Below are 72089 nucleotides of genomic sequence, written 5' to 3'. Positions count from 1 at the left end.
AATGCCCAAACTGGCATAAAAGCTGGCGTTTAACTCCAGAAAAAGTCTCTACACATGAAAGCTTCAATGCTCAGCCCAAGTGATGAGCGGATAATTTATACGCTTTTTGGCATTATTTTCAGTATGTTTTTAGTATATTTTAGTTAGTTTTTATTACATTTTTATTAGTTTTTAGTTAAAAATCACTTTTCTAGACTTTACTATGAGTTTGTGTGTTTTTCTTTGATTTCAGGTATTTTCTGGCTGAAATTGAGGGACCTGAGCAAAAATCTGATTCAGAGACTGAAAAGGACTGCAGATGCTGTTGGATTCTGACCTCCCTGCACTCGAAGTGGATTTTCTGGAGCTAGAGAAGCCCAATTGGCGCGCTCTCAATGGAGTTGGAAAGTAGACATCCTGGGCTTTCCAGCAATGTATAATAGTTTATACTTTGCCCGAGATTTGATGGCCCAAACCGGCGTTGTAAATCAGCTTCAGAATTCCCAGCGTTTAACGCTGGAACTGGCATAAAAATTGGAGTTAAACGCCCAAACTGGCATAAAAGCTGGCGTTTAACTCCAGAAAGAGTCTCTACATGAAAATGCTTCAATGCTCAGCCCAAGCACACACCAAGTGGGCCCGGAAGTGGATTTTTCTGTCATTTACTCATTTCTGTAAACCCTAAGTTACTAGTTCACTATTAATAGGATCTTTTGACATTGTATCTGCACCTCATGACACATTACACGTTTCTCATTGTATCTTCTACGGCATGAGTCTCTAAACCCCATGGTTGGGGGTGAGGAGCTCTGCTGTGTCTTGATGGATTAATGCAATTACTATTGTTCTTCTTTCAATCACGCTTGCCTTTGTTTTAAGATATCACTTGTTCTTAAACCTGATGAATGTGATGATCCGTGACACTCATCATCATTCTCACCTATGAACGTGTGCTTGACAACCACCTCCGTTCTACCTTAGATTGAGTAGATATCTCTTGGATTTCTTAATCAGAATCTTCATGGTATAAGCTAGAATTGATGGCGGCACTCAAGAGAATCCGGAAGGTCTAAACCTTGTCTGTGGTATTCTGAGTAGGATTCAATGATTGAATGACTGTGACGAGCTTCAAACTCGCGATTGTGGGGCGTTAGTGACAGACGCAAAAGAATCACTGGATTCTATTCCGACATGATCGAGAACCGACAGCTGAATAGCCGTGCCGTGACAGGGTGCGTTGAACATTTTCACTGAGAGGATGGGAGGTAGCCATTGACAACGGTGAAACCCTACATACAGCTTGCCATGGAAGGAGCCTAGCGTGCGTGAAGAAGAAGACAGTAGAAAAGCAGAGGTTCAGAAGATAGAGCATCTCCAAAACCTCAACCTGTTCCCCATTACTGCAAAACAAGTACTTATTTCATGTTCTTTTGCTTTTTACAATCAAACCTGATAATTATTGATATCCTGACTAAGAGTTACAAGATAACCATAGCTTGCTTCAAGCCGACAATCTCCGTGGGATCGACCCTTACTCACGTAAGGTATTACTTGGACGACCCAGTGCACTTGCTGGTTAGTTGTGCGGGATTGCTAAAGTGTGATTGCAATTTCGTGCACCAAGTTTTTAGCGCCGTTGCCGGGGATTGTTGAGTTTGGACAACTGACGGTTTATCTTGTTGCTTAGATTAGGACTGTTTTATTTTTGTTGGTTTAGAGTCTTCTATTTGAGTGTAGTTTCATATTTTAAATTTGGTGTCAATTGCATGCTTTTGTTTTTCTTTTAATTTTCGAATTTGCATGTCCTTAGTCCCTTTTTGATCTTTAAAAATTCTAAGTTTGGTGTCTTCTTTGTGTTTTCCTTTAGGTTTTTGAAAATTAGTGTTTGATTTTCTAAAAATTTTAAGTTTGGTGTCATTTTGTTGTTTTTCTCTTTTCTCATTTCAAAAAAAAAATCAAATCTTTTTCAAAATAATTTTCAATCATATCTTTTTAATTGCCAAGTCCAAAATCTTTTTAATTAGTTGATTGATTTAGTTTTCAATTTGCTTTGATTTTATTTTTCTTTTAGTTTTTGAAATTTTATTTTATTTTCCTTTTGTTTTATTTTATTATTTTCGGTCATTTTTTTTAAAAAAAAATAATCTACTTGCAATCCATATCATTTCCCTTTCTCCATCATGGACCTAAGTGGAATTGAGCAGTCTAGAAGGACTTTGGGGTCATATGCTAACCCCATTACAGCTGCATATGGGAGTAGCATCTGTATACCTCCCATCAAAGCAAGCAGCTTTGAGCTAAACCCTCAACTCATTATCATGGTGCAGCAAAATTGCCAGTATTCCAGTCTTCCACAGGAAGAACCTACTAAGTTTCTGGCACAATTCTTACAACTTGCTGACACAGTACATGATAAAGAGGTGGATCAAGATGTCTACAGATTATTACTGTTTCCATTTGCTGTAAAAGATCAAGCTAAGAGGTGGTTAAATAACCAACCTACAGCAAGCATAAAGACATGGAAACAGTTATCAGACAAATTCCTGAATCAATTTTACCCTCCAAAAAGGATGACACAGCTAAGGCTGGACATCCAAGGCTTTAAGCAAGAGGATAATGAATACCTTTATAATGCCTGGGAGAGGTACAGAGGTATGCTAAGAAAATGCCCCTCTGAAATATTTTCAGAGTGGGTATAGTTAGACATCTTCTACTATGGGCTTACAGAAAAAGCTCAGATGTCTCTAGACTACTCAGCTGGTGGATCTATACATATGAGGAAGACGATTGAGGAGGCTCAAGAGCTTATAGATACTGTTGCTAGAAATCAACATTTGTACTCCAGCAATGAGTCCTCTACACAAAAAGAAGTTATGGCATTAGCCACTGATCCTAATCCTCAAGAACAGATGGTTGAGCTTAATCAACAATTACACCTGATGACAAAACAGTTAGCAGAATTTAAAGAGATGCTCCAAGAGACTAAAATTGCTAACAAGAACATAGAATCATAGTTGAATCAGGCAAAACAGCAGCTATCTAAACAGATAATAGAAGAATGCCAAGCAGTTCAACTGAGGAGTGGGAAGACATTGAATAATACTGCTCAAAGTAGCAAAAAGTCAATAAAGGAACAATTGACAAAGGATGACCAAACCACTATCCAAAATCCCTCTGAGGACAGTAAGAGCCCAGAGAGGAATACTATTGGCATTCAAACGCCAGAAAAGGGGGGAAAGCTGGCGTTAAACGCCCATTCCCTGCCCAGTTCTGGCGTTCAAACGCCAGAAAAGGGGGAAAAGTTGGCATTAAACGCCCATTTTCCACCCAATCCTGGCGTTCAAACGCCAGAGGGGAACGAGACACCTGCGAGTGCTGATAGTAACCCCTCTGAAAAAGGCTTCTCCAACCACTTCTGTAAGGAATAAACTTGTAGCAACCAAGGTTGAAGAATATAAAGCCAAGATGCCTTATCCTCAGAAACTCCGCCAAGTGGAACAGGATAAGCAATTTTCCCGCTTTGCAGACTATCTAAGGACTCTTGAAATAAAGATTCCGTTTGCAGAGGCACTTGAGCAAATACCTTCTTATGCTAAATTCATGAAGGAAATCTTAAGCCATAAGAAGGATTGGGGAGAAACTGAAAAAGTATTTCTCACTGAAAAATGCAGTGCAGTCATTCTGAAAAGCTTACCAGAAAAGCTTCAAGATCCAGGAAGCTTTATGATACCATGCACATTAGAAGGTGCTTGCACCAAGACAGCCCTGTGTGACCTTGGAGCAAGCATCAATCTAATACCTGCATCCACTATCAGGAAGCTTGGGTTGACTGAAGAAGTCAAACCAACCCGGATATGCCTCCAACTTGCTGATGGCTCCATTAAATATCCATCAGGCATAATTGAGGACATGATTGTCAAGGTTGGGCCATTTGCCTTTCCAACTGACTTTGTAGTGCTGGAAATAGAAGAGCACAAGAGTGCAACTCTCATTCTAGGAAGACCTTTCCTAGCAACTGGACGAACTCTCATTGATGTACAAAAAGGGGAAGTAACCCTGAGAGTCAATGAGGATGAGTTCAAGTTGAATGCTGTAAAAGCTATGCAGCATCCAGACACATCAAATGACTGCATAGGCGCTGACATTATTGACTCTTTAGTGGAAGAGGTCAATATGACTGAAAGTCTAGAATCAGAGCTTGAGGACATCTTCAAGGATGCTCAGCCTGATCAGGAAAAGCCAGAGGAAACAAAAGAATTTTTGAAAATTCCTCAAGAGGAGGATAAGCCTCCCAAACCTGAACTCAAACCACTACCACCATCCCTGAAGTATGCATTTCTGGGAGAAGGTGACACTTTTCCAGTGATTATAAGCTCTGCTTTAAATCCACAGGAAGAGGAAGCACTGATTCAAATGCTAAGGACACACAAGACAGCTCTTGGATGGTCCATAAGTGATCTTAAGGGCATTAGCCCAGCAAGATGTATGCACAAGATCCTATTGGAGGATAATGCCAAACCAGTGGTCTAACCACAAAGGCGGCTAAATCCAGCCATGAAGGAGGTGGTGTAGAAAGAGGTCACTAAATTACTAGAGGCTGGGATTATTTATCCTATTTCTGATAGCCCCTGGGTGAGCCCTGTCCAAGTTGTCCCCAAAAAGGGAGGCATGACAATAGTTCATAATGAGAAAAATGAACTGGTTCCTACAAGAACAGTCACTGGGTGGCGCATGTGTATTGACTACAGAAGGCTCAATACAGCCACCAGAAAGGATCATTTTCCTTTGCCATTCATAGACCAAATGCTAGAAAGACTAGCTGGTCATGATTATTATTGCTTTTTGGATGGCTATTCAGGCTACAACCAAATTGCAGTAGACCCTCAGGACCAAGAGAAAGCAGCATTCACTTGTCCTTCTGGCGTGTTTGCCTACAGGAGAATGCCTTTTGGTCTGTGTAATGCTCCTGCAACTTTTCAGAGGTGCATGTTATCCATCTTCTCTGATATGGTGGAGAAATTCCTGGAAGTCTTCATGGATGACTTCTCAGTATATGGAGACTCATTCAGCTCCTGTCTTAATCACCTAGCACTTGTCCTGAAAAGGTGCCAAGAGACTAACCTGGTTTTAAACTAGGAGAAATGTCACTTTATGGTGACTGAAGGAATTGTCCTTGGGCACAAAATTTCAAGCAAGGGAATAGAGGTGGATAAAGCAAAGGTAGAGGTAATTGAAAAATTACCACCACCTGCCAATATTAAGGCAATCAGAAGCTTTCTGGGGCATGCAGAATTCTACAGAAGGTTTATAAAGGATTTTTCGAAAATTGCAAAACCTCTGAGCAACCTGCTAGCTGCTGACACACCATTTGTGTTTGACACACAGTGTCTGTAGGCATTTGAGACCCTGAAAGCTAAGCTGGTCACAGCACCAGTCATCTCTGCACCAGACTGGACATTGCCATTCGAACTAATGTGTGATGCCAGCGACCATGCCATTGGTGCAGTGTTGGGACAAAGGCATAACAAGCTTCTGCACATCATTTATTATGCCAGCCGTGTTCTAAATGATGCACAGAAGAATTACACAACCACAGAAAAAGAGTTACTTGCAGTGGTCTATGCCATTGACAAGTTTAGATCCTATCTAGTGGGATCAAAGGTGATTGTGTACACTGACCATGCTGCTCTTAAGTACTTACTCACAAAGCAGGATTCAAAACCCAGGCTCATAAGATGGGTGTTGCTTCTGCAAGAGCTTGATATAGAAATAAGAGACAGAAAAAGGACAGAGAACCAAGTAGCTGATCATCTGTCCCGAATAGAACCAGTAGCTGGGGCGTCCCTCCCTTCTACTGAGATCTCTGATACTTTCCCAGATGAGCAACTCTTTGCCATTCAAGAAGCTCCATGGTTTGTAGATATTGCAAATGACAAAGCTGTGAGGTTCATACCCCAGGAGTACAGCAGGGTTCAAAGAAAGAAATTAATTTGGCTTACAGCCACTAAGGTCCTTCAATGTGGCTTCTACTGGCCTACTCTCTATAGAGATGCTCGGGAGTTTGTGCGTAACTGTGACAGTTGCCAAAGAGCTGGTAACTTGCCTCATGGATACGCCATGCCTCAACAAGGGATCCTAGAGATTGAATTGTTTGATGTATGGGGCATTGACTTTATGGGTCCATTCCCACCATCATACTCAAACACTTACATTCTGGTGGCAGTGGACTATGTATCTAAATGGGTAGAAGCAATTGCTACACCCACTAATGATACTAAGACCGTGCTGAAATTCCTCCAGAAACACATCTTCAGCAGGTTTGGTGTTCCCAGAGTACTAATTAGTGATGGGGGCACTCATTTCTGCAATAAACAGCTGTACTCTGCTATGGTCCGATATGGAATTAGCCACAAAGTGGCAACCCCATATCATCTACAGACAAATGGGCAAGCTAAAGTCTCTAACAGAGAGCTAAAAAGAATCCTAGAACGGACTGTAATTGCCCGTAGAAAGGATTGGGCAAAGAGCTTGGATGATGCTCTGTGGGCATATAGAACAGCATTCAAGACTCCAATAGAAACCTCTCCATACCAACTTGTGTATGGCAAGGCCTGTCATCTGCCCGTGGAACTGAAACATAAAGCCTACTGGGCAACCAGATTCCTAAACCTGGATGCTAAGTTAGCTGGTGAAAAAAGATTGCTCCAGCTAAATGAGCTAGATGAATTTAGACTCAGTGCCTTTGAAAATGCAAAAATTTATAAGGAAAAGGCAAAGAAGTGGCATGACAAGAAGTTGTCATCCAGAGTCTTTGAGCCAGGACAAAAAGTTTTGCTTTTCAACTCTAGGCTCAGACTGTTCCCAGGAAAACTTAAATCCCGCTGGAGGGGTCCGTATGTGATTACAGGAGTATCACCATATGGATATGTTGAGCTTCAGGATACTGATTCTGACAAAAAGTTCAGTGTTAATGGACAGAGGATCAAGCATTATCTTGAAAGCGATTTTGAGCAGGAATGCTCAAAACTGATGCTTGAATGACTCTCAGTGAAGGTCCAGCTAAAGACAATAAAGAAGCGCTTGCTGGGAGGCAACCCAGTCATTAGCAGGTTATATGTTTTGTTTAATCAAAGTTTGATACATATTCTCAAAGGGCAATTATCAAAATTGAAGGAATTCACAGAGTTACAGAAGGATTCAGTGCAAAAAGCAGAGAAAAAGAGCTTGCTGGCGAAAAAATGCCCGTAAGGGGTACTTTGGGCGTTAAACGCTAGAATGGGCACCATTCTGGGCGTTTAACGCCAGTAAAGGTGCCATTTTGGGCGTTAAACGCCAGAATGGGCACCATTCTGGGCGTTTAACGCCAGGTGTGCAGCATCCTGGGCGTTTAGCAAAACGCCCAGTGATGAAGGGAATTCTAGCATTTAACGCCAGCCAAGGTACCTGGCTGGGCATTAAACGCCCACACTGGCCAACATTTGGGCGTTAAACGCCAGAATGGATACCATTCTGGGCGTTTAACGCCAGAAAGGTGGGGGACAGAGATTTTGCTTTCTAATTAAAATATTTTTTCAAACTTTCCTGTTTTGATCCATAATTTTCTACATAAACACATTTCAAACTTTCATCATTCACCTTCAAATTTTCAAAAATTAAAATCATTCTTCAAATCTCTCTCAAATTCTTCCCAAATCTTCTTCAAAAACTCAAATATTTCTCAAATTCTTTCCATATCTTCTCAAATATCCCTCAAAATTTTCTAAATCTCTCCCCCTCCCTTATAAATACATGTTCGGCCATCCCTTTCTCCCTACCATTCGAATTTGCTCTCCTCCTCTCTCCCCTCTTTCCTTTCTTTTGCTTGAGGGCAAGCAAACCTCTAATTTTGGTGTGCTTTCCCGTGATCACTAAGCTAAGAATCATCAAGATCATGGCTCCTAAGGGAAAACAAACCAATTCAAGAGGCAAGAAAGAGAATAATCCAAAGAGTCTTTGGAATCAAGAGAAGTTCTTAACCAAAGAACATGAAGACCATTATCACAAAATAATGGGTCTGAGGTCAGTGATACCGGAAGTTAAATTCGATCTAAAAGAAGATGAATATCCGGGGATCCAAGAGCAAATTCGAAATAGAGGATGGGAAGTTCTAACCAATCCTGAGATAAAGGTTGGAAGAAATATGGTTTAGGAATTCTACTCAAATCTGTGGCTGACAGATAAGCAGAGAATGATTGGAACCACTTTCCATACTTACAGAACCATGGTCAGAGGGAAAGTTATCTACTTTCATCTGGACAAAATAAGAGAGATCTTCAAATTGCCTCAACTGCAAGATGATCCTGAATCCTTGAATAGGAGAATGGTGAGAGCAGATAAGGGGTTGGATCAAGTTCTAGAGGACATATGCCTCCCTGGAACTAAGTGGACAACCAATTCAAAAGGTGTCCCAAACCAACTCAAGAGGGGAGACCTCAAACCAATTGCAAGAGGCTGGCTAGACTTCATTGGGCGTTCCATATTGCCCACTAGCAACTGTTCTGAGGTTACTATCAAGAGAGTAGTGATAATTCATTGTATTATGCTGGGAAGAGAAGTGGAGGTTCATCATCTGATTGCTTGTGAGATCTACACAATTGCAAACAAGAATTCCATTGAAGCCAAACTGGCTTACCCAAGCTTAATCTCTTTGCTATGTAAAGATGCTGGGGTGAGGATGGGAGTAGATGAATTCATCCCAATTGAGCACCCAATCACCAAGAGGTCAATGGAAGGACAAATGCAAGATAACTCTATCAAAAGGAGGGCACAGAAGTTTCTCCCTGAACTTCCTGAAATTGACTACTGGACTCGTCTAGAAGCATCTGTTGCCAAGCTGCAAGAAGCTATGGAACAAATTAAGGAAGAACAGCAGAATCAAAACTGCATGCTCTGCAAATTGCTGAAGGAACAAGAGAAGCAGGGGCGTGAGCTACAGGAATTGAAGCGCCAAAAGCTCTCCCTTGAAGGGTCAGATACCCCACAAGTTGAGGGAGCATCCACTTCTCAAAATCAAGGTTGTTGAGTCCTAACTCTGTGATAACCTCTATCATTAGGAGTCCATTTAAATTTTTGTTTTCTATTACTATTAGTCTTATCTTATATCTATTTTTGAGTCTTGTTCTTAATTCATGATTAATAAAATTTAAGGTTCATGTCTTAAAGCTATAAATGTCCTATTAGTCCATCACCTCTCTTAAATAAAAAATGCTCTAATCACAAAAGAACAAGAAGTACAGGATTTCGAATTCATCTTTGAAACTAGTTGAATTAGTTTGATGTGGTGACAATACTTTTTGTTTTCTGAATGAATGCTTGAACAGTGCATATGTCTTTTGAATTTGTTGTTTTAAGAATGTTAAAATTGTTGGCTATTGAAAGAATGATGAAAAAGGAGAAATGTTATTGAGGATCTGAAAAATCATCAAATTGATTCTTGAAGCAAGAAAAAGCAGTGAATACAAAAAATAATAATAATAATAATAAAGTTTTGATCCAAGGCAAAAAGAGTGTGCTTAAGAACCCTGGACACCTCTAATTAGGGATTTTAGCAAAGCTAAGTCACAATCTGAAAAGGTTCACCCAAGTATGTGTCTGTGGCATGAATGTATCCGGTGGTAATACTGGAAGACAAAGTGCTTTGGGCCACAGCCAAGACTCATAAAGTAGCTATGTTCAAGAATCATCATACTTAACTAGGAGAATCAATAACACTATCTGAGTTCTGAGTTCCTATAGATGCCAATCATTCTAAACTTCAAAGGATAAAGTGAGATGCCAAAACTGTTCAGAAGCAAAAAGCTACTAGTCCCGCTCATCTAATTGGAGCTCTGTTTCTCTGATATTTTGGAGTCTATAGTATATTCTCTTCTTTTTATTCTATTTTGATTTTCAGTTGCTTGGGGACAAGCAACAATTTAAGTTTGGTGTTGTGATGAGCGGATAATTTATACGCTTTTTGGCATTGTTTTTAGTATGTTTTTAGTATATTTTAGTTAGTTTTTATTATATTTTTATTAGTTTTTAGTTAAAATTAACTTTTCTGGACTTTACTATGAGTTTGTGTGTTTTTCTGTGATTTCAGGTATTTTCTGGCTGAAATTGAGGGTCCTGAGCAAAAATCTGATTCAGAGACTGAAAAGGACTGCAGATGCTGTTGGATTCTGACCTCCCTGCACTCGAAATGGATTTTCTGGAGCTACAGAAGTCCAATTGACGCGCTCTCAACGATGTTGGAAAGTAGACATCCTGGGATTTCCAGAAATGTATAGTCCATACTTTGCCCGAGATTTGATGGCCCAAACCAGGGTTGCAAATCAGCTTCAGAATTCCCGGCGTTTAACGCCGGAACTGGCACAAAAATTGGAGTTAAACGCCCAAACTGGCATAAAAGCTGGCGTTTAACTCCAGAGAAAGTCTCTACACATGAAAGCTTCAATGCTCAGCCCAAGCACACACTAAGTGGACCCCAGAATGGATTTTTACGTCATTTACTCATTTCTGTATACCCTAGGTTACTAGTTCACTATTAATAGGACCTTTTGATATTGTATCTCGACCTCATGACACATTACACGTTTCTCATTGTATCTTCTACGGCATGAGTCTCTAAACCCCATGGTTGGAGGTGAGGAGCTCTGCTGTGTCTTGATGGATTAATGCAATTACTACTGTTTTTCATTCAATCACGCTTGCTTCTATTCTAAGATATCACTTGTTCCTAAACCTGATGAATGTGATGATCCGTGACACTCATCATCATTCTCACCTATGAACGTGTGCCTGACAACCACCTCCGTTCTACCTTAGATTGAGTAGATATCTCTTGGATTCCTTAATCAGAATCTTCGTGGTATAAGCTAGAATTGATGGCGGCATTCAAGAGAATCCGGAAGGTCTAAACCTTGTCTGTGGTATTCTGAGTAGGATTCAAGGATTGAATGACTGTGACGAGCTTCAAACTCCTGAAGGCTGGGCGTTAGTGACAAACGCAAAAGAATCACTGGATTCTATTCCGACCTGATTGAGAACCGACAGATGAATAGCCGTGCTGTGACAGAGCGCGTTGAACATTTTCACTGAGAGGATGGGACGTAGCCATTGACAACGGTGAAACCCTACATACAGATTGCCATGGAAGGAGCCTTGCGTGCTTGAAGAAGAAGACAGTAGGAAAGCAGAGATTCAGAAGATAGAGCATCTCCAAAACCTCAACCTGTTCTCCATTACTGCAAAACAAGTACTTATTTCATGTTCTTTTACTTTTTACAATCAACCCTGATAATTATTGATATCCTGACTAAGAGTTACAAGATAACCATAGCTTGCTTCAAGCCGACAATCTCCGTGGGATCGACCCTTACTCACGTAAGGTATTACTTGGACGACCCAGTGCACTTGCTGGTTAGTTGTGCGGAATTGCAAAAGTGTGACTGCAATTTGGTGCACCACTGGCCATTCGGCCATGCCTGGACCTTCATCACTTATGTATTTTCAACGGTGGAGTTTCTACACCTCATAAATTAAGGTGTGGAGCTCTGCTGTTCCTCATGAATTAATGCAATTACTACTGTTTTCTATTCAATTCAAGCTTATTCTTGTTCTAAGATATTCATTCGCACTTTAACATGATGAATGTGATGATCAAGTGACACTCATCACCATTCTCACTTATGAACACGTGCCTAACAACAACTTCCATTCTACCTGAAAACAAGCTTGAATGTATATCTCTTGGCCTCCTAGTCCACGATGCATGGTTGCCTCTCCTGACAACAGAGCCTTCTATTCTGTGAGATCAGAGTCTTCGTGGTATAAGCTAGAATCAATTGGCAGCATTCTTGAGATCCGAAAAGTCTAAACCTTGTATGTGGTATTCTTGATACCCACATACTGTGGTATTACTTGGAGTGATTTAGTGCACTTGTCAGTATACAAGTGTATCAATTTTGGCTCATCATAATCATAACATGGATCACCATAGTCATTGGGTTGGTATGCACCATAAGGAAGATTGTGATCAAAGTGGGATGGAAGAGGTTGATGCCATGGTTCTTGAATGTAAGTTTCTCCATTATTTGATCATTGTTTCCTTGGTGAAAACCATCACTAAAACTTCCACTTCCTACAACAGTCCCACAACCATACAACTCAAAACCATAAGGATGAGAATTTATAGCAAAAGAGTAAATATAAACAAAGAATATCAGCAAGAAGAGAGAAAAACAAACTTCTAACTACTAGTGAAAAACAAAAAATAAGTAAAAAGCAAGCTATTTATACTATTCACGTATTAACAATAGCCAATAATAAGAAACTTTGCAATTCCACAGCAATAGCGCCAAAAAGTTGATGAGCGCTAAATACCGATTTAAAAAATTCACATGTTTAAAAGCTCAAGTTTTGTTATGGCTCTAAACCAAAATTCAACACTCTTCAAAGTTGACTAAAATGTATCACAAATTCAAATCAATAGCCAAGAGTTTAATCCCGGATCGTTCTCCCTAGGAATCACAATCGAGCGAACAATCATTGGCTCTAAGATAGTTGCGGTTTTGTTCGCAATAAACGAGAATTTAATGACAAAAAAATAAAGGAGCAAGCATTAACTAAATCTCAAAGGTAATCAATTAAGATAATTAACTAAGAATTGAAAGTGAATTCAAATGCTAAAAGATCTTAGCAAGGGTTAAGTGTTAAGAATTACTATCCATGTCACTAACCACAACATGATAATTATAAAGAGCGAACCCAATTCATCAACCTCTACAAATTGAAGAAAGTCAACTAGGCTTAATTAATCATAATCCACAAGTCCTAACCAACTTAATAATTAAATTAGTAAAAGATTAGTGTTAATTGCAACAAGATTAATTAATATATCTAAATTATCAATCAACCTGGATATTAATGATTCAAGGTGCAAGTTCTCAACTCCAAGCCAAGAAGGAGAAAATCTACTCTATAACTAGTCCAAGCATTTTATCAAACACTTGGTGTGCATAAATATAAAACTTCATAAATTTCAAGAAATAGCAAAAACTATGATAATTAACTATAAGAATTTGACAATAATAACTCAAATAAGCATGAATAAAACATAAAACATCCAATTCATTAATATAAACCATAAATTCACATAATTCATAAAATAGCAAAATGAAAGAATGCCAAACTAACACTAAATTTCTAAGAGAAGTATAATAAAAGAACAAGAAAACAAGATCTGAAACTACAATTAAACAAAATTAAAACCTAAAACTAACAAGACAATTAAGTAAAATCATAGAGAATGTGCCGTACGCGAGAGGCCCGCCTAAGCGAGAAATGGTCGCCCACATGAGTTGCCAGCAATCTCCACTCCGAGTCACTTCCCGAATTCGATTCTTCGCTCCATTCTTTTTTATCCTTCGAGGCCATTGATGAACCTTAACCCTAAAACACTTAAAAAGAAATTTCATCACAACATCAAATAGCATAAAAAGATATTAAGAGATTAATAATTCAGAGCACAAAAAATATATTTTTCACAAATAATGTAACATCCTTACTATCAGAATGTCACGCTTCCGGCTGCATTACTCTGATAGCGAGGATATTACTATGACTTCTATATATTTAATATTAAAATATGATTCTTTAACTCGAAACCCTATTGCTATTTTCTTTGAAAAACCGAAAGTTCATTTTTACTTTTTACAAACATGTATATATAAACAAATTCGATCATAATCCATAAATACATATATAAATATATATAAACATACAAGACTTCTCATTCAAGTAACTTACAAATATTATAAACATACATATCATTACAATTCTTATCGCTCTTTACAAAAACATAATAGTAACAAAGGCAAGGGAAAATCTATAACTAATATATCCAAACAAAAATAGCACAGCTAAGAACTCAACAAAAACTTCATAAGCTTCCTCATTCGTCCTGGAAAGAGAACTTTGAAGGGGGTGAGAACATCATCCTCACAGGTTCTCAGTAGAGGGTTTACGAATTGTCAAAAGAAGATATTCAAAAGAAAACTGTTTTCATACGCAGCGATCATCGCTCGTCTTATGAATCTTTTTGAAAACTGATGGTTAATTACCGAAAACTCCAAATTCATATCTTAAATTTATAAAAGTCGATCGAATATAATATCCAAAGGGTTTCACTACAGACCAAAGGACCAAACTTATCACTGATTCATTCAATCACGGCCTTCGGCCTAAACATAACCAAATCACGGCCTCCGGCCCAACACAAATTAACTCATAGACTCCAGCCCAACACAAAATCAAATCATGGCCTCTAGCTCAAAGCATAATCAAATCACCACTCAAACCACCACGCTCCGAACCAACTAGTCACAATCACAAGTAATAAAGTTCAAACACAATCAAGAGTAATTACAGCAATTAGAATTTAAACAGAAATATTCACATAGGCAAACCAAATACAATATACACACCCAAATAATGTCACATAGATGAAAATGATGCATGCCTGTCCTATGGCCAATAAGCTCATCAGTCAATTATATAGTCAAACTCGACATGTCCAATAGTGAACCCTGGACAGTCCCTCGGTATGCGCAACCCCAAGGAGAATTCACTTTCCTTGGAGGAATTATCCAAAAAGTGCTAAGTGTCCAGCCACATCTTGTGACGAATGGTCAACAAATACCAACCCGGAGCAAGCTGGACAAAATCACAATCCTTACGTTTACTCGGAAAGCTCAATCTCAACCTAGAGTAAGTGAGGCGAACTACTGCATGTACCCGGGGAGCTCAAATCATCTCAACCTGGAGCAAATGGGGTGAATCACACACTTGCATCTATCCAGGGAGCTCAAATCATCTCAATCAAATTCATCCTCGTCATCCATAAAAATCATCCTATTCAATCACTTCCAAATCATTCCAATCTCAACTTGGAGCAAGTGGGGGCAAACCACACTCTTACATCTACCCAAGGAGCTCAAATATAAAAATATCTTTTAAGAAGCAAGTTATATCTATTTATCTTTCATAAAACTCATTTTTACCAAGTCAAAAGTCTCACATTAACTTCAATAATCCATTCTTCAATTTCATTTTGAAATTTTCAAAAGCCTAACTCTTATATTTGAAATAATTTCATAAAACTCACTTTCAACTTCATTCCCAAGCTTAATGACTTTCCAAAAGACTAAAAGACCCAAAAAGCATCTCTTTTTAATAATCAAATCCATATACTGTAAATTCACTAAAACTCCTCCAAATGTAATTCTTTAGTCAAACTCACAATATAGGTCTTTTTATATTAAATCAAACTCAAAACATAATTTTTTTAAAAAAAATCAAAATTAAAACATAATTCTTTTCTTAATAAATCGAACTCAAAACATAAGATTTTTTTTAATAAATAAAACTCAAAACATAATTCTTTTCTCGATAATTCAAACTCAAAACATAATTCATTATTTTCTCAACAAATCAAAATTAAATAATATAATACTTAAATTCACATTTTTTCTAAGTAACACTTCAAACAAAGTCTCTAATTTTTATAAAAATTTCAGTAGTATCTTCTCTAAAATTTAGACTTTGCCACCCATCAAGAGTCCCAACCAAACCAAATCAAACATCTCTCAACCATTCAATCGTTTCCAATAAACCATTATCACAACCACACCGACTCAACTCAAGAATATCAATGAAATCTAGAATTCAAACAACCAATCCAGTAAATCACAATTTAAACCAACTTCTACATAATCAGTTAAAAATCATAATTTTCAGCCACCTTAACCAACTAAAAAATTAATCAAGCAAACAATTGCATTCATAAAAAACATTCAATTCAATCCATAAGACTTAATAAAATCATAAAAAATATACTTTTCATATTAATATCGACTTGTAACAATTCTTGAAAGTAAAATTAGTTTAAGAAAAACGCCCCCTACCACGAATAGTCGAAACCCAAAAGCTATAAAAGGCGTCAAAACTCTTTTTTTTTCTAGCATACAATAGCGACAGCCACAACCACAACTATATACTGCTTCTGTGACAACAACTGCATCTCCAAACGCGCACACAATAATTAGAACTCAACCCTATGGCAATAACGTCCTAAAATCCTCAGCATTATATAACAGGGCAACAATCATAAGGGCATGGAAACAAAAACAACTCATTATATAAAAAAATGAAGACTGTGGGGAAACAGCACCTCCGACGGTGCTTTCCAGCGACCAAAATAGCGGCGCGCTTGAACAGAACCAAACCCAAAACGGCCGAGATAGGAGCTGGCAGCGCGGAGGCAATAGCAACGGTGACAGAACGACAGGCTGCCCCCAACACCACCGTGCAGTTTACCAGCGACCATAGTAGCAATAGAGTGGCTCAACGGTGGCAAACGGCGACGGAGCACAGCTCCTCGAATGGCAGCAGTGCGGGACACAGCTCCTTCTCATCAAGCTCGACGTGTGGTGACGGTGGCGACAGTGAGACATGAGAGCGATGGCGTGAAGCAGTACCCCTTCCTTCTCTTCTTCGCGGTAGCTCTGACGGCAACGACAGCAATGCCATCGTCTCTCTCTCTCTTTCTCTCTCTCTCTCTCTCTCTCTCTCTCTCTCGTCGAGCTCCTACCTCACGTCTCTCTGTTCTCTACAGGGCACGACAATGAGCGGCGATGGTGCCCTTGCCAACACTGTCCTCTCCTTCCTTTCTCCATTCTTTTTCTCTTCTTCCTCTTTTATCCGCTCCCTCATTCTCTTGATCTCCATCTCTCTTTTCTTTCTTTCTTCCACGGTGAAGGGTATGGGAAAAAAGGGGTGGCGGCATGACATAAGGATGGTGAAGGAGTGTGTGTTGTATATATTAGGGTTATGATTTTAATTTGAGAATAAGTGGTAAAGGTAGGTTAGTAATTTCAAATAAAATAGGAATAATATAGTAATTGAAAACTAATTTTAATCCAACAATAATTATATATGAAAATACTATTTGTTCATCAATTTGTAAATTATTTTTAAATAAATACTCTAATCCAAAAAGTAGAGATAATTAAATTAATTTCTTTTTATTCATAAAGTAAGGTTCAAAATCTAAATATTCAAATTAAAACATACAAAATTCCTATTATTTTTTACTTACTAAAATTTTAAATTATAATAAATAAATTATCTAATTTAATATAAAAATATCTAAAAATATGTATTCTAAATAAATATAATAAATCATAAATACAATTTTCCAGTCTTATATTATTGAAAAATGCATGTTTCAATCAGGAGTGTTGATCTTCAACACAGATCTGGAGAGATAAAGAAAGAGAGATGGAGGCAACGATCTTTTGGAGGTGCGTGAAGGCGCATGCATGTTCCAAATCTGAGCGTTATTTTGTTATTTCAACTCAAAATAACATAGAGAAACTTTTGGTATGAGTCATGATCAAATACAACAACAAAAAGATGACCAAAAAAAAAACTAAACTAGAGAGTATTTGTCCTTCATCAGAAAAATATAAAAAATGATCAAAAAATGTATTTTTATATGTTGTACGATTCATTAATACAAAAAGATTATTTATACACATATTTTTAATAATAATCTTAACAATTCTACTAATTACTCAACTAATTATCTACTAACATTAACTTTTTAACCATTGTACTAACCTATACCTAATTTACTAATTATATTCTAATATTTTTTTAATATTTTTTATTTTTAATTTTTTAATTAAAAACGTTATTAAATAATAAAAAATATAATTTAGTCTTAATAATATTTTTTTAAGTATCACTGATTGTGTACTAAAAATATAAATCTTTTTTGTACATAATTAATTTTTATAATAACCTACAAACATAGTCAAAAAAGAGTTAAGTTCCTCCTAAAGGTATTGGGCTAAAAGGATGGAACCCAAAAGAACACATTGAAGAGTTGAATTTCTCTTCAGTGGAAACTATATTAGTGGAAGTGGATTGGTTGGATTTGGAGTGTAAAGGTGTCATCTAGTTAAAAGAAAACCAAACTAGATGTCCCTTCACTAATGTCACATGCCAGGAGCTTTAATTTAACGTGCGGGAATCAATTTCTTACCTTTCCAGTTGATAAGACTTGAGGTGACAAAAACACCTAAATATATTTTGAAAAAAGCAGTAAACCAAATATCAGATTAAAAACCATTGGACAATGGATTTCCTCTTCATTATGGTTTTACACTATAAAAAAGACCACAAGCCACCTCTGTAAAGCACCCTTTACTCTTTACTTTCACCATTACCATTACGATCATCTTCTTCTTCACTTTCACTACTTTTCACTTTTACCTTGACCTTCTTCTAGATTTTTCTGACTCCTGAAGCTAATAAGCTAAAAAATCCATCTACCCAAATTTCCTCTCATTTTTTTCTTCATTACATTTATCGCCTTCACAAGTAAAAAATTGGTGTTCTGGTGTTTTCCTAAAACACTTGACAACCATTAACCAACCCATGTCCACTTTGAACAAAGCTCATTCATCCTCTTGTGACATTAGTGGAGGTCTCGACACTTATTCTCCACCTCTATTTCTTATCATTAGTTCTCGTATTGCTTATCTGTCATTAATAGAAGTATTTTTCTTCACAAGTTTACTTACCCCGAATCTCTCATCTTTATTATTTTTCACTTAATCTATTTTTCACGAAATCCACCCGAATCAATCGCTAAAATTGTATAACCACTATATCCATTCTAACCATAGGCACTAATAACATGCACCACTATATCCATTTATTAAAGGCGATAACTAATTCAATCTTTTAACTAATATTTTTGAGTTAAATTATAAGAAGTATAAAAAAACTCATTAAAACTGTCTTAATGCTTTTATGGTTATTTAGTCAGGTCGAACTTGATTAATTGGATTTTTAATAACGAAGGTCGAGGTTTACTCCAAAAAAAACAAAACAAAAAAAAAGGAGAGAGAGAACTAACTGGTTATAACTTATCCCAACCAAAAGAAGAGAACTAGTTCATTATGATACCAGTTTCTCTAAGTTGAAGGAAATTGACTCTTCAAAGCTTGTGACAGAGCAAAAGATTATGCAGGACCACAAGCTGGATCTTCCGTGCTACTCAATCTGAGATAGAAAAATAAAATAAAAGACTTTTTCATTTAAAGTGAATTATATTCATGTTATTAGCTTTTTCCATGAAAAATAAATACCCTTATAAAGATTTCTTACATGCATGGTGCTTCTAATATTATATATGATTATTATAGTGATTATACTACTCACGTAACGTGGCTCATCTTGTACCATCTAATTGACATAATGAGTCCAAATGATTTTTTTCCCGACATTCACATACCATTGTCTTTCCTAATGTTTTCTACCACAAAGATTTATTAAAATATTATAGAAGGTCTAGATTGAGCTGAAAATTTTAGGAGGGGAACCCAACCCCTTATTCTTTTAGCCAATTATGGAGAACGGAGCTTGTCTTTTATGCGCAGCTTTCTGTTTTGAGTAAGATTGGAAATGCTTAGTACAACCATATTTTAATTTAGGTCTCATTTTACTTGATAACCTTTTGTTACTCCTGTAATATTAATTGAAGAGGAAGAGTGGATAATTGCAACTTTGCATCAGTCACGTGCATGTAGTGTAGTAGTGTACAATTCACCAATGGCGGGGCTTAAATTAAACTTATTAAAGAGAGATCGACAGAAAGAAGTAGGACCCATCATTCCTTTGTCAGACCTCAGTAGTAGTGATTTTGATATTCCACCAACATTAATTAAAAGAATAATGGTTAAACTAGTCTTTAAAAATATTTTTTAATTTATTTTTAAAAAATTTTATTAATTAAATTAATTGTTAAAGATTATAAATTAATTATTTTTATTTTTCTGTTATTCAATTAATAATTTCTATCGACGATTAATAATATAGATTACTAATTTATGGCATATATAATACTTAATATATTTAATTGAATATTGAACAAATACATTTATGAACATATATTAATTTAGTCACTAAATTATATTAGGATTATGATTTATGTAATTAAAAAAAGTAATTAAATTAATTCATTTTAATAAATATATTTAGTCAGTGTCTAATTAAACATATTATATGTCATATGTATATTGTCAATTAATATTATATATCATCAATCGTTAAACAAAATTATTAATAGAATAACAGAAGAACAAAACTTATTAATTTGTAATATTTAAAAGAACAATTTAGTTAATAAAATATTTACAAACAAAAAATAATTTATTTTTTAAAGATTGATTTAACGACCTATCAATTTATTCTTAGCTACCTCAGAAGGACATGCATATGCATTGCAAAGAGAAAAAAAAAACTCTCTTTTCTAATCTTATACATAATATGCGCTTATACCTTTTTATTTTGGTGGATATTCTAATAAAGATTTTTTTATTATTATCATGTGAAAATATTTCATTTTGACCACTAGATAATAGTTGTAGGGTTTGATTTTTATATGTTATAAAAGTGTTATCTATATTTAAAGTGTGGCTAAACAAATAAGTCACACATTTTAAACAAAGATCATCATAAAAAATATTCTTGACATCTTTATTGAAGTAGTTGCCTTTTATTTTATCCCTACAAATTAACCTATCTGCGACACCAAAATGTTATTTTGCTAATAAAAATTACCTTTGCCAACTTCCAATTATATATGAATATATTTCTTTTAAATTTGTTTTACTAAAATCTCTTTTTAAAAAAATTTCTCCAATTTGCATAAATTAAAAATTTAACATTTGGGGATGATTTTATAATTTTTGTTGTAACACCCTAACTTTTAGCACCTCATGATCGCACTAAAAGTCTGGACATTACCTGACTTTACTCCTTGAATTTCATACTTTATTTATTTAATATTGAGCCTATGCACGTTAACTTGTTGATAGTTTTTAAGAAAAACGAAATTTGTAACACACTACCACATAAGTCTTATGCTTAAGTCATAAAGTTGAGGTGGCAAGGTATTACGACCTCTAGAAGTAAAAGTATATATATAATAATAATAGTAGTTGAAGGGAAATTATACCGAGGAGTCTGTGAAAAAAAGTTTATAACAAAAGTCGTAATGCTCACATAAACGAAAAACTTGCGTGCGAGGAAACCTAAGATACATAAGTATAGTAAACAGAAGCTAGGAATAGAAGGTCAAGAGTACAAAATAACAAGCTCCTAACTCAGCCTACGAAGCTAAGGCTGGCCAGAGAATATTTACATACTTATATATAGAATCCGAAACCCAAAATACATACATAAAATCCTAGTTCTCCATAAACCTGTAGGAGGAGCAAATAAACAAGTATATAAGAGGAGAATTTATATATATATATATATATATATATATATATATATATATATATATATATATATATATCAAAATATTAAAAGAAACCCCAAAAGAAGCCAGTTCGCTTCAGAAGCTCTAGATGCCTAGCGAGGAGCCTCTCGACCTGCATTTGAAAAATACAACATATTACGGGATGAGAACCGGAGGTTCTCAGCATGGTAAAGGTGCCACACACATAAGATATAAGGTCCTGGGAATGCCAGAGGCAATCCTAGAACGCCGATACTCAAATTATAATTCTTAAGGAACTAAAACAAAACCATAAGCAGGGATAGATATCTAAGGTTCTTAAGGTTCTAACTCAATCCTAACTTAATCTCTCAAATTACAATCTACTCACTGTCTCATTCAACTCTAACCCTTACCACTGACCCAACCAGTCACGGCCTATGGCCCAAATAAAACCAGCTCGGCCTCCAGCCCAAATAAACTCAATCCGGTACTCAAAATAGAAAGAGAATCACAAACACAAGCAAATATAAGGCAAAGACATTTAAAGAATAGCTAGAGCAAGTATCACAGTTATCAGTTAAACAGAATTTATCAGATAGGCAAACCCAAATCAATTATGCACACCCAAACCAAGCAAACAAATGCAACATGATGTATGCCTGTCCTACTGGCTGCGAGCTCATGTGTCGGTTAAATCACCAAAACCCAACACATCTGGTAGCTAACCCAGACATTTGTCTCTTGGTTGCGCATCTCCAGGAGGATCATTAACGAAGGAGTGTGCCTTTCCACATCGAAGGAGAGTGTCTTTCTACATCGAAGGAGCGTGCCTTTCCACCTTACAACCAGAGAAGAATGGGGGGAAAACAATACGAAGGAAAGTGCCTTTCCACTTTTCCCACACCCTCATTACAACAAGAGAGAAAACTTCTATCCTCAAATTTTCAAGTTAACGAGCAAATGGGATCGCACCCAAATCTTGCCCTCTCGACTACTCCAGCCATACACACATCTTGACCATTCTAGCTACACATAGTCATCCTCAATCTCATCATTAACATCTTGGTTCAGTTACTCTAGACATTCCTTTACTTTCAGGTAACTTTGCTTTCCATAGCCTAATCTCATCACTTTCAACCTTTACTTCATCTCCAAGTTACCTCTATTTCCTAACTCCATTTTATTACTAAGCTTACTATCCAAATTTAGAACTAACAGTATGAAAATAAAGATTCAGGAGGTCAAATTGACTTGAAAACACAAAATAATGATTTGCTGAAAAACAGGGTATACATACGCATGCAAGAGGTATGCGTATGCATAGGTCTCTTTTTGGACCAGGATGCATACGCATGCACCTGTCCACGTACGCATACGTGGTGCGCGAAATTGTGAACTATACTTTTTCACAACTCTCATAATCCCTGGTAATGGGTCCAAAAACTTGGTGCGCTCAATACCATGGCATTACACAACTTCGCACAACTAACCAGCAAGTGCACTGGGTCGTCCAAGTAATAAACCTTACGTGAGTAAGGGTCGATCCCACGGAGATTGTTAGTATTGAAGCAAGCTATGGTCATCTTGTAAATCTTAGTCAGGCAAACTCAGATATATATGGTGATGAACGAAAATAACATAAAAGATAAAGATAGTGATACTTATGTAATTCATTGGTAGGAACTTCAGATAAGCGCATGAAGATGCCTTCCCTTCCGTCTCTCTGCTTTCCTACTGTCTTCATCCAACTCTTCTTACTCCTTTCCATGGCAAGCTCGTATAGGGTCTCACTGTTGTCAGCAGCTACCTCCCATCCTCGCAGTGAAAGCTAATGCACACACTCTGTCACAGTGCTGCCAATCACCGGTTTGGTTCCCTCTCCTACCAGAATAGAATAACTCTTTTGCGTCTGTCACTAACGCCCAGTAGGTTACAGGTTTGAAGCACGTCACAGTCATTCAATCATTGAATCCTACTCAGAATACCACAGACAAGGTTAGACCTTCCGGATTCTCTTGAATGCTGCCATCAGTTCTTGCCTATACCACGAAGACTCTGATCTCACGGAATGGTTGGCTCGTTTTTCAGGCGAGCACTCGGTTGTCAGGCGATCAACCATGCATCGTGCAATCAGGAATCCAAGAGATATTCACTAAGCCTCAGATGCTTGTAGAACAAGAATGGTTGTCAGTCACCTTGTTCATGGGTGAGAATGGTGATGGGCGTCAATCATCACCTTCATCATGTTGAAGAACAAGTGATATCTTGGATAAAGAACAAGCGGAATTTGAATGGAAGAACAATAGTAATTGCATTAATACTCGAGGTACAGCAGAGCTCCACACCTTAATCTATGGTGTGTAAAAACTCCACCGTTGAAAATACATAAGAACAAGGTCTAGGCATGGCCGAATGGCCAGCCTCCCAAAGAGGGTTCAATCATAAAAACATGATCAAAAGATTCTCCTACAATAGTAAAAGGTCCTACTTATAAGAAACTAGTAGCCTAGGGTGTACAGAAATGAGTAAATGACATAAAAATCCTCTTCCGGGCCCACTTGGTGTGTGCTTGGGCTGAGCAATGAAGCAATTTCGTGTAGAGACTCTTCTTGGAGTTAAACGCCAGCTTTGGTGCCAGTTTGGGCGTTTAACTCCCATTTGGGTGCCAGTTCCAGCGTTTAACGCTGGGATTTCTTGAGGTGACTTTGAACGCCGGTTTGGGCCATCAAATCTTGGGCAAAGTATGGACTATTATATATTGCTGGAAAGCCCAGGATGTCTACTTTCCAACGCCGTTGAGAGCGCGCCAATTGGGCTTCTGTAGCTCCAGAAAATCCGCTTCGAATGCAGGGAGGTCAGAATCCAACAGCATCTGCAGTCCTTTTGAGTCTCTGGATCAGATTTTTGCTCAGGTCCCTCAATTTCAGCCAGAAAATACCTGAAATCACAGAAAAACACACAAACTCATAGTAAAGTCCAGAAAAGTGAATTTTAATTAAAAACTAATAAAAATATACTAAAAACTAACTATATCATATCAAAAACATACTAAAAACAATGCCAAAAAGTATACAAATTATCCGCTCATCACAACACCAAACTTAAACTGTTGCTTGTCCTCAAGCAACTGAAAATCAAATAAGATAAAAAGAAGAGAATATGCAATGAATTCCAAAACATCTGTGAAGATCAGTATTAATCAGATGAGCGGGGCTTTTAACTTTTTGCCTCCAAACAGTTTTGGCATCTCACTCTATCCCTTGTAATTCAGAATGATTGGCTTCTTTAGGAACTTAGAATCCAGATAGTGTTAATGATTCTCTTAGTAAAGTATGATGATTCTTGAACATAGCTATTTATTGAGTCTTGGCTGTGGCCCAAAGCACTCTGTCTTCCAGTATTACCACCGGATACATACATGCCACAGACACATAATTGGGTGAACCTTTTCAGATTGTGACTCAGCTTTGCTAAAGTCCCCAATTAGAGGTGTCCAGGGTTCTTAAGCACACTCTTATTGCCTTGGATCACAACTCTTATTCCTTTCTCTCTTTTTTTTTTTCTTTTTTTTTTTTGAAATGCTTTTTCTTGCTTCAAGAATCATTTTATTGATTTTTCAGATCCTCAGTAACATGTCTCCTTTTTCATCATTCTTTCAAGAGCCAACATTCATGAACCACAAATTCAAAAGACATATGCACTGTTTAAGCATACATTCAGAGAACAAAAATACTGCCACCACATCAAAATAATTAAACTGTTATAAAATTCAGAATTCATGCAATTCTTTCCTTTTCAATTAAGCACGTTTTTTATTTAAGAGAGGTGATGGATTCATAGGACATTCATAACTTTAAGGCATAGACACTAAGACACTAATGATCACAAGACACAAACATGGATAAACATAAGCATTAAAATTCGAAAAACAGAAGAACAATAACAAGGAAATCAAAGAACGGGTCCACCTTAGTGATGGCGGCTCTTTCTTGCTCTTGAAGATCCTATGGAGTGCTTGAGCTCCTCAATGTCTCTTCCTTGTCTTTGTTGCTCCTCCCTCATGATTCTTTGATCTTCTCTAATTTCATGAAGGATGATGGAGTGTTCTTGATGCTCCACCCTCAGTTGTCCCATGTTGGAACTTAGTTCTCCTAGGGAGGTGTTTAGTTGCTCCCAATAGTTTTGTGGAGGAAAATTCATCCCTTGAGGAATCTCAGGGATCTCATGATGAGTGAGATCTCTTGTGTACTCCATCCTTTTCTTGGTGATGGGCTTGTCCTCATCAATGGGAATGTCTCCCTCTATGTCAACTCCAACTGAATAACAGAGGTGACAAATGAGATGAGGAAAGGCTAACCTTGCCAAGGTGGAGGTCTTGTCCGCCACCTTATAGAGTTCTTGGGCTATAACCTCATGAACCTCTATTTCTTCTCCAATCATGATACTATGGATCATGATGGCCCGGTCTATGGTAACTTCGGACCGGTTGCTAGTGGGGATGATTGAGCGTTGTATGAACTCTAACCATCCTCTAGCCACGGGCTTGAGGTCATGCCTTCTCAATTGGACCGGCTTTCCTCTTGAATCTTGCTTCCATTGTGCGCCCTCTTCACATATGACTGTGAGGACTTGGTCCAACCTTTGATCAAAGTTGACCCTTCTAGTGTAAGGATGCTCATCTCCTTGCATCATAGGCAAGTTGAACGCCACCCTCACACTCTCCGGACTAAAATCCAAGTATTTCCCCCGAACCATAGTGAGATAATTCTTTGGATTCGGGTTCACACTTTGGTCATGGTTCTTTGTGATCCATGCATTGGCATAGAACTCTTGAACCATCAAGATTCTGACTTGTTGAATGGGGTTGGTAAGTACTTCCCAACCTCTTCTTCGGATCTCATGGCGGATCTCCGGATATTCACCCTTTTTGAGTGAAAAGGGGACCTCGGAGATCACCTTCTTCAAGGCCACAACTTCATAGAAGTGGTCTTGATGCACCCTTGAGAGGAATCTATCCATCTCCCATGACTCGGAGGTGGAAGCTTTTGCCTTCCCTTTCCTCTTTCTAGAGGTTTCTCCGGCCTTGGATGCCATAGATGGTTATGGAAAAATGAAAAAGCAACGCTTTTACCACACCAAACTTAAAATGTTTGCTCGTCCTCGAGCAAAAGAAGAAAGAAGGTAGTAGAAGAAGAAGAAATGAAGAAGAAGGGAGATGGTAGTGTGTTCGGCCAAAGAGGGGGGGAAGTGGTGTTTAGGTTGTGTGAAATTGAAGGGTTGAAGAAGGGTATATATAGGAGAGGAGGGGGTGAGTGGTTCGGCCATTATGGGTGGGTTTGGGAGGGAAAGTGGTTTGAATTTGAAGGGTGAGGTTGGTGGGGTTTTATGAAGGATGGATGTGAGTGGTGAAGAGAAAGATGGGATTTGATAGGTGAAGGGTTTTTTGGGGAAGAGGTGTTGAGGTGATTGGTGAATGGGGGAAGAAGAGAGAGAGTGATGGTAGGGTCTTGTGGGGTCCACAGATCCTGTAGTGTCAAGGAAAAGTCATCCCTGCACCAAATGTTGCTCAAAATCACGTTTTGAGCCATTTCTGGCGTTAAACGCCGGGCTGGTGCCCATTCCTGGCGTTTAACGCCAGGTTCTTGCCCTTTACTGGCGTTTAACGCCAGTCTGGTGCCCCTTTCTGGCGTTAAACGCCCAGAATGGTGCCAGACTGGGCGTTAAACGCCCAACAGCTAGCATTACTGGCGTTTGAACGCCAGCTTCTTCTCCTCCAGGGTGTGCTGTTTTTCTTCCTGTTTTTCATTCTGTTTTTGCTTTTTTCATTGTTTTTGTGACTTCTTATGATCATCAACCTACAAAAAAGATAAAATAACAAAAGAAAATAATTAATTATAAAACATTGGGTTGCCTCCCAACAAGCGCTTCTTTAATGTCATTAGCTTGACAGAGGACTCTCATGGAGCCTTAGAAATACTCAGAACCGTGTTGGAACCTCCCAACACCAAACTTAGAGTTTGAATGTGGGGTTTCAACACCAAACTTAGAGTTTGGTTGTAGCCTCCCAACACCAAACTTAGAGTTTGACTGTGGGGGCTCTGCTTGGCTCTGTTTTGAGAGAAGCTCTTCATGCTTCCTCTCCATGATGACAGAGGGATATCCTTGGGCCTTAAATACCAAGGATTTTTCATTCACTTGAATGATTAACTCTCCTCTGTCAACATCAATCACAGCCTTTGCTGTGGCTAGGAAGGGTCTGCCAAGGATGATGGATTCATCCATGCACTTCCCAGTCTCTAGGACTATGAAATCAGTAGGAATGTACTGGTCTTCAACTTTAACCAGAACATCCTCTACAAGTCCATGGGCTTGTTTTCTTGAGTTGTCTGCCATCTCTAATGAGATTCTTGCAGCTTGCACCTCTAAGATCCCTAATTTCTCCATTACAGAGAGGGGCATGAGGTTCACACTTGACCCTAAGTCACACAAGGCCTTCTTGAAGGTCATGGTGCCTATGGTACAAGGTATAGAAAACTTCCCAGGATCCTGCCTCTTTTGAGGCAGTTTCTGCCTAGACAAGTCATCCAGTTCTTTGGTGAGCAAGGGAGGTTCATCCTCCCAAGTCTCATTTCCAAATAACTTGTCATTTAGTTTCATGATTGCTCCAAGGTATTTAGCAACTTGCTCCTCAGTGACATACTCATCCTCTTCAGAGGAAGAATACTCATCAGAGCTCATGAATGGCAGAAGTAAGTCCAATGGAATCTCTATGGTCTCATTTTGAGCCTCAGATTCCCAAGGTTCCTCATTGAGGAACCCAGAGGAGAGTGGTGCACGCCCACTGAGGTCTTTCTCAGTGGCGTCTTCTTCCTCTCTTTCCTCTCCATATTCGGCCATGTTGATGGCCTTGCACTCTCCTTTTGGATTTTCTTCTGTATTACTTGGGAGAGTACTAGGAGGGAGTTCAGTAACTTTCTTGCTCAGCTGACCCACTTGTCCTTCCAAATTTCTGATGGAGGACCTTGTTTCATTCATGAAACTTTGAGTGGTCTTTATTAGATCAGAGACCATTGTTGCTAAGTCAGAAGTATTCTGCTTAGAACTCTCTGTCTGTTGCTGAGAAGATGATGGAAAAGGCTTGCCATTGCTAAACCTGTTTCTTCCACCATTATTGTTATTGAAACCTTGTTGAGGTCTCTCTTGATTCTTCCATGAGAGATTTGGGTGATTTCTCCATGAGGAATTATAGGTGTTTCCATAGGGTTCTCCTAGGTAATTCACCTCTTCCATGGAAGGGTTCTCAAGATCATAAGCTTCTTCCTCAGATGAAGCATCCTTAGTACTGTTTGGTGCATTTTGCATTCCAGACAGACTTTGAGAAATCAAATTGACTTGTTGAGTCAATATCTTGTTCTGAGCCAATATGGCATTCAGAGTGTCAATCTCAAGAACTCCTTTCTTCTGACTAGTCCCATTGTTCACAGGATTCCTTTCAGAAGTGTACATGAATTGGTTATTTGCAACCATTTCAATCAATTCTTGAGCTTCTGCAGGCGTCTTCTTCAGATGAAGAGATCCTCCAGCAGAGCTATCCAAGGACATCTTGGATAGTTCAGAGAGACCATCATAGAAAATGCCTATGATGCTCCATTCAGAAAGCATGTCTGAAGGACATCTTCTGATTAATTGTTTGTATCTTTCCCAAGCTTCATAGAGGGATTCTCCATCCTTCTGTCTGAAGGTTTGGACTTCCACTCTAAGCTTACTCCATCTTTGTGGTGGAAAGAACTTTGCCAAGAAGGCATTGACTAGCTTTTCCCAAGAGTCCAGGCTTTCTTTAGGTTGAGAATCCAACCATATTCTAGCTCTGTCTCTTACAGCAAAAGGGAATAGCATCAGTCTATAGACCTCAGGGTTAACCCCATTAGTCTTGACTGTGTCACAGATTTGCAAGAATTCAGCTAAAAACTGATGAGGATCTTCCATTGGAAGTCCATGGAACTTGCAATTCTGTTGCATTAGAGAAACTAATTGAGGCTTAAGCTCAAAATTGTTTGCTCCAATGGCAGGGATAGAGATGCTTCTCCCATAGAAATCAGGAGTAGGTGCAGTGAAGTCACCCAGCACCTTCCTTGCATTGTTGGCATTGTTGTTGTTTTCGGCTGCCATGTGTTCTTCTTCCTTGAAGAATTCGGTTAGGTCCTCTAAAGAGAGTTGTGCTTTGGCTTCTCTTAGCTTTCTCTTCAGGGTCCTCTCAGGTTCAGGATCAGCTTCAACAAGAATGCCTTTGTCTCTGCTCCTGCTCATATGAAAGAGGAGAAAAAAAAAGACAATATGGAATCCTCTATGTCACAGTATAGAGATTCCTTGAAGTGTCAGAGGAAAAGAGAAATAGAAAGAAGAAGGAGAAGAAGAATTCGAACTTTACTTAGATAAGGTTCGAATTGTGCATTTAGAAGGAGTGGTACTCCATAAATAGAAGGATGTGGGAAGGAGGGAAGTGGATTTTCGAAAATTCATTTAAAAGATTTTGAAAACATTTTGAAAATTTGATTGATAATTTTCGAAAATTAAAAGTGAAAAAGAAATCAAGTGATTTTTGAAAAAGATTTTGAAATTAGAAATTAAAAAGATTTGATTGAAAACTATTTTGAAAAAGATGAGGTTAAAAAGATTTAATTGAAAAGTTATGGTTTTGAAAAGATGTGATTGAGAAGATATGATTTGAAAACAATTTTAAAGGATATGATTTGAAAACAATTTGAAAAGATATGAGTTTAAAAATTAATGACTTGCCTAACAAGAAAAGATATGATTCAAACATAAAACCTTCATTAACAGAAAAGGCAAAAAAATGTTCAATCAAATCATTAATTGTTAGTAAGTATCTTTGAAAAAGGAAAGAAATTGATTTTGAAAACATTTGATTGAAAAGATATGATTTGAAAAAGATTTGATTTTGAAAAACTTGAAAAAAATTGATTTGAAAACAAAATCTTCCCCCTAGCACCATCCTGGCGTTAAACGCCCAGAATGGTATACATTCTGGCGTTTAACGCCCAAAATGCTACCTTTTTGGGCGTTAAACGCCCAACCAGGTACCCTGGCTGGCGTTTAAACGCCAGTCTGCCTTCTTCACTGGGCATTTTTGAATGCTCAGCTTTTTCTGTATAATTCCTCTGCAGTGTGTTCTGAATCTTCAATCCCTTGTATCATTGACTTGAAAAGACACAAATTAAAAATATTTTTGGATTTTTAATAATTAAAATGCAACAAGAATCAAATAACAATGCATGCAAGACACCAAACTTAGCAGTTTGTGTACTACTGACACTATATGAGACACAGAAACACTCAAGCCAAAAGAATTCAAAGATCAAAACAAAGAACTATATGCATGAATTCGAAAAATATAACAAAAACATGCATTTGACACCAAACTTAAGATGAGACTCTAGACTCAAGCAAGAAACATCAAATATTTTTGGGTTTTTATGATTTTGCAAATTTTTTTTTTTTGTGTTTTTCGAAAATTAAGTGGGAAAAGGTATCAAAATTCTTAATGAGAATTCCAGGAATCAGTGCAATGCTAGTCTAAGACTCCGGTCCAGGAATTAGACATGGCTTCACAGCCAGCCAAGCTTCCAAAGAAAGCTTCGGTCCAAAACACTAGACATGACCAAAGGTCAGCCAAGCCTTAGCAAATCACTGCTCCAAAAGCAAGATTGACACGAAATCAACAAGCTCTTGTGGTGATAAGTTGAAACCTCGGTCCAATCAGATTAGACATGGCTTCTCAGCCAGCCAGATTTCAACAAATCATCATGAAACTCTAGAATTCATCTTCAAGAATTTCGAAAAAAATACCTAATCTAAGCAACAAGATGAACCGTCAGTTGTCCAGCCTGAACAATCCCGGGCAATAACACCAAAAATTTGATGTTGTTGCCGGATCTTGGCACTGATGTTACCAAAAGCTTGCTCAAAACATGAACAATCCCCGGCAACGGCGCCAAAAACTTGGTGCGCGAAATTGTGAACTATACTTTTTCACAACTCTCATAATCCCTGGTAATGGGTCCAAAAACTTGGTGCGCTCAATACCATGGCATTGCACAACTTCGCACAACTAACCAGCAAGTGCACTGGGTCGTCCAAGTAATAAACCTTACGTGAGTAAGGGTCGATCCCACGGAGATTGTTAGTATTGAAGCAAGCTATGGTCATCTTGTAAATCTTAGTCAGGCAAACTCAAATATATATGGTGATGAACGAAAATAACATAAAAGATAAAGATAGTGATACTTATGTAATTCATTGGTAGGAACTTCAGATAAGCGCATGAAGATGCCTTCCCTTCCGTCTCTCTGCTTTCCTACTGTCTTCATCCAACTCTTCTTACTCCTTTCCATGGCAAGCTCGTATAGGGTCTCACTGTTGTCAGCAGCTACCTCCCATCCTCGCAGTGAAAGCTAATGCACACACTCTGTCACAGTGCTGCCAATCACCGGTTTGGTTCCCTCTCCTACTGGAATAGAATAACTCTTTTGCGTCTGTCACTAACGCCCAGTAGGTTACAGGTTTGAAGCACGTCACAGTCATTCAATCATTGAATCCTACTCAGAATACCACAGACAAGGTTAGACCTTCCGGATTCTCTTGAATGCTGCCATCAGTTCTTGCCTATACCACGAAGACTCTGATCTCACGGAATGGTTGGTTCGTTTGTCAGGCGAGCACTCGGTTGTCAGGCGATCAACCATGCATCGTGCAATCAGGAATCCAAGAGATATTCACTAAGCCTCAGATGCTTGTAGAACAAGAATGGTTGTCAGTCACCTTGTTCATGGGTGAGAATGGTGATGGGCGTCAATCATCACCTTCATCATGTTGAAGAACAAGTGATATCTTGGATAAAGAACAAGCGGAATTTGAATGGAAGAACAATAGTAATTGCATTAATACTCGAGGTACAGCAGAGCTCCACACCTTAATCTATGGTGTGTAGAAACTCCACCGTTGAAAATACATAAGAACAAGGTCTAGGCATGGCCGAATGGCCAGCCTCCCAAAGTGGGTTCAATCATAAAAACATGATCAAAAGATTCTCCTACAATAGTAAAAGGTCCTACTTATAAGAAACTAGTAGCCTAGGGTGTACAGAAATGAGTAAATGACATAAAAATCCTCTTCCGGGCCCACTTGGTGTGTGCTTGGGCTGAGCAATGAAGCAATTTCGTGTAGAGACTCTTCTTGGAGTTAAACGCCAGCTTTGGTGCCAGTTTGGGCGTTTAACTCCCATTTGGGTGCCAGTTCCAGCGTTTAACGCTGGGATTTCTTGAGGTGACTTTGAACGCCGGTTTGGGCCATCAAATCTTGAACAAAGTATGGACTATTAAATATTGCTGGAAAGCCCAGGATGTCTACTTTCCAACGCCGTTGAGAGCGCGCCAATTGGGCTTCTGTAGCTCCAGAAAATCCGCTTCGAATGCAGGGAGGTCAGAATCCAACAGCATCTGCAGTCCTTTTGAGTCTCTGGATCAGATTTTTGCTCAGGTCCCTCAATTTCAGCCAGAAAATACCTGAAATCACAGAAAAACACACAAACTCATAGTAAAGTCCAGAAAAGTGAATTTTAATTAAAAACTAATAAAAATATACTAAAAACTAACTATATCATATCAAAAACATACTAAAAACAATGCCAAAAAGTATACAAATTTTCCGCTCATCAATACGCACTGGACAGAATAGAACGCATGCGTATGCCCCCTGTATGTGTACGCATGCAACGACATTTGGCAAAAAATTTGGCTAAGTCTAAAATCTGCAGAGTTTCAATTTAAAACCTCAAACTTCCGACACACATAACTTTTTCGTTTTAAAATATTTTTCATCCGTTCTTCGAACAGCATAAACTTCACGGACCCAATTTTCATACAAAACAAGTTTGAAATCAATTGGGGGTCTAGAAGCCAATTTATGCTTTGCCAAAGTTTGGCCAAAAATTAATTTTTCACAAAACCTCAAAACCTCCCTTTTCTTTAAAACTCAACTCCAGTTCAAACTTACGGAACCTATAACCATCAGCACAACACATTTTCACATCCTACCATTCCTCAATTCAACAATATCATGTATTAACCTCTCAAATAACCAACAAGATACACATATTCTTATTCATTGTATATACATACAAACATATATCATCATTAACTCATCACTTAATTTCTTATCCAACTAGCATTAAACTCACAATATATCACTTTACTCTTATCCAACAAGCACAAAATCCATGTCACAGTTCTTATCAAAGTCACTAAGCATCAAGTGTACTCATACGTTCTAACCTATCATATGCCCACCTAGCCTAAGTTTTCACAGAACATTATATGTTAAATATATGAAACCTGAACCTTATCTTGGCCGATTTCCACGTATAATCTGAGACACTACCAAAAGGCTCTAAACATAGCCCTAAGGGTCCAAAACTTCCACAGCAATAACTTCTAAGCTCCACCAACTCTCAAGTGCCCACAATTTAAGCTCCAATTTACAAATAGATACACCTAATACACATCATATACAAATTTCAATACCCAAAAACTCACAAAATCAAGGCTTTGACTAGGGTTGAAGATCCTTACCATATATGTGCTTCAATTAAGCCAAAACCTACCAATTCCTCAAGTCAATTTGATCCTAGAACATCAAATTAACCAAAATCTGAACACCCTAAAACCCTAACATTTTTGAACTAAAGAATAGGGAATAAGAGCTGAGAATGTAATTTCCTCACCTTAAAAGGTAATGAGCTTTGTAGAGCTCGTCTCTGCGAACGCGTGGCCGTAAACGATGTGGCGATCGGAGCTACGGATCAAAAGTTATTAAGAATTGAAATTACACCAAAGGTTAGGTTTTCATGGAAGTCTTCTTCCCCCTTAGCCAAATGCTTCAGCATGCTTTTGCTGAAGGAAGGAGGAAAGAAGGCTGCCTTTAAGTGTGCTTGACTGAATTGGGTTGGGCCTTGGAACCAATACGGGCCCAGTTTGTTCGGTTCGGCGTGTTCGGGCCATTCTTGGGCCGAATTCTTTAAAATTGGTGTCAAAATTTCTATTTTAATTAGCTCTATCTCCTTATACTATAAAATTCCCTTTACTAATTACTTTGATTAACAGTTAATATATTCGCTAATTATTTACTAATCTCTCGGGTTTTACATCCTACCCCTAACAGAAATTTTCGCCCTAAAAAGTTTTCTCTTAATTCTCCATATAAGCTTCCTCAAATTCAACCGATCTCTTACCATTCATTTTGTCATTCTCCAACATGAATTTAATACCCTATTCCCAATTCAAGCCTAAGCTAAACCTATCTGTTTCATTCTTAGTTTCGTTTAACTCTTTCTCGATGACTGCAAACTTCCTTACCCTTCAAGAGTTCCATCTAATTCAAGTTAATCTATAATCCTTCTTAACTATCTCAAATACTAATCAATTCTTCAATCCTTTAATCAGAGTCAATCCCACAATAACCTAAATCACACACTCACACTTTCCATCTTTGACCTTACGATAGCTCTCAAAATCATTCCATATCCTCAGTCTCGTTTCTAATGTCTCTACTATCCTAAAGCCACTAAATTCACTGCGCTTCCACAGCGTTACTCTGATTATAAGCTACTAAGATCTGAATCAAGCTCCAACTCTACCAGAACACTCCTTGAATTCCCTCATCTCTCTAACTAGCACTATCGACCTTTACTCCAGCTGCACGAGTTATAATCCCTTGGTTCATTTCATTACCAGCTTCATTACCACTTCCATTACCATTCCTAATTTGTTCGCTCCATCCCTTTAGCAGGAGCTTGCATAGTAGCAGTTAGATAGTCAATCGTATTTCCTCACTCGCGCGAATGTGATGCTATTTGGGTCCTGTCCACACCGAACAATTGATATTAAGGTGATCAGTCTTAATAGCTAGAGTCTAGTGCTTCGAATATCCAAAGGTAATGCTCATGAGCATTTATGCTATATATGTCAAGCAAATATCCTAAATAGCATGTACACACAGCCAGAGCAAGCTCAGAGGCATAGCCAGTCCATTCCTCATGCTCTACAGAAACGAACTGCTCTGATACCATAATGTAACACATTACCACACGGAGTCATATGCTTAAGTCATAAAGCTGAGGTGGCAAGGTATTACGACCTCTAAAAGTAAAAGTATATATATATATATATATATATATATATATATATATATATATATATATATATAATAACAATAGTAGTTGAAGGGAAATTATACCGATGATTCTATGAAGAAAAGTTTATGACAGAAGTCATAATGCTCACATAAACAAAAAACTTGCGTGTGAGGAAACCTAAGATTCATAAGTATAGTAAACAGAAAGTAGGAATAGAGGGTCAAAAGTACAAAATAACAAGATCCTCACTCAACCTGCGAAGCTAAGGCTAGCCAGAGAATATTTACATACTTATATACATAATACAAAACCCAAAATACATCCATAAAACCCTAGTTCTCCATAAACTTCTAGGTTGAGCAAATAAACAGGTATATAAGAGGATAATTTACATATACATATATTGAAAGATTAAAAGAAACCCCAACAGAAACCACTTTGCTTCAGAAGCTCCAGATGCCTAGCGAGGTACCTCTCGACCTGCATCTGAAAAATACAAGATAGTATGGGATGAGAACTAGAGGTTCTCAGCAAGGTAAAGGTGTCGCGCATATAAGATATAAGGTCCTGGGAATGTCAGAGGCAATCCTAGAATGCCGACACTCAGATTATAATTCTTAAGGAACTAAAGCAGAAACCATAAGTAGGGGTAGATATCTAAGGTCCTTAAGGTTCTAACTCAATCCTAACTTAATCTCTCAAATTACAATCTACTCACTGTATCATTCAACTCTAACCCTTACCACTAACCTAACCAGTCATGGCCTATGGCCCAAATCAAACCAGCTCGGCCTTTGGCCCAAATAAACTCATCCCGGCCTCTGGTCCATTTCAAATCAAATCAACATTATCACTTGTCCACCACCAAGGCACTTAAATTAGAAAGACAATCACAAACACAAGCAAATACAAGGCAAACACATTTAAAGAATACTTATAGCAAGTATTATAGTTATCAGTTAAACAGAATTTATCAGATAGGCAAACCCAAAACAATTATGCACACCCAAACCAAGCAAGCAAATGCAACATGATGCATCCCTGTCCTACTGGCCGTGAGCTCACATGTCGTTTAAATCACCAGAACCCAACACATCTGGTAGCTAACCCAGACATTTGTCTCTAGGTTACGCATTTCCAGGAGAATCATAAATGAAGGAGAGTGCCTTTCCACATCGCAGGAGTGTGCCTTTCCACCTTCTCTTGGAGGAGATACAAAAGAGAGTGTCTTTCCATATCAAAGGAGCGTGCCTTTTCACCTTGCAACAAGAGAAGAATGTGGGGGAAACAATACGAAGGAGAGTGCCTTTCCACTTTTTCCACACCCTCATCATGACAAAAGTGGGAACTTCTATTCTCAACCTACCATCCAAATACATTTTCAAGTTCACAAACAAGCAGGATCGCACCCAAATCTTGTCCTCTCGACCATTCCAGCCACACACACATCTCAACCATTCCAGCCACACACACATCTCGACCATTCCGACCACACATAGCCATCCTCAATCTCATCATTAACATCTCGGTTCAGTTACTCTAGACCTTCTTTTACTTCCAAGTAACCTTGCTTTCCATAGCCTAATCTCATCAGTTTCAACCTTTACTTCATCTCTAAGTTACCTCTATTTCCTAACTCTATTTTATTACTAAGCTTACTATCCAAATTTAGAACAAACAGTGTGAAAACAGAGGTTTAGGAGGACAAATTGACTTAAAAACACAAAATAATGATTTGCTGAAAAATAGGGATATGCGTACACATGAAAGAGGTATGCATACGCATGCATAGGTCTCTTTTTGGACCAGGATGCATATGCATGCACATGTCCGCGTACACTGATGCGTGAGCATCTTTCCTATCTTTTCCTAGTGAATTTGCATCTAATTTGTTGATTTTAATAAATAATTAATTATCTTTTAGCCAATATGGATGCTACTTTGAGTCTTTTGCAATTTTGTTTATTTTAGGTAGCATTCGGCAGGATTTGATGGAGTTTTTGCAGCACAAGAATCAAAAGAGATGGCAGCGAGGAGTGACTCGTACGCGTGACTGACGCGTGCGCGTGATTTGGAGCTTTCCATGGCGACGCGTGCGCATGACTGATGCGTACGCGTGATTTGAAGATTTACACAGTGACGTGTACGCGTGACTGACGCGTATGCGTGACATGTGCCACGTGCAGAAAACACAGAAAAATGCTGGAGGTGATTTCTGGGCTGCTTTTGACCCAGTTTTCAGCCCAGAAAGTACAGATTAGAGGCTACAGAGTGAAGGAACCAAGCGGTCCCTATCCATCAATTGAAGACTTGTTGATTGTTATAATTAATTCTGATTTAAATTTAAATTTGAACTTGAAAATAGGAAAAGATATTATCTTAATTTTAGATATTAGATTTGAAATTAATTAGGATTAGTTATAAAAAGGAGAGACTTCTCTTCTATTGGGGAGGTTCCATCAGGGGGATTCCATTAGAGAATTCTATACAATTTTACATTCCGCATTCCATGAGCAACTAATCCTCCATTGTTAAGGTTAGGAGCTCTGTCTATTTGTATTGATTGATTTTATTACTTTTTCTATTTTAATTCATGTATGGATTTATAATTTAAGAATTGTTTTCGCTCTTTATCTTATGAATTTGGGTGGAACGGAAGTATGACCCTCTTTCTATTTGAGTTCTTGTAAAACTTGGAAAAGCTCTTTACTTGAACAACAGCTTGAAAACAATTTCTCCTAAACTTTAATTATTTGGATTTAACAGGATACCTGACATATAATCCTCTTATTTTTTGGTAATTAGAATTTTTGTGGCATATAAACTGGAATTTGAACTTTACCCTCTAATTGGAATCAATTGACCAAGAAATTGGCAGTTGATGAATTTTAGAGGAGACTAGAAAGGTCTAAGAAATTAGGGTCTAGTCACATATAGTTTGCCATAAATTAAATCCTACATGATTAAAATAGTTAGTATGAAAAGTTAATCCGGAAAAATAGATAACTCTAAAGCCTTAACTGTTTCTTCAATATTTTATCTTCAACTTATTTACTTGTGTACCTGCCTTCTAATATTTTCAAATTTAAACCTTTTGAATATCTCAAAACCCTTTTCTGCTTGCTTAACTAAGCCAATCAATCAATCATTGTTGCTTGATCTATCAATTCTTGTGGGATCGACCCTTACTCACGTAGGGTATTACTTGGTACGACTGATGACAAGTCATCATATACCCATTTTTCAAGCTAATTTCACTTGTTTTGTTAGCATTTATGCACTTTCTTGCATCCTAAGTAAGTGATTTGGAGTGAAAATGCATAACTTCTCTAAATCAAGCAACCACCATGAAATTAATGTTAATCCATGAGGTTTGAGCTCATTTTAATTGAATTTTAATTGATTTATAAGCCTCTTGAATTTAGTGATACTTTGAGTGGTTGTTTGGTTTATTATAGGTGAAGAAAAGAAAAGAAAAGGAAAAGCGTGGCATAAAAAGTGTAGCACAAGAAAAGGAAAGCGTGGCCAAAGAGGAGAGAAGCGTGCTGCATACAATGGGGGAAGCAACATTGCCCTCCACAAGGGCAGAATGCCCTCTAGGAGAGCAACATTAGGTGACCAAGCAAAGGAAGGCAATTCTGCCCTGCCCACTCCAAGGGCAGAGCACAAAATGTGCCTTGAAACCAAGAGAAAAAGAACCTTGCCCTGCCCTTGTGGAGGGCAGAATCGGGCTCTCTAAGGAAGAAATTCAAGGGAAAAACATCACCCATGCATGCCACAAGGTTCGAACAAAGAACCATGAGGAAGCCAAGCTCTAAGACCCATTGCCGTGCCAAGAAATCAAGAAAATTAATGAAGCGTGTGTACCCGCCCAGGTTCGAACTCGAGACGTGAACAAAGGAACATTGCCCTGCCCTTGGCGCGGGCAGGGCAGCATTTGAAGTGGCGCACCAAGAAGCAAAACGCGCGCACCAAGTTTTGTTCCTGGCAGCACCAACCGCGCGCACCAACGTCTCTGGCGCATCAAACCTTTCCTGCCCTGCCCTTGGCGCGGGCAGGGCAGCGTCCCACGCACCAACGCACATCGCGCGCAACCATGGCCGCACCAAATCCACGCACCAAGCTTCAATTTTCTGCCCTGCCCTCCACAAGGGCAGGGCAGCCTACTGGGAGTGATTTTTGGGCCGAAAATTCAAACTAAAAATCCATTTTAATTCATTTCTTCACCAATTCAAAAGCCCATCCAAATCCCAAAATCCAAGAATAGAAAGTGTATAAATAGAAGCTAGTTTGATGTAATTAGGACCCTTTTTTACCACTTTTGACTTTTGCTTTGAGCTTTGAATTTTCACTTTTATTTTTGAGCTTTGGCACTTGTTCTCGGAACTCTACTGAGAATTCTGAGAATTGGGGAGGAGAATTGATCTCTCTTCTTCCTCATTCTTGCCTAGGCACTTCTAATTTTCTTGTTTTGAGTTTTGGGTGTGAGAAATTGAGGAAATTCTGTCTCAATTCCCATTCAAATTCTCTTCAACTCTTTTTCTGCATAATTGAATCTGTTTCCATTCCCTTTACTGCTTCTTCTTTAATTTTCTGTCAATTACTTTGTTAACTTGGATCTAGGAAGGCAAATAGAGATCTAGGCTCTGCTACCTAGTCTCTTGAGACCTGAGACCCAAATTTTACCTTTGGTTCATCTGTGAACCTCTGCTTCACTTTATTTCCTTGCTGTTTAAATTCTCATTGCTCCTAATTCAAGTTCTGCTCTCTTAATTGTTGCAATTTACTTTTCCTTGGTTTAGATCCGGCAATCCCTGTCCTCAATTCCCTTTTACTTTCAAGCAATTTATATTTCTTGCCATTTAAGTTACTGTAATTTACCTTTCTTGCACTTTAAGTTTCAGTCATTTAGTTTCTTGTTCTTTAAGATTCTGCAAGTTTACTTCTCTACTTTACAATTTACTGCATATTTCCCTCTCCCCTTTACTTTTACTGTTATTTACTTTCTGTTAAACACAAATCACCTAACCAACACTTGATTCGCTTGACTAAACCACCCACTAAACAAAAATTGCTCAATCCTTCAATCCCTGTGGGATCGACCTCACTCATGTGAGTTATTATTACTTGATGCGACCCGGTACACTTGCCGGTGAGTTTTGTGTTGGATCATTTTCCACAACATCAAGTTTTTGGCGCCGTTGCCGAGGATTGAAATAGATTGACAATGATTAAGTGAAGTGGAGGTCTAGATTAAGCATTTTTTCTTTTCTGTTATTCTAATTCTTACTAACACACTAACTGTTTGAATTTTTGCTTAAACTAACTAAAACCTCATTCTAGCAATAGATTGAAGTTTTGTTAATTTTCTGGATCTGTGTGTTTATTGTTGTGTGTTTGTATGTCAGGTATAGGAAGATCTTTCCCTATTATCTCTGAAATTGATCAAAGGACTCTTCGGAGAATAAGAAGAGCTGAAAGAGCGAAGAACATTATTGGAGAAGAAGAATCTGAGGAGGAATTCCAAGACATGGAAGGAGATACCAGTCAACCAGGAGAAGGAGCCAACAATAATCAACAACAGAGAAGAGTCTTGGCTTCATACACATTTGCAAATGCAAGGCATTGTGGGAGTAGCATTCTTCCTCCCAATGTCAATGCAAACAATTTTGAACTCAAGCCACAACTCATCACTCTGGTTCAAAACAATTGTTCTTTTGGAGGAGGGCCTTTGGAGGATCCAAATCAACATTTGTCTACCTTCTTGAGAATCTGTGACACAGTGAAAACCAATGGTGTACCTCCTGATAGCTATAAGTTGCTGCTCTTCCCATTCTCTCTCAGAGATAAAGCCACTCAATGGCTAGAGACCTTTCCAAAAGAAAGCATCAACAACTGGGATGACTTGGTGAGCAAGTTCCTTGCCAAATTTTATCCCCCTCAAAGAATCCTAAGGTTGAAGACTGAGGTTCAAACATTCACTCAATTGGAGGCTGAGAACTTATATGAAGCATGGGAAAGATATAAGGCTCTATTGAGGAAATGTCCCCCAAAAATGTTTACTGAATGGGATAAGTTGCAAAACTTCTATGAAGGACTCACTCTTAAAGCCCAAGAAGCTCTTGATCACTCTGCAGGAGGATCCTTGCAACTCATGAAGACCACAGAGGAAGCTCGAAACCTCATTGATATGGTGGCCAACAACCAATATTTCTTTGCTCATCAAAGACAACGCCAACCATCACAAAGAAGAGGAGTAATGGAGTTGGAAGGAGTTGATTCAATTCTAGCTCAAAACAAGATGATGCAGCAGCAGATTCAATAATAATTTGAGCAAATGGCTAAGAGAATTGATGGCTTGCAAGTGGCAGCAGTGAGCACCACAAGCCAATCTCCAACCACTTGGGTGCAAAGTGAAGAAACTCAAGAAGAGCAACAACAAGAGCAAGTCCAATACATGCACAACCAAAATCCTGGAACAAATGAAGTCTATGGAGATACTTACAATCCATCTTGGAAGAACCATCCCAACCTCAGATGGGGAGACAACCATAATCAAAACCAACAACCATGGCAAAGAAACACAAGTCAGAACAATTGGAAAAACACAAACCACAACCCCCAACCAAACACTAACCAAAACTCATACAGAAAACCACAAAACAACTACCCAAATTCTAACCAATACCCACCCAATAATCAACCAACCAACCAGAACACTTATATTCATCCATCAACACCCCAAAATTAACCCATCTCACAAGACTCACAAAGAATCACCAATTTAGAGCTGCTCATGGAGAAACTGATGAAGAACCAAGAATTGACAACCAAGAATCAAGAAGCCTCCATGAAGAACCTAGAGAGGCAGATTGGACAAATCTCCAAGAAGATTTCTGTTGAAAAACCATCAAGTTCACTACCTAGTGACACCATTCCCAACCCAAAGGAAGAATGCAAGGTTGTGCAACTAAGAAGTGGAAAGGTGTTATTGGATGGTAACCAAGGAGCAACCAAGCAGAATGACACTGAGCCAACTAAGAATGATGAAGCCATCAACAAAGACATGATAAGCAAGAATGCTCCAGAAAAACTCACAGAGGAAGACAACAAACCACAGAATTTGAAGAAAGGAAAGAAGATCTTGGAGGAACCAGTTCCAAAACAACATCAAGTGGAGAAGAGCTCAACACCACCATTGCCATATCCACAGAGATTTCACAAGGAAACAAAGGATCAGCACTTCCACAAATTTCTTGAGACTTTCAAGAAGTTGGAGATCAACATACCTTTAGCTGAGGCTTTAGAGCAAATGCCTTTGTATGCCAAGTTCTTGAAGGAGCTTATCAATAAGAAAAGAGATTGGAATGAAAAGGAAACAGTGATGCTAAGTGAAGAATGTAGCGCCGTGCTCCAAAAAGGAATTCCACCAAAGCTTAAGGATCCAGGGAGTTTTGTAGTGCCATGCACTATAGGCAAATTATCCTTGGACAAAGCTCTTTGTGATCTTGGAGCTAGTATCAACTTAATGCCCTTGTCCATGATGAAAAAGCTTGCCATAGAAGAACTCAAACCCACCAGGATGTCACTAGTCATGGCAGACAGATCAATCAAGACACCGAATGGCATTGTGGAAAATTTGCTGGTTAAGGTTGGAAAGTTTATCTTCCCTGCGGACTTTGTAATTTTAGATACTGATGAGGAAGGTAACAATTCCATCATCTTGGGCAGACCATTTTTAGCAACTGCAAGAGCCATTATAGATGTGGAAAAAGGGGAAATGATTTTTAGAGTACACAATGAGCAAATGATCATCAATGTTTTCAAGTCAATGCAACACCCTCCAGAGCAGGAAGATCATTTGAGGGTGGAGATGATAGAGAGCCTGGTGGAAGAAATGTTAGACATTGATCAGCATGAGCAGGAAAAAGATAATCAAGAAATAATGGAGGATCATGTGGCTGAGGTTTTCATAAGCAAAGAGGTGAAACCAAGCAAGAAAGAAGAGGTGCAAAAGCAAGAACTGAAGCCATTACCTTCTCATCTCAAATATGCATTTCTTGGCACTTCAGAAAGCCTCCCGGTGATCATCAACTCGTCCTTGACAAAGAAAGAAGAAGGAGAGCTTCTTGATGTTCTCAGAGCTCACAAGGATGCCTTAGGATGGACCATTGATGACCTGAAAGGCATCAGCCCTACAGTATGCATGCATAAGATTCTTTTGGAAGACAATTCCAAAGCAGTAATTCAACCTCAGAGAAGACTCAACCCTGCAATGAAGGAAGTCGTCCAGAAGGAAGTAATGAAATTATGGAATGCAGGAATCATATATCCTATTTCCGATAGCTCATGGATAAGTCTAGTCCAAGTGGTACCAAAGAAAGGTGGGATGACAGTCATTATTAATGAGAAGAGTGAACTCATTCCCACCAGAACTGTGACAGGGTGGAGAATGTGCATTGATTATAGAAGGTTGAATGATGCCACACGCAAAGATCACTTTCCACTTCCTTTCATTGATCAAATGCTTGAAAGGTTGGCTGGCCATGCTTATTATTGTTTCTTGGATGGTTATTCTGGGTATAATCAGATTGTGGTGGACCCAAAGGACCAAGAAAAGACTTCATTCACATGCCCAGTTGGAGTTTTTGCTTATAGAAGAATGCCATTTGGATTGTGCAATGCCCCAGCCACTTTTCAAAGGTGCATGCTTTCCATTTTCTCAGATATGGTTGAAAATTTTTTAGAGGTTTTTATGGATGACTTCTCTGTTTTTGGTGATAATTTCAATACTTGCTTAAACCATCTAACTCTTGTCTTGAAACGGTGCCAAGAAACTAATTTGGTTTTGAATTGGGAGAAGTGCCATTTCATGGTACCTGAGGGGATTGTTCTTGGTCATAAAGTTTCAAGAAGAGGAATAGAGGTTGACAAGGCAAAAGTGGAAATAATAGAAAAACTCCCTCCACCAACTAATGTGAAATCTGTTAGAAGTTTCTTGGGGCATGCAGGTTTTTATAGAAGGTTTATCAAAGATTTTTCTAAAATAGCTAAACCTTTGAGTAATCTTTTGATGATTGATCAACCTTTTGTTTTTGATAAAGATTGCCAGCATGCTTTTGAAACTTTAAAATAGAAACTTACAACAGCACCAATTATCACACCCCCGGATTGGAACTTACCATTTGAACTCATGTGTGATGCAAGTGAAATTGCAATTGGTGCTGTACTTGGACAGAAGAAGGGAAACTTGCATCATGTCATATATTATGCAAGTAAAGTATTGAATGAAGCTCAAAAAAATTACACTACAACAGAGAAGGAGTTGTTAGCTGTAGTCTATGCATTTGATAAGTTTAGATCGTATTTGATAGGATCTAAAATTGTGGTTTATACTGATCATGCTGCTCTCAAGTATTTGATGTCAAAGCAGGATGCTAAACCAAGACTCATCAGGTGGATTCTACTCTTACAAGAATTTGACATTGAAGTAAGAGACAGGAAAGGCACTGAAAATCTAGTTGCTGATCATTTGTCAAGGCTGCCACCAGAAACAATTCAAAAGGCTTCATTGCCTGTGAATGAAAGCTTCCCAGATGAACATCTTATGCTGGTTCAACAAACACCATGGTTTGCTGATATAGCTAATTACAAAGTGGGGAGGAAGATACCTCAAGAATTCACTAAGCAACAAGTGAAGAAGCTAATCAATGAAGCAAAGAAGTTCTTGTGGGATGAACCTTACTTGTTCAAAAGATGTTCTGATGGAATAATTAGAAGATGTGTCCCTGAGAGTGAAATGCAAGATATATTATGGCATTGCCATGGCTCTGCGTACGGCAGACACTTTGGTCCAGAGAGAACAGCAGCAAAGATACTACAAAGTGGGTTCTATTGGCCACCCATTTTCAAAGATGCCAGGGAGTTTGTCCACCAATGTAATGAATGCCAAAGAGCAGGAGGATTAACAAGAAGAAACGAGATGCCACAGAACTTCATTTTGGAAGTAGAATTGTTTGATTTATGGGGCATTGATTTCATGGGACCCTTTCCTCCCTCTTATTCATTCAGATATATCTTGGTAGCAGTGGAGTATGTTTCAAAATGGGTGGAAGCCATAGCCACAACCACCTGTGATGCACAAATTGTCCTTCAATTCCTAAAGAAGCACATCTTTACTAGATATGGAGTGCCCAAGGGTCTCATCAGTGATGGTGGTGGCCATTTTTGTAATAGACAAATGGAGAAACTTCTCCACAAATATGGAGTTATTCATAAGGTAGCCACACCATATCATCCCCAAACTAATGGGCAGGCAGAATTAGCAAACAGGGAACTGAAGAAGATCCTAGAAAAGACAGTTGGTAGCACAAGAAAGGATTGGGCTAGGAAGTTGGAAGATGCACTTTGGGCATACCGAACAGCTTTCAAAACTCCTATTGGGAAGTCCCCGTTTCAATTGCTGTATGGCAAGTCTTGTCATCTCCCTGTAGAGCTTGAGCACAAAGCCTTTTGGGCCACCAAACTCCTAAATCTAGATTCTGAAGCTGCAGGAGAGAAAAGATTGTTGCAACTGAATGAGCTAGATGAGTTTAGGCTAGAAGCCTATGAAAATACCAAGATATACAAGGAAAAAGCTAAGAGATGGCATGACAGGAAGATATTGAAGAAAGAATTCAAACCTGGACAACAAGTTCTCTTGTATAACTCACGGCTCAAGATATTCCCTGGCAAGCTTAAGTCTAAATGGACTGGTCCATACTTAGTGACTAAGGTTTTCCCATATGGGAGCATTGAATTGCTAGATGAAGCAACAAAGAATCAGTTTACGGCAAATGGTCATAGAGCAAAACTGTACCTAGGGGGGCAATGGAACAAAGAAACAGAGGTCCAGAGCCTAAATCCTCCATGAAGCAAAAACAGAAGATGTCAAGCTAGTGACAATAAAAGAGCGCTTGTTGGGAGGCAACCCAACCTGAGGTAGTTTCTTCTTCATAGCTTTTTTCAATAAAAATGTTGAATAATTGGTATGCATTGCAAGGAGCTAAGTTTGGTGTTGCACACCAAAACAATTTGAGGGAGAATGAAAACTTCTAAGTTTGGTGTTCCACCAAAAATATCATTTAAAAACACATTCTCACCTCTTGCATGACTCTAGCTCCAAGCAATCAAACACATTATTCAACTGTTGAATTGCTTTCTAGCTTTAATTTCATTAAACTTTAGCAAAGATACATGGTTTCAATTATGGTTAACTTGTTGCATCTGAGACAGTGGCAAAACAATTAAGTTTGGTGTTCACACACCAAAACAAATCCTGAAACCACACTCAGTTTATGAACACTAACCATATAACTAAGGGCTTGAGAAACAAGCAACTTTGAGAACTATGCAGGATATAAGCCAACATTTGAAGACACTATGCATTTTAACTCAAAGAGAACACAACAGAAGGAAGATTCAAAGGGCTGCAACTTCAAAGGTTGTATCTGAACTTAATCTTTGCTACTGTGTGTTGTTTTGAACATGGGAACCATTGTATGTCTTGCTAAAGTGTTCATCTAGCTGCAAGTGAAATAGCTTGTTAAAAATGCTAAATCTGCATAATGCTAGTATCCATCACTTAGCTTAAAAATTGTTTTGTTTCCCATATGCTTAAATAAAAGAGTTTGGTTTGAATTGAAAAGTAAAATATCCAATGTTGCATAAGCATGAATGGAAGTTGGTGGTGGTATACATGTGTTTGATTAAATGCATAACTCATAAAATAATTGTTGCATAATATCAGTCTCATTCAAATGTGAGTTAGCTTGCTGTTATAAAAACTCTTATCAATAATGAAACAACCCTTGGTAACAAAAACAGAAAAGAAAAGAGAAAGAAAAAGCCAAAATGGCAAGAAAAACAAAGAATAAAGGTTGGACACCAATAGCTTGGACCCTAGGACATATGCCTGTGGTGTTCTTGTACTAAGATCTGCTTGGATGAGTAAATTCTAAGGGGTATTTTAAAACCCGGTCACTTAAATCAACTGATTTGGGATGGCCAATTGAAAATCCACAATAAAGAGCAACTTAGATACAGAACATTTAGTAATCCAAAGAGATGCTGGGCATCAATGATCCTAGGAAGAATTAGTAATTAGTGAGCCATGTGTCTGTGGTGGAAAGATGTTGAGCAAAAGAAAAGAAAATAAAGCCAAAGGCTATGCTGCAACATTTAACACCAAACCTCCAAAAATATAATAAGCTTGTTAAGCATTGTAAGCCAAGAAAAGTTAGCAAGGGAGTAATCAAAAAGTGAGTCTTCTAACAGCAAGTCTAGCAAGCCTTTGAAGAAAAGATATGTATTATGTAACAGCAACAATAACTTGAGTTGTCATTGTCTGCATAAATACCCCATAGATCAAGTTCTGCTATCTGCATAATAAGGATATGCATTCTTTTCTCATTCATTTCATTTACTCTTAATTTTGATGCTTGCTTGGGGACAAGCAAGGTTTAAGTTTGGTGTTGTGATGACAAGTCATCATATACCCATTTTTCAAGCTAATTTCACTTGTTTTGTTAGCATTTATGCACTTTCTTGCATCCTAAGTAAGTGATTTGGAGTGAAAATGCATAACTTCTCTAAATCAAGCAACCACCATGAAATTAATGTTAATCCATGAGGTTTGAGCTCATTTTAATTGAATTTTAATTGATTTATAAGCCTCTTGAATTTAGTGATACTTTGAGTGGTTGTTTGGTTTATTATAGGTGAAGAAAAGAAAAGAAAAGGAAAAGCGTGGCATAAAAAGTGTAGCACAAGAAAAGGAAAGCGTGGCCAAAGAGGAGAGAAGCGTGCTGCATACAATGGGGGAAGCAACATTGCCCTCCACAAGGGCAGAATGCCCTCTAGGAGAGCAACATTAGGTGACCAAGCAAAGGAAGGCAATTCTGCCCTGCCCACTCCAAGGGCAGAGCACAAAATGTGCCTTGAAACCAAGAGAAAAAGAACCTTGCCCTGCCCTTGTGGAGGGCAGAATCGGGCTCTCTAAGGAAGAAATTCAAGGGAAAAACATCACCCATGCATGCCACAAGGTTCGAACAAAGAACCATGGGGAAGCCAAGCTCTAAGACCCATTGCCGTGCCAAGAAATCAAGAAAATTAATGAAGCGTGTGTACCCGCCCAGGTTCGAACTCGAGACGTGAACAAAGGAACATTGCCCTGCCCTTGGCGCGGGCAGGGCAGCATTTGAAGTGGCGCACCAAGAAGCAAAACGCGCGCACCAAGTTTTGTTCCTGGCAGCACCAACCGCGCGCACCAACGTCTCTGGCGCATCAAACCTTTCCTGCCCTGCCCTTGGCGCGGGCAGGGCAGCGTCCCACGCACCAACGCGCATCGCGCGCAACCATGGCCGCACCAAATCCACGCACCAAGCTTCAATTTTCTGCCCTGCCCTCCACAAGGGCAGGGCAGCCTACTGGGAGTGATTTTTGGGCCGAAAATTCAAACTAAAAATCCATTTTATTTCATTTCTTCACCAATTCAAAAGCCCATCCAAATCCCAAAATCCAAGAATAGAAAGTGTATAAATAGAAGCTAGTTTGATGTAATTAGGACCCTTTTTTTACCACTTTTGACTTTTGCTTTGAGCTTTGAATTTTCACTTTTATTTTTGAGCTTTGGCACTTGTTCTCGGAACTCTACTGAGAATTCTGAGAATTGGGGAGGAGAATTGATCTCTCTTCTTCCTCATTCTTGCCTAGGCACTTCTAATTTTCTTGTTTTGAGTTTTGGGTGTGAGAAATTGAGGAAATTCTGTCTCAATTCCCATTCAAATTCTCTTCAACTCTTTTTCTGCATAATTGAATCTGTTTCCATTCCCTTTACTGCTTCTTCTTTAATTTTCTGTCAATTACTTTGTTAACTTGGATCTAGGAAGGCAAATAGAGATCTAGGCTCTGCTACCTAGTCTCTTGAGACCTGAGACCCAAATTTACCTTTGGTTCATCTGTGAACCTCTGCTTCACTTTATTTCCTTGCTGTTTAAATTCTCATTGCTCCTTTCAATTGTTGCAATTTACTTTTCCTTGGTTTAGATCCGGCAATTCCTGTCCTCAATTCCCTTTTACTTTCAAGCAATTTATATTTCTTGCCATTTAAGTTACTGTAATTTACCTTTCTTGCACTTTAAGTTTCAGTCATTTAGTTTCTTGTTCTTTAAGATTCTGCAAGTTTACTTCTCTACTTTACAATTTACTGCATATTTCCCTCTCCCCTTTACTTTTACTGTTATTTACTTTTTGTTAAACACAAATCACCCAACCAACACTTGATTCGCTTGACTAAACCACCCACTAAACTAAAATTGCTCAATCCTTCAATCCCTGTGGGATCGACCTCACTCATGTGAGTTATTATTACTTGATGCGACCCGGTACACTTGCCGGTGAGTTTTGTGTTGGATCGTTTTCCACAACATCAACGACCCGGTATACTTTCCGGTTAGTCTGTGGTTGTAATCACCGCACCAAGTTTTTGGCACCGTTGCCGGGGATTGATAGTGATTGACAACTATTAGTTGTTTGATTGCTTAGATTAGGCGTTTTAGTTTTAATTTTATTTAATTTTTGTTTTAGTATTATTTTCAAAAAAAAATATTTTGATTTATTTTATTTAAAACTTTTTCCTCTTAATTTTTGAAATTAAGTTTGGTGTCCCCATAGTAATTTTTCTTTAAAAAAATATTTTTTTAAAAAAATCCTAGTATCTTTCTTTGTTTAATTTTCGAATTTTTATTTATGTTTATTATTCTTTATTTTATTCCTTTTCAAAAAAAATTATCTTATTTGCTTTCCTGTTTACCACATGGTGTGTTTGATTCTGTTTGGTGTTTTGTGCTAAAAAAAAATAATGGAGAGAGATCACATGGGTTACTACTCACACCCAAGTAGTGATTCATATTATGGTGGATGGAGGAACTATCCAAATTTTGGTTAAAATCAAAACCAAAGAAACTTCAATGCTCCATATTCCAACTATCTAGAGCCACCATCTCCATATTCATATCAAGAGCCACCATTAGATATTGAGGCTCCTCAGAAGAAGGGTTTTATGGAAGCAGAAACTCTTAATGCTATTCTTGCTCAAAACAAGCTTATGTCTCAGCAATTAAATCTACTTACTCAACAGATGGGTAGCATGCAAGTTTCAGCTATCAACACCCAAAATCCTCTTCAAGAGGTCAATTACATGGGGAGTGCTCCTAGAAATCCCAATAATGATCCCTATTCTAAGACCTACAATCAGAGATGGAGAAATTACCCAAATTTTGGGTGGAGAGAGCAACCTCAGAGGCCACAAAATTTTAATCATAGTTCTCAGGGTGACTTTCAACAGAATAATTTTAACAACCCCCAGTTTCATTCATCTCAGCAAGCAACTTCTCAGCCCCAACAGAATGATGATTTGGAAGAAATCTTGGCAAGTTTTAGACAGGAAACCAGAGCATCAATCAAGAACTTGGAGATTCAGATGGGTCAATTAGCCACAAAAGTTAATAAAATTGATTAGAGGACCACTAATAGCCTTCCTGGTAACGCAATTCCAAACCCAAGAGAGAAGCCAAGGCTATCACCTTGATAAGTGGACAAGTGGCAAGTATGGAAGCACAAGTTAATGAGGATCCAATTGAAAAAGATTGCAAGGTTATTCAACTGAGAAGTGGTAAAGTAGCTGGCTCTGAGACCAAGGTCAATAAAGAATTAGTTGTAAAAGAAAGCTGCCAAGAGGAAGAGGTTGAAATTAAGGAAGCTTGCAAAGAGGTGGAAGAATTCAAAGAAGAACACAAGGGAGTGGAGCTTGCAAGACCTCTTCCAAAGCCATCACCATCCAATACAACATTCAAGTGCATAAAATTCCTATCCTTAACCTTTACTTTCCCACTTGAATATGGGCTACTGCAGACGGATGGTCAACTTAGAGCTCTTTGTGGCATTATGAGTAAGAGGAAGATGGTTAGTGGCAAGAGTTGTCAAGCAAGGTTCAATATGGTTGCATGCTCCAAATTGAAGTGCAAGGATTGGTGTAGAGTTCAATTGAATAGGTCTACAAGGTTGTTTGGATATCTCTGTGAGAATTCAGATTGCTTGCCACCTGGTGGGAACAATGGTGATCCACAAGAAGACGGATGTAAAAGTAAGGTTTGGGTCCCTGGAATTCATTCCCACAATCAACACTCTTGGGGCCTTGTCACTTGCTTCAACTTGCTTGAAGGTGTTATGCGCCTAGTTTAAGATCCCGATAGCCATTGGAATTACAAACATTGGTGGAAATTCCTGGATCAGTACAAGCACAAGCCACCATGACAAGGAGCTCACCACATGTCCAACTTAAGAACTTTAACTAAAAGTGCTTGGTGGGAGACAAACCACCTTGGTATGATCATTCCTTTTCATTCTTAGTTGTTTTTTGTAGTAGTAGTTTTCTTACTTATTTGATTTTTATTGAGTTCTTACTAATTTTCTGATCATGTGGCTATTTTAGAATAGGAACAAAAAAAAAGAAGAGGAGCACATGCCGCGCAAGCGTCGCTGACGCGTACGCATCATATGCATGTGCATGAAAAATAAAATTTGACAGAGTTTAGCGGGAGTAGCGCTGGAAGCATGCTGAAAGTACAAGCCGCATCACGCGTACGTGTAACCCACACGTTCGCGTCAGTGACGCATACGCGTGACCTTGAAATTTGACGTAAATATGTGTTTGGGTAGAGACTTGTGCTGGTTTGGGGCTAGAAGTGTGCTAGACGCACAAAATTGACCACGCGTACGCGTCCCTGACGCGTGCGAGTCATTTGCGCAAATGTTCATCCACACGTGCGCGTGCATGACGTGCACGCGTCATATGAAAATATTGGTACCTAAGCCACGCAAACAGAGAGTTGTGCATGCACGTGGCTACTTTTGCGTGAATCACGCAAAACCCCGGGGCACGTGGATGCGTGCCTGATGCTTACGCGTCATTAAGAAAATTCTGCGACCAACGCATACGCGTCGCCTGCGCCGCACAACTACCCTAGTTCGCCGCCCAGTTTTAATTTTCTTTCACTCTCTCCCAATCCTAATTCTCTCTTGTTCTTTTATCCTTTTATTCTTCTTTAATTTTAATAATTGTTTCTTTTTGTTCTCAGTTCTTCTTTGCTTGAGGAGAAGCAAACCTTTAAGTTTGGTGTTGACGCTTCTCTTAGAAGTTTTCTGTTTATTCCTATGGCACCAAAAGTGAGGTGAATCATCTTCACTGAGGAGCACAACCTGAAGAATAAAGCGACCACTAGGATAACTAAGGTGGTTGAGCTCCTTTCATTTTTTTATTCCTCCCCTCTTTTTCTATGTTACGTTTCGGTTTTCTGCTATTTTGTTTTGTTTGTTGCATGATCCTTTATTAGTAAGAATCCTAGGTCTAGTTTAGTTTTTCCTTAAATGCTTTAATTCTGAAAAGATGTCTCATGTATTACCCACTGATCTTGAATTCAAAAGAAAATACAGAAGTGATGTATTGCATGAGAAATTGAGTTAATTTTAAGAGTAGTCTTTTTTACTTAAATGTGGTGGTATTTTCTGGGATTCTGAATCCATGATATGAACAGTGCATATTTAAATTTGAATCAAAGAATGTTGATGTACAAGGAATAGGAATTTAGAGAATTATTATGATTTCTCTGGAATTAATGAAAGTTTAATCCTTGAAGCAAAAGAAACAGCAAAAGAAAAATAAAAGCAAGGTCCAAGGCTCTAAGCATCAATGACTAGGGAGGTCAGACATGATTAAAAGCTCAAAGAGTTGTTTCCCTAGTCACATGCTTGTGGTGTTCTTGTGTCAAGTAATCCTTGAGACAAAACATTTAGAGTTGAGATCAATTGCAGAGTATGCCAAAGGCTTTGAGCACCACTGTCTGGGAAAAAAAATAAAAAATAAAAAAAATAAAAAAATAAAAAATAAAAAAATAAAAAATAAAAATAAAAAAATAAAAATAAAAATAAAAATATTTAGAACTTAAAGAGAGTTCCCCAGTTAAGTGCTTGTGGTGTTTCTGTGTCAAGTAAAACTTGAGACAACATTTAGTCACGGCTAGGCTCAAGGTGCAAAGCACCAAAGAAAAATTGATGCGTTCAAGGATTAAATTGAGCTAAAAAAGATCAGAGAATTCATAATATTATCCGGATTCTAATTCCAAATGACAGTAACATTCTTCTGATTCAAAGGAGAGTGAGATGCTAAAACTATTCAGGATTGCAGTTGTAAACCCCACTATAAGAAGAGACATGGGCTTAATCGAACCCTCACTCTCATGCAACTTCACATCCTAAGCCTATATTAATTTTGGTTTCTTGAGGACAAGCAACAATTCAAGTTTGGTGTGTGATGCGTAAGCATCTTTCCTATCTTTTCCTAGTGAATTTGCATCTAATTTGTTGAGTTTAATAAAGACTTAATTATCTTTTAGCCAATATGGATGCTACTTTGAGTCTTTTACAATTTTGTTTATTTTAGGTAGCATTCGGCTGGATTTAATGGAGTTTCTGCAGCACAAGAATCAAAGGAGATGGCAGCGAGGAGCGACGCGTACGCGTGACTAACGCGTGCGCGTGATTCGGAGCTTTCCAAGGCAATGCGTGCGCGTGACTGATGCGTACGCATGATTTGAAGATTTGCACAGCAACGCGTGCGCGTGACCAACACATCCGCGTGACTCGCGGAAAAGACCATCGACGCGTACGCATGACTAACGCGTACGCATGACATGCGCCACGTGCAGAAAATGCAGAAAAACGCTGGAGGCGATTTTTGGACTGCTTTTGACCCAGTTTTCAGCCCAGAAAGTACAGATTAGAAGCTGCAGAGTGAAGGAATCAAGTGGTCCCTTTCAAACTTACCAAACCTATTACCGTTACCAACTATTTTAACAATGTATGATTCATTCCAGGGCAAACTGTAAATTTCTAAACCCTAATCTCTTACTGATTTAGCCTCCTCTAACCTTCATCAACTACCACTCTCGTGGTCACTTAATTCTGATTAGAGGGTTAAGTTCAAAAACTAGTTTATGGCCACAAAAACCCTAATTACCCAAAGCTAATGGGATTATATGTCACGTATCCCAATTAGTTCATGTAATTAGCAATTTAGGAGGAAGTTATTTTCAAACTATAGTTCAAGCGAGATAACTCTCTCAAGAATCACAAGAACTCAAGTAGAATAAGGGTCATACTCTCGTTCCACCCAAATTCATAAGATTAAGAACAAAAACAATCCTTAAAATTGAATCAATAAATTAATTTAAATAGAAGAATAATAATTTTAATCTATAGAAATAAATAGAGCTCCTAACCTTAACCAAGAAGTTTATTTGCTCATGAGTTACAGAGAAACTAGCGTTCTAAATAGTACGGAAGAGAAAAGATCCGAATTACAAGAGATCTTTTCCCTTTTTATATTAACCAAATTTTATTCGGAAATAAAGTAAAAATAATAAATCCTAAAACTAAAAGGTATTATTTGTAAATAAGAATTACAAAAAGATTTTCTTGTTTAATGATTTATGCGCTTTCAACCATCAAAACCTCATTTTGATTCGCCTAACTAAGTCCAACTAGATAGCCATTGTTGCTCAGTCCAACAATCCTCATGGGATCGACCCTCACTCACCTGAGGTATTACTTGGATGACCCGGTGCACTTGCCGATTAAGCAGTGTGAAATCCTAATTCGCGCACCTAGTTTTTGGCGTCGTTGCCGGAGATTGTTTATGATTGACAACAACTAGTTGTCTAGTTGCTTAGATTAGGTATTTTTCTTAGTTTTGTTTATTTACTTTTTCTTTTAATTTTTAATTTTTTATTTTGTTTATTTTCCCTTCATTTCTCATTTTAAGTTTGGTGTTCATTTATATGTCTCCTAATTTCATTTATTTATTTAACCTTTAATTTTTGAATTGATTCTCGTTTAGTTTGTAGTAATTTCAGAAATTATGTTTGGTATCCCCGTAGTGATTTCTCTTGTAGAATTTTCAAAAACATTAGCATTTATTTTTTTTACTCTACAATTCCGTAGCTCAATTTCTCTTAATTATTTTAAAAAATTTTAGTTCTTTTCCAGTTTTGCCTTACTTTAATTTGGTTATACAGAATACCTTACGGAGAATCCTCTACACTCTGACATAGAGATTTCCATTCCTCTTTGTTTTCTGCTTGTATGTTTAGGAATAGGGAGAGTTCACCATGGATCCAAATGGTAATGCACAACTTAGAAGAATTCTGGGCTCTTTCACAACTCCCAATCCTGATTTCTACGGAAGGAGTATTAGTGTGCCTCCTATTGGAGCAGATGATTTCTACCTCAACCCGCAGCTGATCATCCTAGTACAACAAACTTGCTAGTTTCATGGACTTCCAAGAAAGATGCAAATATATTCATCTCTAATATCCTACGGGTTTGTGACACTGTGAAGACTAATGGAGTGAACCCTGGTGTGCATAAACTAATGTTCTTCCCATTCGCTATGAGGGATCAAACAAGGGAATGGCTTGATGTTCAACCCAAGGAGAGCTTGAACACCTGGAACAAAGTAGTCTACAAGTTCCTAAACAAGTTCTTTCTCCCACAAAGATTGACTAAGTTGAGGACGGATGTTCAAATTTTTAGGCAAGGAGAGAGTGAATCCCTATATGATGCTTGGGACAGGTACAAAATGATGTTCAAGAAGTGTCCTCCTAATATGTTCTCAGATTGGATCAGGGTACATATTTTCTATGAAGAACTCTCTGATATGGCTAGAATGTCTCTGGATAATTCTACAGGTGGCTCCTTGCACATGAAGAAGACACCTGAGGTGGCCGATGAGATCATTGAGATGGTTACTAATAACCAATACTTATACGCATCTAAGAGGACTCCAGTAAGGAAAGGGACTCCAGAAGTGGATATTGTAGATGCACTTCTTGCACAAAACAAGCTTCTAGTTCAACGGATGAGTCTTCTCACTCAACAGATGGGTGGCATGCAAAGCCCAGTCTCAAAGATTCAGAGTGCCTCTCAAGATATTCCGTATGATATATGTGCCAGCTCCTCTCAAGTTGAGAGTTGCACTTATGACCACTATACCCATGAGGAGGTCAATTACATGGGAAGTTCTTTCAGACGAATCGATAGTGTTCCTTGTTCTCAGAACTTTAACCAGAGAAGGAGGAATCAGCAACCGACCTATGCTAGCAGCTCTCAAGAAGGCTTTAATCAGAACCTAGGTGATGAGCGGATAATTTATACGCTTTTTGGCATTATTTTTAGGTAGTCTTTAGTATGTTTTAGTTACTTTTTATTATAATTTTATTAGATTTTATGCAAAAATCATATTTCAGGACTTTACTATGAGTTTGTATATTTTTCTTTAATTTCAGGTATTTTCTGGCTGAAATTGAGGGACCTGAGCAAAGATCTTATTCAGAGGCTGAGAAAGGACTGCAGATGCTGTTGGATTCTGAACTCCCTGCACTCAAACGTGCTTTTCTGGAGCTACAAAAATCCAATTGGCGCGTTCTCAATTGGGCTGGAAAGCTAACATCTTAGGCTTTCCAGCAATGTTAATAGTTCATACTTTGCTTGAGATTTGATGGCTGATGAGCGGATAATTTGTATACTTTTTGGCATTGTTTTTAGTATGTTTTTGATATGATATAGTTAGTTTTTAGTATATTTTTATTAGTTTTTAATTAAAATTCACTTTTCTGGACTTTACTATGAGTTTGTGTGTTTTTCTGTGATTTCAGGTATTTTCTGGCTGAAATTGAGGGACCTGAGCAAAAATCTGATCCAGAGACTCAAAAGGACTGCAGATGCTGTTGGATTCTGACCTCCCTGCATTCGAAGCGGATTTTCTGGAGCTACAGAAGCCCAATTGGCGCGCTCTCAACGGCGTTGGAAAGTAGACATCCTGGGCTTTCCAGCAATATATAATAGTCCATGCTTTGCCCAAGATTTGATGGCCCAAACCGGCGTTCAAAGTCACCTCAAGAAATCCCAGCGTTAAACGCTGGAACTGGCACCCAAATGGGAGTTAAACGCCCAAACTGGCACCAAAGCTGGCGTTTAACTCCAAGAAGAGTCTCTACACGAAATTGCTTCATTGCTCAGCCCAAGCACACACCAAGTGGGCCCGGAAGAGGATTTTTATGTCATTTACTCATTTCTGTACACCCTAGGCTACTAGTTTCTTATAAATAGGACCTTTTACTATTGTATGAGAGAGAATCTTTTGATCATGTTTTTATGATTGAACCCTCTTTGGGAGGCTGGCCATTCGGCCATGCCTAGACCTTGTTCTTATGTATTTTCAACGGTGGAGTTTCTACACACCATAGATTAAGGTGTGGAGCTCTGCTGTACCTCGAGTATTAATGCAATTACTATTGTTCTTCCATTCAATTCCACTTGTTCTTTGTCCAAGATATCACTTGTTCTTCAACATGATGAAGGTGATGATTGACGCCCATCACCATTCTCACTCATGAACAAGGTGACTGACAACCATTCTTGTTCTACAAGCATCTGAGGCTTAGTGAATATCTCTTGGATTCCCGATTGCACGATGCATGGTTGATCGCCTGACAACCGAGTGCTCGCCTGACAAACGAGCCAACCATTCCGTGAGATCAGAGTCTTCGTGGTATAGGCAAGAACTGATGGCAGCATTCAAGAGAATCCGGAAGGTCTAACCTTGTCTGTGGTATTCTGAGTAGGATTCAATGATTGAATGACTGTGACGTGCTTCAAACCTGTAACCTACTGGGCGTTAGTGACAGACGCAAAAGAGTTATTCTATTCCGGTAGGGGAGGGAACCAAACCGGTGATTGGCAGCACTGTGACAGAGTGTGTGCATTAGCTTTCACTGCGAGGATGGGAGGTAGCTGCTGACAACAGTGAGACCCTATACGAGCTTGCCATGGAAAGGAGTAAGAAGGGTTGGATGAAGACAGTAGGAAAGCAGAGAGACGGAAGGGAAGGCATCTTCATGCGCTTATCTGAAGTTCCTACCAATGAATTACATAAGTATCACTATCTTTATCTTTTATGTTATTTTCGTTCATCACCATATATATCTGAGTTTGCCTGACTAAGATTTACAAGATGACCATAGCTTGCTTCAATACTAACAATCTCCGTGGGATCGACCCTTACTCACGTAAGGTTTATTACTTGGACGACCCAGTGCACTTGCTGGTTAGTTGTGCGAAGTTGTGTAATGCCATGGTATTGAGCGCACCAAGTTTTTGGAGCCATTACCAGGGATTATGAGAGTTGTGAAAAAGTATAGTTCACAATTTCGCGCACCAATGGCCCAAACTAGCGTTAAACGCCAGCCAGAAACCCTTTTTTGGCATAAAACGCCAGAATTGGCACACTTATTGGCGTTAAACGCCCATTTTGGCACCCAGAGTGGCTTTTAACTCCAATTTGAGGCACATGCACATGGAAGCTTGAAAGCTCAGCCCAAACACTCACCAAGTGGGCCCCGAAAGTGAATTTCTGCACTATCTACACCCAGTTACTCATTTTCTGTAAACCTAAGTTACTAGTCTAGTATAAGAACTACTTTTAGAGATTTATTATGGAACTGATGACATTTTACATCTCATATTGTATCTTCTATGGCATGAGTCTCTAAACCCCATAGGTGGGGGTGAGGAGCTCTACTGTGTTTCAATGGATTAATGCAATTACTTTTGTTTTCTATTCAATCACGCTTGCTTCTGTTCTAAGATACTCACTCGTACTTTAATATGAAGAATGTGATGATCCATGACACTCATCATCATTCTCAAATTTATGAACGCGTGCTTGATAAGCACTTCCATTCTATCTGAGCCCAACGTAGTCATTGGGCGACAGCTTGAGTGCGTATCTCTTGGGTTTCTCATCCACAAGTTTAACTTGCACCTCTTGACAACAGAGCAATCAAACCTGTGAGATCAGAACCTTTGTTGTAGAGGATAGAACCAATTGGCAGCATTCCTGAGATTCGAAAAGTCTAAACCAGGTCTGTGGTATTCCGAGTAGGATTTGGGATGGGATGACTGTGACGAGCTTCAAACTCACAAATATTAGGTGCAGTGACAGTATGCAAAAGGATAGAGAGATCCTTTTCTGACACAAGTGAGAACCGACAGATGATTAGCAGTGCAGTAGCTGTGCCTTGTATTTTTCATCCGAGACGAGAGATCCGACAATTGATTAGCTGTACAGAAACCGTACCTGTACCATTTTCACTGAGTGGACGGATGGTAGCCATTGACAACGGTGATCCTCCAACATACAGCTTGCCATGGAAGGAAGCCATGCGTGTTTGGAGAAGAAGACAATAGGAAAGCAGAGATTCAGAAGACAGAGCATTGATAAACCACTATTTTATGGTTTATCTTGTGTTGAATTGAGTGGTTTTTATCACCTTTCTCCTACACCTGCTCATGTAATTAGCATGTTATACGTTTGCCTTCCTGATTTAATATTATGATTAAAAACTTGCTTCAAAAGCCTTTAAATTGTAGATTTTTATCCATCTCTATACCATTCGATGCCGTGATCTGTGTGTTAAGTATTTTCAGGCTTTACAAGGCAGGAATGGCTTGGAGAATGGAGAGGAAGCTTGTAAAAATGGAAGGAGCATAAGAAATAAAGGAGACAATCAGTGAGGAGCGACGCGCACGCATGGCTTACGCGTGGTCGTGAATTGAAGTTCGCTCAACGACGTGTGCGCTTGCCTGACGCGTGTGCGTGACAAGGAAAATCGCCAAACGACGTGCATGCGTGAGTGACGCGTACGCATGACATGTGCGACATACAGCAGTTGCAAAAAATTGCTGGGGTCGATTTCGGGCCAATTTTAGACCCAGTTTTTGTCCCAAAAACACAGACTAGAGCCAGGAAACAGGAGGGACTCAGAGGACATTCTCATTCTACATAGTTTTAGTTTTAAGTTTTTGGGATCTAGAGAGAGAATTTCACTTCTTCTTTTAGGTTTTCTTCACATTCATAGTTCTTAGAATTTTATTGCTTTTTGCTATTGATTGGGCTATTGAGAAGAGTTGCTACCTCCGTTAAAGTTTCATTTATTCCAGTTTGTTTCCTTTGTCCCTTACTCTTCCATATCCTTAATCCTTATTCAGAGTTACAGTTAGATTGTTTTTAGAATTTATTAATGCAAGAACTATATTTAATTTTAATTAATTTTTAGTTATTATTTATCATGTCTCACTTTTATTCCTCTCTTAATTTTGTGAAAGTTATATTCATGTCAATAGAGTAGAACTCCCACTTAACTTGGGGATTGATTAAAAGGAGACCCTTGAGATGGAATGTCCAAGAGATCAGTTAATTTGGAAGTTATTGGCTAATTTTATATTTACTAATGCTAATTCTTCCCAATGGAGAGGATTAGGACTTACAAATAAGAGTTAGCTCAATCACTTCACTTTCCTTTATTTTATAAGGGTTAACTAAGTGAAAATAACAACCTCTTGAAGCTACACTTGAGAAATTTCAACAAAGATAGAACTTCCAATTAATCTACCCCCGGTCAAGGCTTTTTATTTGATTATATAAATTCTCAACCACTTATCTCTCTGTTCTTCAACTCCTAAAAATCCTTGGAAAACCTCTGATCAATAAAATAGCACTCTTTTGTCAGCTCGTTGGGAGACAACCTGGGATTCATACTCCCAGTATTTTATTTCTAATTTTTGAGACAACTCTTTTAAATTAATATGCAGTATCTTCATTGGTTAAGAGCTATACTTGCAACGCTGTTTTCTCTATAAACTCTTGATCGGTGATTTACCGTACGTCAAGCATCTCTGAAACCTCAACCTGTTCTCCATTACTGAATAACAAGTATCATTCATTTCATGCTCTTTTACTTCTTACAAACGAAATCATTTTTATCACTAATCTCCTGACTAAGAGTTACAGGATAACCATAGCTTGCTTCAAGCCGGCAATCTCCGTGGGATCGACCCTTCCTCGTGTATGGAATTATTACTTGGACGACCTAGTACACTTGCTGGTTAGTTGTGCGGAGTTGCAAAGGTGTGATTGTAATTACGTGCACCAAGTTTTTGGCGCCATTGCCGAGGATTGTTCGAGTTTGAACAAATAACGGTTCATCTTATTACTTAGATTAGGAAAATTTTATCTTTTTGGTTTAGAGTCATTAAATTTGAGTCTTTTATTTTCTGTTCAAAAATCTTATTTTTTTCTATTAATCTTTAATTTTTCTCTGAGTTTTTTTTCCTTTGTTTTTGTTAAAATTTTAAAATCCTTGTTTTCTTTTTCTAGATTTTTTTCAAAAAATTTTAATAAATAGATAAAAACCAATAAACTAATAATTGAGTCTTCTGTTTGAGTTTAGTTTCATGTTTTAAGTTTGGTATCAATTGCATGTTTTTATTTTCCTTCAATTTTTCGAATTGTATGCTCTTTTTATTCTTCATATTTTTGAGTTTTATGTTCCTTGTTCTTTCTTGATCTTCAAGTTGTTCTTATTTATTTTCCTTGTTTGATCTTTAGTTTTTCTTGTTTGTGCCTTTCCTTGTTTTTCTCGTGCATTTTCGAATTATTAGTGTCCAAAGTATAAAAATTTTTAAGTTTGGTGTCCTTTGTGTTTTTTATTTTCTTAAAGATTTCCAAAAATTAGTTCTTGGTGTTCATATTGACATTCAAAGTGTTCTTGGTATTCATCTTAACATTCAAGGTGTTCTTGGTTGTTTTCTTTGTTTTGATCCAAAATTATTAAGTCTTGTGTCTTTTTTTGATTTTCTCTTTTCTCATTAAATTAAAAAAAAATCTTTTCCTTTATTTACTCACCATTTTCGAATTCCTTGGGTTGACTTAGTCAAAATTTTTAAAATTTGGTAGTTTCTTGTTAGTCAAGTCAAAATTTCAATTTAAAAAAAATTTATCTTTTTAAATCTCTTTCAAAACAAATTCTTTTTCAATTTTCTTTTTATATTTTTCGAAAATATTTTATAAAATTTTTCAAAATCCTTTTTCTTTTTTATTTATAATTTTCGAATTACTTGTCCTATTTTATTAGTTTGATTGAAAAATTTTAAGCTTGGTGTTTTCTTGTTAAGAAAGTTCAATCTTTAAAATTTTAAAATCATATCTTTTTCAAAACTTCCTAACCACTTTCTCTCTCTTCATTTTTTTAAAATCCTCATCCACAATTTTTTAAATCTTTTTAATTAATTAATTATTTTAGTTTTCAATTTTCTTTTATTTATTATTCTTCTAATTTTTAAACTTATATTCAATTTTTCATTTATTTTGTTTTATTTTTATTTCTTTTAATTTCGATTTTCCAAAAAAAAGAGAGAGAAAATTTTTTATTTACAATCCATATCATCTCCCTTTCTCCATCATGGACCTAAGTGGAAATGAACAGTCCAGAAGGACTCTAGAGTCATATGCTAACCCCACTACTACTTCATATGGGAGTAGTATCTGTATACCCCCATCAGAGCCAGCAATTTTGAGTTAAATACTCAGCTTATTATCATGGTGCAACAAAATTACCAGTATTCCGGTCTTCCACAGGAAGAACCTACTGAGTTTCTGGCACAGTTCTTACAAATTGCTGACACAGTACGTGATAAGAAAGTGGATCAGGATGTCTACAGATTATTGCTATTTTCATTTGCTGTAAAAGACCAAGCTAAGAGGTGGTTAACACAACCAACCCAAAGCCAGCATAAGAACATGGAAACAGTTGTCAGACAAATTCCTGAATCAATATTTCCCTCTAAAAAGGATGACACAGCTAAGGCTGGACATCCCCAAGACTTTAAACAAGAGGATAATGAATCTCTTTATAATGCATGGGAGAGGTACATAGAGATGCTAAGGAAATGCCCCTCTGAAATATTTTCAGAATGGGTGCAGTTAGACATCTTCTACTACGGGATTATAGAAAAGGCCCAGATGTCTCTAGACCACTCAGCTGGTGGATCGATACACATGAGAAAGACAATTAAAGAGGCTCAAGAGCTCATAGATAAGGTTGCTAGAAATTAACATCTGTACTTAAGTAGTGAGTCCTCCATGAAAGAAGAGGCTAAAGTAGTATACACTGAACTTAGTACTCCAGAACAAGTTGCTGAACTCAATCAGCAACTCTTTTCTATAACAAAATAGTTAGCAGAATTTAAAGAGATGCTACAAGAAACCAGAGATGCTAACCAGAATATGGAAAAATAATTGAATCAGACAAAATAGCAGTTATTTAAACAGATAACAGAAGAATGCCAAGCTGTTCATTTAAGGAGTGGAAAGACATTGAATGTCTCAACTCAAAGCAGCAAGAAGCCAAGAAAGGAACATCTGATAGAGGATGACCAATTCACTGCCCAAAATCCCTCTGAGGATAGTAAGAGCCCAGAGAAGAATGATTCTGGCGTTCAAACACTAGAAAAGGGTTAGAAGTCGGCGTTAAACACCCATACAGCAGCCAATTCTGGCGTTCAAGCGCCAGAAAAGGGTGGCAATCTGGCGTTAAACGCCCATACAGCACCTAATTCTGACGTTCAAACACCAATGAGGAATCAGACACCTACAAGTGCTGATAACAACCCCCTTAAGCAGGCTTCCTCAACCACTTTTGTAGAAAATAAACCTGCAGCAACTAAGGTTGAAGAATATAAAGCCAAGATGCCTTATCCTCAGAAACTTCGGCAAGCGAAATAGGATAAACAATTTGCCCACTTTGTAAACTATCTCAGGACTCTTGAAATAAAGATTCCGTTTGCAGAGGCACTTGAGCAAATATCCTCTTATGCTAAGTTCATGAAAGAGATCTTAATTCATAAGAAAGATTGGAGGGAGACTGAAAAAGTTTTTCTCACTGAAAAATACAGTGCAGTCATTTTAAAAAAAGCTTACCAGAGAAGCTTAAGGATCCCAGAAGCTTTATGATACCATGCACATTAGAGGATGCTTGTACCAAGACAGTTGATGAGCGGATAATTTATACGCTTTTTGGCATTGTTTTTAGGTAGTTTTTAGTAAGTTCAAGCTACTTTTAGGGATGTTTTCATTAGTTTTTATGTTAAATTCACATTTCTGGACTTTACTATGAGTTTGTGTATTTTTCTGTGATTTCAGGTAATTTCTGGCTGAAATTGAGGGACTTGAGCAAAACTCTGAAAAAGGCTGACAAAAGGACTGCAGATGCTGTTGGAATCTGACCTCCTTGCACTCGAAATGGATTTTCTGGAGCTACAGAACTCCAAATGGCGCGCTCTCAACGGCGTTGGAAAGTAGACATCCAGAGCTTTCCAGCCATATATAATAGTTCATACTTTATTCGGAAATTGACGATGTAATTTGGCGTTGAACGCCAAGTACATGCTGCTGTCTGGAGTTAAACGCTAGAAACACGTCATGATCCGGAGTTGAACGCCCAAAACACGTTATAACTTGGAGTTCAACTCCAAGAAAAGCCTCAGCTCGTGGATAGATCAAGCTCAGCCCAAGCATACACCAAGTGGGCCCCGGAAGTGGATTTATGCATCAAAAACTTACTCATGTAAACCCTAGTAGCTAGTTTATTATAAATAGAACTTTTTACTAGTGTATTAGACATCTTGGGACGATTATTTCTCAGATCATGGGGGCTGACCATTCAGCCATGCCTGAACCTTTCACTTATGTATTTTCAACGGTGGAGTTTCTGCACACCATAGATTAAGGGTGTGGAGCTCTGCTGTACCTCAAGTTTCAATACAATTATTATTACTTTCTATTCAATTCTCTTTTATTCTTATTCCAAGATATACGTTGCACAACACTTTGATGAATGTGATGATCCATGATACTCATCATCATTCTCACTTATGAACGCGCGTGACTGACAACCATTTACGTTCTACCTTAGGCCGAGCGCATATCTCTTAGATTCCCCAACAGAATCTTCGTGGTATAAGCTAGATAGATGGCGGCATTCATGGGGATCCGGAAAGTCTAACCTTGTCTGTGGTATTCCGAGTAGGATCCTGGGAATCCGGAAAGTCTAACCTTGTCTGTGGTATTCCGAGTAGGATTCCGGTATTGAATGACTGTGACGAGCTTCAAACTCCTAAAGGCTGGGCGTAATGACAAACGCAAAAAAATCAAGGGATTCTACTCCAACCTGATTGAGAATCGACAGATGATTAGCCGTGCTGTAACAGAGTATTTGGACCATTTTCACTGAGAGGATGGGATGTAGCTATCAACAAGGGTGATGCCTCCAGACGATTAGCCGTGCAGTGACAGCGCATAAGACCATTTTCCCGAGAGGATTAAAAGTAGCCATTGATGATGGTGATGCCCTACATACAGCTTGCCATGGAAAGGAGTAAGAAGGATTGGATGAAAGCAATAAGAAAGTAGAGATTCGAAAGGATTCTAGCATCTCCACACGCCTATCTGAAATTCCCACTATTGATTTACATAAATATTTCTATCCCTTTTTATTTTCTATTTATTATTAATTTTCAAAACCCATAACCATTTAATCTGCCTAACTGAGATTTACAAGGTGACCATAGCTTGCTTCATACCAACAATCTCTGTGGGATCGACCCTTACTCACGTAAGGTATTACTTGGATGACCCAGTACACTTGCTGGTTAAGTTGAACGGAGTTGTGTCCACACATAGTTGAAAAAGCAATGAATTTTACAAAATACAATAACAAAGGAATCACAATTTCGTCCACCAAGTTTTTGGCGCCGTTGCCGGGGATTGTTCGAGTATGGACAACTGATGGTTCATCTTGTTGCTCAGATTAGGTAATTTTCTTTTCAAAAACTTTTTCAAAATTTTTCTTTTCTTTTTCGTTTTTTTTACTTTGTTTTCGGAAAAAAAATTAAAAAATTAATAAAAATCCAAAAAAAATTAGAAAATCGTAAAAATCAAAAATATTTTGTGTTTCTTGTTTGAGTCTTGAGTCAATCTTTAAGTTTGGTGTCAATTGCATGCTTTTAAAAATTTTTCTTGCATTTTTCGAAAATTCCATGCATTCATAGTGTTCTTCATGATCTTCAAGTTGTTCTTGATAAGTCCTCTTGTTTGATCTTGATGTTTTCTTGTTTTGTGTTGTTTGTTGTTTTTCATGTGCATTTTTCGTTTGTTAGAATCCATGCATTAAAAATTTCTAAGTTTGGTGTCTTGCATGTTTTCTTTGCATAAAAAATTTTTCAAAATTATGTTCTTGATGTTCATCATGATCTTCAAAGTGTTATTGGTGTTCATCTTGACATTCATAGTGTTCTTGCATGCATCTTGTGTTTTGATCCAAAATTTTCATATTTTGGGTTATATTTGTGTTTTTCTCTTTCATCATTAAAAATTCAAAAATAAAAAAAATATCTTTTCCTTATTTTTCTCATAATTTTCGAAAATTTGAGTTGACTTAGTCAAAAATTTTCAAAATTAGTTGTTTCTTACAAGTCAAGTCAAATTTTCAATTTTAAAAATCTTATCTTTTCAAAATCTTTTTCAAAAATTATATCTTTTTCATTTTTTTTCTATTTTTCGAAAAATTCAAAAATATTTTTCAAAATATTTTCAAAATCTTTTTCTTATCTTTATATCAAAATTTTCAAAAACTCACTAACAATTAATGTGAGTGATTCAAAAATTTGAAGTTTGTTACTTGCTTGTTAAGAAAGGTTCAATCTTTAAGTTCTAGAATCTTATCTTGTAGTTTCTTGTTAGTGAAGTAAGTAATTTTAAATTTTTTAATTAAATCTTTTTATCTTTTATCATATCTTTTTCAAAAATTTTATTTTTTTTTTAAATTTGATTTCAAAATATCTTATTTAATTTCTTATCTTCTTATCTTTTTTAATTTTTATTTCAAATTTTTTCAATCAACTAACTAACTTTTTGTTTGTTTCTTATCTTTTTCAAAACCACCTAACTACTTTTCCCTCTTTAATTTTCGAAAATATCTCACCTTTTTTTCAAAAATTCTTTTTGTTCTAAATTTTAATTTTAATTATATCTTATATTTAATTTTCGAAAATTACTAACCCCTTTTTCAAAATTATTTTCGAAATCCTCCCTCTCTTTTCTTATTCTATTTAATTATTTATTTACTAACACTTCTCTTCACCTCTCTTCATCTAAAAATCCGAACCATTCTCCTTTCCTTATCCCCTTTCTTTTTCTACTAACATAAAGGAATCTCTATACTGTGACGTAGAGGATTCCTCTTCTTTTCTTGTTTTCTTCTCTTTCATATGAGTAGGAACAAGGATAAAGGCACTCTTGTTGAAATTGATCCAGAACCTGAAAGAACCCTGAAGAGAAAATTAAGAGAAGCTAAATTACAACAATCTAAAGGTAACCTTTCAGAAACATTAGAACAAGAGAAGGAGATGGCAGCCGAAAATAATAATAATGCAAGGAGAATGCTTGGTGACTTCACAAAGCCAACGTCCAAATTTGATGGAAGAAGCATCTCCATTCCTGCCATTGGAGCCAACAACTTTGAGCTGAAACCTCAGCTAGTTGCCTTAATGCAACAAAACTGCAAGTTTTATGGACTTCCATCTGAAGATCCTTATCAGTTTTTAACTGAGTTCTTGCAGATCTGTGAGACTGTAAAGACGAATGGAGTAGATCTTGAAGTCTACAGACTCATGCTTTTCCGTTTTGCTGTAAGAGACAGAGCTAGAATATGGTTAGATTCACAACCTTAGGATAGCCTGGACTCCTGGGATAAGCTGGTCACAGCCTTCTTGGATAAATTCTTTCCTCCTCAAAAGCTGAGCAAGCTGAGAGTGGATGTTCAAACCTTCAAACAAAAAGATGGTGAATCCCTCTATGAAGCTTGGGAAAGATACAAGCAGCTGACCAAAAGATGTCCATCTGACATGTTTTCAGAATGGACCATATTAGATATATTATATTATGGTCTATCTGAATTTTCGAAAATGTCATTGGACCATTCTGCAGGTGGATCTATTCACCTAAAGAAAACGCCTGAAGAGGCTCAAGAACTCATTGATATGGTTGCAAACAACCAATTCATGTACACTTCTGAGAGGAATTCCGTGAATAATGGGAAACCTCAGAAGAAAGGAGTTCTTGAAATTAATGCTCTGAATGCCATATTGGCTCAGAACAAAGTGCTGACTCAGCAAGTCAACATGATCTCTCAAAGTCTGAATGGATGGCAACATGCATCCAACAGTACTAAGGAGGTAGCTTCTGAAGAAGCTTATGATCCTGAGAACCCTGCCATAGCAGAGGTTAATTACATGGGTGAACCTTATGGAAACACCTATAACTCATCATGGAGAAATCATCCAAATTTCTCATGGAAGGATCAACAAAAGCCTCAGCAAGGCTTTAACAATGGTGGACGCAATAGGCTGAGCAATAGCAAGCCTTTCCCATCATCTTCTCAACAACAGACAGAGAATTCTCAACAAAACACTTCTAATTTAGCCAATCTAGTCTCTGATCTGTCAAAGGCCACTTTCAGTTTCATGAGTGAAACAAGATCATCCATTAGAAATCTGGAGGCACAAGTGGGCCAGCTGAGTAAGAAAGTCATTGAAACTCCTCCCAGTATTCTCCCAAGCAATACAGAAGAGAATCCAAAAGGAGAGTGCAAGGCCATTGATATAATCAATATGGCCGAATGCACAAGGGAGGAGGAGGACGAAAATCCTAGTGAGGAAGACCTCCTGGGACGTCCCTCAAGCAAGAAGGAGTTTTCTATTAAGGATCCAAAGGAATCTGAGGCTCATATAGAGATCATAGAGATTCCATTCAATCTCCTTCTGCCATTCATGAGCTCTGAAGACTATTCTTCCTCTGAAGAGGATGAAGATGTGACTGGAGAGCAAGTTGCTCAATATTTAGGAGCTATCATGAAGCTGAATGCCAAGTTGTTTGGTAATGAGACTTGGGAAAGTGAACCTCCTTTGCTCATTAGTGAACTGGATACTTGGATTCAGCAAATTCTACCTCAAAAGAAACAAGATCCTGGCAAGTTCTTGATACCTTGTACCATAGGCACCATGACCTTTGCAAAAGCTCTGTGTGACCTGGGGTCAGGGATAAATCTTATGCCACTCTCTGTAATGGAGAAGCTGGGGATCATTGAGGTACAACCTGCCTTGTTCTCATTACAATTGGCAGACAAGTCATTGAGACAAGCTTATGGAATAGTAGAGGACGTGCTAGTAAAGGTTGAAGTCCTTTACATCCCTGCTGATTTCATAATCTTAGACACTAGGAAGGAAGAGGATGAGTGCATCATCCTTGGAAGACCTTTCCTAGCTACAGCAGGAGCTGTGATAGATGTCAACAGAGGTGAATTAGTCCTTCAATTGAATGGGGACTACCTTGTGTTTAAGGCACATGGTCATCCCTCTGTGACAAAAGAGAGTAAGCATGAAGAGCTTCTCTTAGTTCAGAGTCAAGAAGAACCCCCATAGTCAAACTCTAAGTTTGGTGTTGGGAGGCCACAATCAAACTCTAAGTTTGGTGTCAAGACCCCATATCCAAACTCTAAGTTTGGTGTTGGGACTATACAACATTGACCTGATCACCTTGTGGCTCCATGAGAGCCACTGTCAAGCTATTGACATTAAAGAAGCGCTTGTTGGGAGGCAACCCAATTTTATTTATCTAATTTTTATTTTATTTTATTTTATTTTATTTTTATTTTGTGTTTTATTAGGTACATGATCATGAGGAGTCACGAAAAAAATATAAAAATTAAAAACAGAATCAAAAACAGCAGAAGAAAAATCACACCCTAGAGGAAGCACAGGCTGGCATTCAACGCCAGTAAGGAGCATCTGGTTGGCGTTCAACGCCAGAACAGAGCATGAATCTGGCGCTGAACGCCAGAAACAAGCAACATTCTGGCGGTGAACGCCAGAAATGTGCCTCGAGGAAAAGCTGGCGCTGACGCCAGTAACAAGCATGAAACTGGCGTTCAACGCCAGAAACATGTTACATCTGGGCGTTGAACGCCCAGAACGTGCACCACTCGGCGTTTAAACGCCAGAATGGTATGCAAAGGCATTTTACATGCCTATTTGGTGTAGGGATGGAATTCCTTGACACCTCAGGATCTGTGGACCCTACAGGATCACCTCAGGATCTGTGGATCCCACAGGATCCCCACCTACTATATTCCCACCTTACCTCCTAATCCTATTTTCACTCTTCCCCATATCACACTTCCCAAAAACCCTTCACCAATCACCTCAATCTCTCTTCCCAATTACCCCCTTCACCACTCATATCCATCCACTCTTCCCCATAAACCACACCTACCTTCAAAATTCAAAATCATTTTCCCACCAAATCCCACCCTAAATGGCCGAACCTACCCTCCCCCCTTTCTCTATATATACCCTTCCATTCTACTTCATTTTCACACAACACTACCCCCTCTACTATACCTTGGCCGAACCCACACTCCACCTTCTCCTCCATATTTTCTTCTTCTTCTTCTTCTTCTCTTCTTTCTTCTCTTGCTCGAGGGTGAGCAATATTTTAAGTTTAGTGTGGTAAAAGCATAAGCTTTTTTGTTTTTTCCATTACCATCAATGGCACCTAAGGCCAGAGAATCCTCTAGAAAAGGAAAAGGGAAGACAAAAGCTTCCACCTCCGAGTCATGGGAGATGGAAAGATTCATCTCCAAGAGCCATCAAGACCACTTCTATGATGTTGTGGCAAAGAAGAAGGTGATCCCTGAGGTCCCTTTCAAGCTCAAGAAAAATGAGTATCCGGAGATCCGACATGAAATCTGAAGAAGAGGTTGGGAAGTCCTAACCAACCCCATGCAACAAGTCGGAATCTTAATGGTTCAAGAGTTCTATGCCAATGCATGGATCACTAGGAACCATGATCAAAGTATGAACCCGGGTTCAAAGAATTATCTCACAATGGTTCGGGGGAAATACTTAGATTTTAGTCCGGAGAATGTGAGGTTGGCGTTCCACTTGCCAATGATGCAAGGAGATGCACGCCCCTACACTAGAAGGGTCAACTTTAATCAAAGGTTGGACCAAGTCCTTGTGGACATATGTATGGAAGGAGCTCAATGGAAAAGAGACTCCAAAGGCAAGCCAGTTGGTGCACAAAATTAATATCTTAATATCAAAATCAAGATTTCTTATGATTTCGCACAACTAACCAGCAAGTGCACTGGGTCGTCCAAGTAATACCTTACGTGAGTAAGGGTCGATCCCACGGAGATTATTGGTTTGAAGCAAGCTATGTTTATTTTATTATTCTTAGTCAGGATATCAATCAAAATTATCAATGGGAATTATTAGATTAAAATAAATAAAAGAGAATAAAATCGTTACTTGTTGTGCAGTAATGGGGAATATGTTGGAGTTTTGGAGATGCTTTGTCCTCTGAATTTCCGCAATGTAATATTCAACTCAATTGTTTGTAAAGCACGTCTA

The 72089-nt window shown here is 38.1% G+C and overlaps 1 non-coding gene across 1 annotated transcript; it reads left to right on the top strand.

Moving 5' to 3' along the window:
• Nucleotides 1-29014: 29014 nt before the first annotated feature.
• Nucleotides 29015-29122, top strand: LOC130951184 (small nucleolar RNA R71). The gene has a single exon (XR_009073863.1). It is a non-coding gene; the product is annotated as a small nucleolar RNA R71 (small nucleolar RNA).
• The last annotated feature ends 42967 nt before the right edge of the window (nt 29123-72089 follow it).

Source organism: Arachis stenosperma, chromosome 1, assembly GCF_014773155.1.
Source record: "Arachis stenosperma cultivar V10309 chromosome 1, arast.V10309.gnm1.PFL2, whole genome shotgun sequence".
NCBI classification, from domain to species: Eukaryota; Viridiplantae; Streptophyta; class Magnoliopsida; order Fabales; family Fabaceae; genus Arachis; species Arachis stenosperma.
The sequence above is the reverse complement of the archived record's forward strand: the minus strand, read 5'-3'. Positions and strand labels throughout refer to the sequence as shown.